Source organism: Camelus ferus, chromosome 36 (genome assembly GCF_009834535.1).
Source record: "Camelus ferus isolate YT-003-E chromosome 36, BCGSAC_Cfer_1.0, whole genome shotgun sequence".
NCBI classification, from domain to species: Eukaryota; Metazoa; Chordata; class Mammalia; order Artiodactyla; family Camelidae; genus Camelus; species Camelus ferus.
In genome coordinates, this window is record NC_045731.1 from 20,531,802 (window position 1) to 20,595,503 (window position 63,702).

At 47.2% G+C, this 63,702-nt stretch overlaps 1 protein-coding gene and 1 pseudogene across 2 annotated transcripts; both read right to left on the reverse strand.

Annotated features, from left to right (window-relative positions):
- Positions 1–5,075: 5,075 nt before the first annotated feature.
- On the reverse strand, positions 5,076–41,324 carry LOC106730830. Of its 2 annotated transcripts, XM_032474254.1 has the most exons (10): positions 35,571–35,857; positions 34,671–34,780; positions 32,731–32,838; positions 32,106–32,176; positions 29,509–29,633; positions 19,356–19,584; positions 18,706–18,845; positions 16,774–16,779; positions 14,079–14,309; positions 5,076–5,790 (listed from the first exon to the last, which is right to left on the reverse strand). In XM_032474254.1, exons 3-10 carry the CDS (start codon positions 32,788–32,790, stop codon positions 5,666–5,668), a joined length of 987 nt encoding a protein of 328 aa, XP_032330145.1. In that variant the 5' UTR covers positions 32,791–32,838; positions 34,671–34,780; positions 35,571–35,857; the 3' UTR covers positions 5,076–5,665. The 2 variants fall into 2 exon arrangements, 1 of the variants encoding a protein (XP_032330145.1); XR_004317647.1 differs by lacking the exons at positions 5,076–5,790; positions 14,079–14,309; positions 16,774–16,779; ... (5 more) ...; positions 34,671–34,780; positions 35,571–35,857 and adding exons at positions 21,855–23,494; positions 39,736–39,739; positions 41,311–41,324.
- On the reverse strand, positions 32,897–37,457 carry LOC116661738 (annotated as a pseudogene).
- Positions 41,325–63,702: the final 22,378 nt, after the last annotated feature.

Below are 63,702 nucleotides of genomic sequence, written 5' to 3' on the forward strand. Positions count from 1 at the left end.
AAGCCTCAAAACCAGACAGCCAGGGTTAAAATACTACCTCTGCCACTAACTAATTTGTGACCTTGGCCAACTTATCCTCTGTGTGCCTCAAATTCCACACTGTAAAACTGGGATAACAATCAAACCTTTCTTACTCGCTTGTTGAGAAGATTGAAGGATTCATTTCTGTAAAATGCTCAGAAATGAATGTAGCACATTTTTGGTGCTCAACAAATGTCAACTTAATATTACAGTGGTTTACAAGTCTCCTTTCTAATCATCTTCTGTGTTTCCTGGCTAGACTAAGTCCCAAAGGAAATCCTTATTTCTCCTTTTATAAACTCTTGGGGTCCACCCTTCTGTTCCATCCCACCACCTGTTTAAACTGAAGGAGAGGATGCCTCCTCCCCACTCCTCTGGGCCATGGAGAGTGCTTCTCCCTTCACACCCCTGACCGCTGGCCCACAGCTAGCCCTCATCACACTAACAGAGTGAGGTGTGATTCCGGGGAGACAAGCAGGGCATGTGAAACCCTTCCTTTCCCTCCAGTGTTGGCCACCCTTGGGAAGCACCTGGGATGCTCAGCTCCATGGCAGAACAGCCCTGTGCATTATTGGGCTGATCCTCTCAAGGGAAGGCTCGCTGTGGCCCAGAGATACCTGGGACAGGGTAAGTCTCTACTTCTGGGACACAGTATCATGACACTCATTTACCCACAGCCCTGAAGTTCATGGAGAATGTGGCTTCATCAGTAACAAAGAAGACATTTATCGCCTGCCTACTCTTTTGTGTCATCTCTCAGTTGGCTGCTGGAGACAACATGTGTATAAGTATTGGATCCCCTTAGGCCCCAACATATATGATGTAACAAAAAATTCTGTGGCTTAACGTTGGTTCAGGGCGACTGTGTAACAGTTCTGACTCTGCTGATGCTAAACTATGGGTATAGAAATTATAGAACCTCCTCAAATATCTTTCATCATAAAACCAGCTTTTCTTATTTACCTGTTTCTTAGTAATTGCCAAAGACCATCAAATGATGGCTTCACATAAAACAGCAGCTAAAGTTTAAGAGCCCTCTTGACATACCCACTGTGGTAAACACTTTACATAATTTCTAATTATCACAATTCTACAAAGCAGATACGAGCGTCCCCATCTCACAGACGAGGGAAAAACTCAGAACGAACTGACTCAGGCTCACGTGGTTCAGTGGCAGCACGTGCACGCAAACCCAAGTCAAAAAACTACACCCCTTCGTATATGTACCAATCATCTCCCACCAATTAACACACAGCGGCGGGTCAATACTCAGGGAACTCAACACACTTTTTAGCTTTAAGTTGCTCCAGAGGCCGCTTCTAGCTCTTTTATAAAATCCCGGCTCACTGGTTTCTAACACTGGAAGAAAAGTCCGATTTTGCCATTGTTTGCACAGCAAGTCTGAAATGTTCACAGCGAGATGACAGAATAAAACTAAGATATAAGCAGAATAATTTTTCCAGGTAGACAGACACAATGGACATTGTGCTATTCTGAAGCATTAAGCAAAGTAATCAAAATAAAATAACGTTGTTTAAGCCTTCTTTTACAAACAGGAAAATTAAGAGTGTAAGAAGGTGCAACAGCGCCACCTATGGCTAAAAAGACCTTCCAGGTTGCCGGGAAAGATGCAACACAAAAATTGCCTGTAGGATCAGAAACGAGAATCAGATAACTAAAAGCTTATGTAGCACATACTGCACTTTGCTTCGGGGGAAGGGAGGGGTATTCAGTATTTAATCTGATATTGCTAATACTCCTGAATATAAACAAAAGACATAGGCTCATGGAAACTCATCTTAGAAGAGGAAAGAATCAAGTCCAGCCACTTCATTTTACAGGAGGGGAGACTGAGACCTTGGATCTGTCCTCCTGGCAATCGGCAGCAAAGCTCTCCTAGGCCTCATGTCTTGCACTGTAGCAAAAACCAACAGATCTGTACTAGGCCTATATTCATAAAAGTCACGTCTGTATTTTCCAACAGTAGGTAATCTAAGTATCTTGCAAAATACTTCTCAAAGAGCCAGGAAATCATACAAGTTTGTTGAAATACAAAAACATTTATTTACATATTAAAACAGCATGAGCTTTATTCTCTCTATTAAAAAAGTGACATGTGAAATCAAAATTTTGATATTTTAAAACCTGTTAAGAGTGCAGAAAAAAAATCAAAATTTTATTTAATCACAAAACAGAGAAGCTTATTCCCTGAAAATGATCAATGTGGATTTTTCTAAACTTAATGGTTCTGGTCAGAATCCCAGGAATTTAAATGTCTGAGTGGATGGTTACAGGACAACAGGAATTCTGAGTTGTAACAATACACATTCTGTGTAAATAATTTTCAAGGTCCTCTGCTTAAGGCAATTTAACTAGTCCCTGTCTCACTAGAATGATACAGATTTCATTAAAACTTCATACTGCCCTAGAAGTAAAGAAAACTGAATCCTTGTTACTTTAATCCATATTCATAAATATCATATATATACATAATGAATATGCATCAGAAATAAGCTACCCTTTTTAGTATTCAGAGTTGATACTTCTAAAGTATCAGTCATTGTGACAGTACATTTTTATTAAGCACCTCTACTGGTGCTTTGTATACAAGGCGTCTAACTCTCACAGTCAGACAAGGTAAACGATATTACTCAAATTTCACAAATGACGAAATGTACTTAAGCCATGAAAACAACTAACATATTCATCATCAGGAAAGAAAAGAGTAAGGATTTTACTTACAATACTCACTGACAATCTTTTCTTCCATACTAAGACTACATAAAACCAATTCAGTCTTTGTAAATTTTTCAGTCAATAAGCGCCCCTAGAGAAAAACAAGTAACATCATTAGCAACGGTTGGATTTTCAAAGCCCACTTCTCTTTTGCACAATAATTATTTTAAATGATTTGTTTTTAGTGCTTACAAAGCACTAAAATAAAAAAATATTACCTTTTTAAGTCATTACCTGAGAATAAAACATTTGTGAAAATGTACAATTTTAATTTATGCCACTCTGTCTCACATTCTCACTGGTGTCTCTCCTTTGAAGACCTCATCAGGCTGAGATCGCTAAAATCGGTCATTTATGGACTCAGAGGAGTTCGGGAAACCACTCAATGGGAGGCTGATTAGAGGAGCAATTGAGATTGCATCCTGTGCAGCCTGGATTCCAGCACCGAGCTAGACACCACCAGCTGCGTGTGATTTGGGACAAGCTGGCCCATCTCTCAATCCCTCAGCTGCAAAAAAGGAGACACTGATACCTACCCTCAAACACCTGCTATGAAGTAAAACATGAGGAAAGCATTTTAGCCTTAGGTAAGTGTCCACTCACAGCGAGTTTGGTCATTATGATGATGAGGATGGCTGTTAATAAATTAAGCTAGACCAAAAAGTAGAAATCACCATAAAGGAGAAACATTTTAAGTCAATGAGCATTTCCTTTTGGAGTGGATTGCAGAATATTCTATTGATTTTTTTAATAAACCAAGTTTTGTCCATTAATTATAGATTTACAGGTTCATGGACAAGTCTCCAGAAAAAGAATTAGAGGCCTCTAACCTCTGAATATTAAGAAAGTAAAGTTTAAAAAAACAGGGGGGAGATTATACCTCATTTGGGAGAGTATGTGCTTAGCATGCATGAGGCCCTCAGTTCAGTCCCCAGTAACTTCATTTAAAAAATTTTTTTAAGAAATGGAGAATTAAAGCAAAATGATGGAGGAATACAGAATTTTTTAGAGACTCAACTCAGATTTAAGATGGGGAAAAAAACATCCATTTCTCAGAGGAATTCTTGAGAACTATGTAAACTGGATCTGAGATGTCTAGTCTTTTAACATTATTCAAGAATTCATATTACCAAGTCTTAAAACTACCTGATAACCCACAGTGGTGATAGTGATCGTAACAGCTGCCAACACGGATCGAGTTCCGGCTAGGACTGCTCTGTTCTGACATCTCTGCCCCTGAGGCCTCACCAGGCTGAGAGCACTAAATTCGGTCATTCATGAGCATCACGTGTAAGTCCTACATTTGTGCTTCTCACTCTCCCCTCACCAGCCCCTCTGAGGGAAGCATTGTTATCATGTTCTCCACCCGCAGATAAGGCCACTGAGGCACAGAGACTAAACCCGTTCCAGGTCACATCGGTATTAAAGGACGTCTGTATTTCTGCTGTTTTTCTTTTGACAAAGGAATCTGAGATATCAATTCAAGAGAGACTGTTAAATAATCAAGTCTGTCTGGCCTTCACAAAGAGCAGATACTATAAATTCCTGATATAGGATGAGGCTGCTGCCACAAACTGACTCAGCTTGAAATTAACATCCAAAATGAAGCAGCGGATACACGTAAGTATTCATGACTGTCAACTCCGCTCACGGGTCTGGGCCCTTCACTGCCTGAACGAGGGTGAAATCCCCACCCGTGTCATGGAGGTATGCACGGCTCTTCCAGGTCTCACCTAGGCTTCACGGGCTGTTTCCCCCCACAGACTGTCCTCAACGATTAAAAAGCTCTCAAGATTTTTACATCATGCAAAACTGAAAGACATTTCTGCAGATGGAGCACTTTCTCAGGCTTAAACCTTTTTTGCCTACACTCACCAAGGGGGAAAAAGAAACATGACTCTACAAAGTCTCTGACCCTCACCACTCACAGGAGTAGAACGGCCTCAGCACAAGATGACTCTTCACATTGCAGGATGAGAACAAAATAAAGCCGCCCCAACAATCAGGCACTCCCAGAGACAGCGCTCAGCAGTCTTCTGCACACTCACGGTTGTGCAGCCCTCACCACCATCTATTTCCAGAACACTTCATCACCCCAGAAGAAACCCCCTGTCACTAACAGTCACTCCTTAACAGCCCCTCCACCCAGCCCCTTGCAACCATCACCTGCTCTCTGCCTCTGCATGTGCCTATTCTGGGCATTTCAGATCACTGAAATCAACAATATGTGGCCGTTTGTGTCTGGTTCCTTTCACTTAACGTGCTGTTATCAAGGCTCGTCCATGTTGAAGTGGCATAAGCATCTCTCTCTCTCTCTCTTTTTTTTTTTTTTGAAAACGTTAAAGTTTATTAGAAGGTGGTAAGTACTATCAAAAAGAGTATAGTGGAATATAAGGGATTGGGTTTCAAAGGGAAAAGGTCGGGTTGAGCAGTCAGGGTGGACTTCCCAGAAGCAGGAGGCCTTTTTCATCTTCCCTTTTATTTTAACTTTTTCTTTTTTATTCACTCTTACGTCTGAATAATGTTCCACTACATGGAGATACTACATTCTGTTCATCCATTCAGCAGCTATGTATGGACGAGGTCCAGAAGAATGAGTGAAGAAGGTGACTAACAGGGATGGCATTTAAACAAAGGGCAAGATGTGCTTTAAAAAAAAGCCAACCAATGGAGGCACAAGGAAATTCACTGCGTTTCTGAGCAAAGTGCATGCTTGCTTCGGCAGGATTACCGTGCAGGGCTGGGGCGGATATTGGCAGGAATCACGGTGAGGGAGTCACCTGAGAAGACTCTCCACTGCAAGCAGCTCAGACAATTCTCCTCCCTCATCCTGTATTTTTAGAGCCATGTTTCTTGGTTTCTCTTATTTCAAGTAATAGCACTTTAACTACACATCTGATCATCTGCATCAGACCACCTTACATCCAAGCCACAGAAAATCATTCACTGACCGGAGCAGCTCCAGGACATAACGGTGATGGATCAGGGAGTACTGCAGCATCCCAGCCTGCAGGTATAAACCCCACATGTGCCCTGTTGATGTCCAGAAAGTAAAATGCATGGAAATATCTCACTGCTGGTGCATGACATCTGCCCCCAAATTGCCCCAAAATCATGCTGGCAAAGCACTACTCAACCCTCTCACTACAAAAAAAAAAAAAAAAAAAGCTAAGAAGGCAAATTTAGGGCTCTTCCATTGAAAACCAGCAACCATCACTGCCAGTATCTCGATGTGGAATGCTCCTGACTTCAAAAACCACTGCGCAGTTACTTTTCAAACGTGTAACGGTATATATGTATTCCACGTAGATGATATTACAGAAGGATTTTTCTTTTCAAAATTTCCAGTTGCAACATTAGAACAAGAAAGTTTATGTTTCAGCTCTAAAAAAATCAATTATCTTCCACTTTCTTAATGTTGATCCTATTATTATTTATAAAGGGAGCTATGCTGCATATTATAAACCAACTGTTTGGCTTCTGCAAACAAGAACTGTATGACTTCACTATTTCAGAGCAAACTTTAACGATGCTTTGAGAGGTGGGGCCTGTGGCGCTCACTAACAGCTCTTTAAATACTGACAAGGATGTGCTATTAAGTAATGCAAAGGCTCTAACTCCACATTAACTCAGAAACCAAAGAAACTACACCAAAACCTTACTTTATCATTTTTAAATATTCCGATTCTTTTGAATATTAAATTTCTTAAAAGATATGATTTCTTTTTGAGAAAAACAACAGCTGTATTAAATTTCCTCTCACCAAGAAAGCAATCTTTATCAAGAATAAAAACCCCTATGGAAATCCAAAAGACGGGACGTTTCTAGCTAAGTGAACATGCAGATCTGAACACAAACTTATGTCCTATCAGATCTCACTCGAACGAGCGCAACAAAGTACTGGGCTACCCTAGAACTTACCTCTTCTGTTCCAAATGTTGGCTGAGCTAAGATCATCAGGCAAGGCAGGGAAGGAGAGAAGAGGAAAGTCCACCTGGCGACCTCCATCTGTTTTCTTCCAGCCACAAGGTGCCGCTAGGGCGGCCCCGCTAACAAGCCCTCCCCAAAAGGAAATCCGGCATCCACACTGCCCCTGCCTTCCCCAAGCAAGCCCCGACGTCCCTCTCCCACTGGTCACCTCCCAGCCTGAGAATGGTCTTCTAATGCCCCCCCAGTTGGTGGCACCCTCCCCCTCTTCCCCGCTACACACACACACACACACACACATAGCCAGGGCAGCCTTCCCAAAGCACAAATTTGATTACATCAACCCCCACTTCAAACACTTCAGAGGCTCCCTGGTAGAGTTCTAGCCCCACCCCTGACCCTGACCCTGACCCTGCTCGCCAAGCCTCACCTCAGTACCCATGGTCCCCAGTGACCTCAGGGGACCCCTGAATTGCTCCTACTTCCCACTTGCCTCCAGGCTCATCTTGACTATTTCTCAAGGAAGCCTTCCCTCCCTCCAACCTCTGCACTTTGTTCCTCTGTTCCTAGAACATTCTAGGCTAAGTCAACTTCTGACACTGCTAAGCTCCCAAGAAGCTAATAAATTTTGCTTATTAATGTGGGTCCACCCTCTCTCCCCTAGACACTCAGAAGTGCGCATGTTATGAATAAATGAATGACGGGATGGGTCTCAAAGGGAGAGACTTACCTGCTCTCGCCCATCCCTGCCCTTCTTTCTGTAGAATATCAGAAGCAAAACCAGAAGTACCTTTCCTGAGAGTCACTTCCTGCTGACACCCTTCACTGCCTCCTGGGTCAGTTTTAGTAAAACCCAAGCTCCTCCAAAGCCCTCCTCCCAGGTCCTCTCCAGTGTCCTCCCCAGTAGGGACACCATTCACCCTGGACCACAGAGGGCAGTCTCCATGAGTCCCCACCCCACAAGCCTCCATGTCTCTGCCCGGGCTTCACCTGCCACCTGAGCCACCTTCTTGACTCCTTCTCCTGGCTGACTCTTACTCTGTCCTCAGAACTGAATGTAGAGCCCATTTCTTCCAGGAAGTCCTCTCTGATAATGTCCTTTAGTTCTTGGCTGGGCTCACTCTACAGCAGCACTGCATGGCGACCAAATGGTGTTTGTCCACCCACTCCTTTGAGACCATGACATCTTGGAGGCCACAGTGGGAAATAGGAGTGAGATGACAAGAGGGTAGGGAAGAGCTAAAAGCAAAATCAGAGCCCAAGTTCCAAATTTAAGGATCCTTTCTCAGAAAAAAAGAATAAAATGTTTCATACGTGTGTCATTTGGCTACGATTTTTGTGGCTCATGGAAAACAAGAGCTTGGTGTTCTAGTCCAAAAACCAAGTTACATGCAAAGAAATGTATATATTCATATATAAAGCAAGCCAGAACTGCTCAACAACAGTTTGCAGTTTAATTCCAAAGGAACTTTGATAAAGGCAATCTCTCTCTCTCCTTTTTTTTTTTTTTTTTTTTGGAATCATAGTTTCAGAAGTATTTGTATAACTAAGTGATTGCTACAGCCCATGATTCTGCACTGGAGTGTTTGGGGTTGAGGAAGCCCAGATTACATGCACTGTGTAAATGCAATCACACCAACACACTGACAGGCGCCCTAGTGGCTGAGCTGAATTTTCAAAGCAGACAACCTTACAATGGAACACAGTTCTAAGTAGAAAGTAAGAAATGCAATGTTCTGTACTCAATTTCATACGTTATATGGGCCATTAACCGATAGTGCATCTTGTCTAATGAAACCCAAAAATAAATTGCCAACGTCGATTTTCTCCATCTGATCGTTTTATGTTAACATTGGTTATCAAACCCTCAATCCATACGGAAAACTCAGGCTTACGCTGCAGCAGAGTTACATCCCGCAGAAGACAGCGGATCAAGGAAGAACTGGAGAGTTTCCCTTCAGAAGCTGCTAAGTCTGGTTTTGCACCTGTATGTCATTTGCAACCACGTCATCGTCAAAGGAGTAAGACCTTACATCTGTGGGGCGTAAAGCACTGCGTTGCTTCCGAACAATCAAAGAACACTGAGCTTTGTGAAACAGTCCTGAGGCACTTAAATCGCACTTTTTCTGAAAGGCTCCAAAACTGACCCACTTCACCATTCCAGGTACAACAGGGAGGTACCGGAATTAGTAGATAAAACATGCCCTTTAAGTCTGACAAGGCCCAGCTTGAATCCTGCTACAGCATTTACTAGCCGCTAAATGGACCAATACCTTAACCCCTCTGAGAAGTCTTGCCAATCCGCAAAAGGGGGCTGCCACCGCCCACATGGGAGGGATGGATGTGAATGGAACACGCAATTAGGGCGGCCGACTGGTACCTGACACGGGGCCTGGCTAGTTTCCCTCCGCTGCCCTTCTCCCCCTTTAAACTTGCACTGTTGCCTCTGGTAAGGATCAAGCCCCCGCAAGAGACTGCCCGATTCTTCTGTGTATCCCCGTATACATGACTTACCCTTAGGAGGCCAGAAAAACTGCCTCCTCCTCAGTTACTGTCAATATTCTTTAGAGTCTGTGTTTTTTTAACTCTATTTTGCAGGAAGACTATTCCAGAACTGTCCAAGCACCATTCTCCAGGTTGGCTCCCCTCACAGCACCCATCCCTTTTCATCTCAGATCCTCTGTCTAATTGCCTTCTGTTCATGGGAAAGAGAGTCCGGTAGGGTCGGGGACTCCCTAGGACTCCTTCCCACCGTCACAGGTAAGTGTGACTACCTTCTCCCCACTCCCCACTCCAACTCCAGCTTCTGAGGAGTCTCCCCTCCCGGACCCTGAAGCCTCTGCATCTTCCCAAGATGCACACGTGGCCACGACCCTCCCTTTATATTTCATCCTGGCTGGCCCTGCCCACCACCCGGCCCTTTAAGGATAAATGGCATTGCTCTGAAAATCCCAAATGCCACTGACTGACACACCAAAGCTGCATTGTCTGGGCTTTCCTCCAACCGAGGCACAGCCCTGCCCTCCCTCAGCCTCAGTCTGCACCTCTTGAGAAGAGCTAACCCACATGTAAGGCTGTGAACTCCAGCTAAGAAGGACAAATCCCAACGTGTATCTCTAGTCCGGCACCTTCACCTGAGCCCCAGGCTCATAGACCCGAGTGCCTCTTTGAAGTCCTAACTTGGATGACAAATGGCATCTTAAAAATGCCTCATGTCCACCATTTACTCTGGAATTCGATTCCTGGCAGGTACCTCCCAGGCTCCCCATTTAACTAACAGAACCATCACCCACCTAGGTGTTTGAGGTCACATTCAATATCCCCTGTTCCCTCCCACCAGCCCTGCCCTGGAATCAGTCCTGTTATTTCCATTCGCTAAGCCCATCTCAAGTCTGGTTCTGCAGGGACCATGGCCGTCACCCCATAAGCTCACAGCATGGTGCAGTGAGTCACAGTCCTCCGAATGGTGCTCCCTGGAGGAGGAGGCATCTCCTGCCGCTGGTCACCTCAGAAGGCACTGGATTCTCACACAGGAGGCCCAGGAGAAGGGACTCAAGGTTCTCCAGTGGTCTGAGCTTTGAAGGACCCGAGGTCTGGGGGAGCTCCTAATTAGCAGACACACTTGCCAGTGAGCAGATGAGGATGGAGGAACCCAGGCAAGGCTGTTCTCACTCTGACCCCTGGGCTCTCAGGAGCCACGGGAAAGGCCTGTGTCCAGGGCACAGCCCACCCATCACAGATCCCAGCCTACATTTGCCAACCCGGACAGCCTAGACTCCTTCTATTTGTGACACTTACTTCTTTCTGTTCCCCCCGAGAATGTGATGGACTCTTTCAGAAAGTCTGGCCTGTCTCAAGCGAGACCAAGTCAGTGAAGGATGAAGTGTCCACATTTGGACCAGAGCATGAAAGGAGAAACAAGGCCTTATGGCCAGCATGATGGTGGTAGCCAAACCCTTCCCCCGGGGGAGATGAACCATGGTGGGGGTGAGAATGCAAGGTCCTAGTTCGGCCAAAGCATCTTCCTTCGGGTCTCACTATCGAAAACTAACGACACGGCTGTCAGTCTTGGACGTCAGCTGCAACAGACACAGAGTTAGCTATTTACTGCAAACGTGGGTTAAAAGTAAAGGCCGGTACAGGGAGGCCTGCACGGCTGCTGAGGCAAACCACAGACCCGGCTCTGAATGCCCACTGGATGAAGCAGAGTAGAACATACGGTCCCCTTTAGCGGTCCGTTTGTCCACCAGATCCAGGTGAGCCAGCCTCTTTGGAGAAGGCCATGTAGTCCTGATACTCAGAAAAACCAGCCTCGTACAGGGAAAAAAAGAGTGGCATGGATTATAGACCCTGGTACTGTCCCTTTATGAAGGCAAACTAAAGTAAATGGCAGGGGGAAGTTGAATGCAAAAAAAAAAAAAGTGACTGCTTCCTCCAACAGCGTCCCCTGCAGCTGCTCACCCCCGAGCCGGCCACTTCCTCCTCACCAGTGACCGCCGGCCAGTAAGCGCCATCACGCACGTCACACAGCGACAGCCAGGAACCGCGTGCTGAGCACTTTTGTGTAAAAGCAGGAATCGAGCAAGGTGCTGCAGACTTTGACTTTCCAAGTTTAAATACTCCATGAAAAGAATCCCTCAGCAGCAGCCTAAATCAATTCGCATCTCACTTCTTCAAAACAAATTTAATAAGGGCGCATTTGTCACCAAATATGAGGAGGACCAAACAGGTTCCTCAAAGCAAGGATTTTAACAGGTATCAAACACCAGTGGGTGATGTGCTAACAAAGCAAATATTCCAAAAAATTAGAAAATAAAAAGTTGACTAGGATAATACATGGATCAAGGCAGCTGTTAAGTTTTTGCTTTTTAAAGCGATGGAGACAGCACGGAGGGCGATCTAGCTATTTCCAATGCAGGGTGTGCACAGCCCACCTTTTCAGACGCAACAACATGCTCACAGGGCGGTACAAGAGAAAAAGGAAAAAAGAAAAAGGAAAAGAGGAACAAGCGAAAATTAGAAAGAAACAAGAACAAAAGTGAGTTTGACAGCCTGTACAAGATTTTACGTGAGTGTGATGAGGACAGGGACGTGGGGAAGGTGAGACCCACCCTCACCTCCTGCTCCAGGGAAGGCAGGGGCCTGTGTGGAGCGGCGCTGCCGGGGGACACCAACATGGTCAGAGCCCCAAACCAAAATTCCACCTACATGCGTCTAGATAGCTTTTGAGCTACAAAATGTGGTTGCATTTCAGGCTGGAAAGTTTTACTCACTCCCACCAAGAGCAGCAGGAGAGAATTAGGCTCTGCTCCTGCACCAAAGCATTGTTTTATAAATTAATGACTGTAGAACTAGTAAAAGGAACAATGGAGTAAAAGTGACTGGAGAAGAACGTGCTTGACCCGAGCTCACTGGCCGCGTTATCTCACTGACGTTCAGATGCTGGCTGGGTGCTTATTGTACCAAAACAGACAGACCCACCAGGAGGGAGGTTTAATGCTCTGCTGTATTTTGATGCCAAGAACCATGACTGATACTCGAGGTTCTGGGTAAACAATGGTGACAATTGCAAACATTATGGGCTAAGCACACCTCCAGCTACTCTGCCAAATCTCAAGGACAGACTTCAAAAGGCAAAAACAAGGCTGGCATTCTCTGGTGGGTCTACAGACTCAGAGTCAAGCAGTTGCTGAGCAAAAATGTCACCAGTGCCTCCTATGACAAAAGAGGAGGCACTGGACAGGGGGCTGGGGCAGGGCTCCAGGCTTCCACTGCTCACCTACTGGTCTGTGCAGGGGGAGAAGTAGGTCCCTGCTTACGTTGCACCGATGCACCTACCCGGACTAACGCCTGGGGGCTCAGCAGGAGGTGACAGGTGAGGTGAACGGAGCCAGTCTGGGAGTAGGCCCGGTGCTGGCAGCTGTGCCTTCAGCAGTGCCCAGGCTCCTAAACCTTGCCACCTCATCTCCAAGGAGCAGAAGGGGAGTGTGGACATGTAGATCACAGGGCCTTGTGAGGACAAGTACAGATCATGGCCACGACATGCCTTGCCCCTTCCTTAAGCCATAGAGGAATGTCCGGGAAGGAACTGAAAATTCATCCAGAGTTTGCCAGGCACCACAGGCAGGTGGGACTCGGGTCCCCTGTGCCTCTCACTCACAGGGCTGGTCTGGACTTTCTTTTTATCAATTCTCTGCAATCTTCTCCTCCAACTGACCAACAACCAGAAAGTAGGATCTGATCTTAGGTAAGTTCAAGAATCACAGAGCACCGCCTCCACAGCGGGCCCGGCAGCACGTGCCAGGTCCTCCGACCGTCACCTGTGGGACCGCCATGAGCGCTCTCCAGACTCAAGGCCCGAGGCCGTAGGCCGGGGGGACACAGCTTCCCTCACTCTCCCCAGCAAAGGGGGACCACCTCTCGGCAAAGGCATCTCAACCTCTCCTGCCCGAGGGACAGCACGATGGACACACGGGGAAACAGAGCAGAAGATGGGGGTTAGGCAGACCAGAAGAGCTCGTCTGCACTTTCGAGGCAATGTGAGGACTTTGACGTAATCACAGGGACAAAGTGAAGATGAACCTTTCCCTGCTCTGTCCCATACTCCGTGACACGCCTTTTCCTGTGTAAGGAGTTCATTCGGAAATCCCTGGCGGTGTTTCTGATGACCTAACCTGGCATGGTGGCTGTCGGGCATGAAGAGAGGGCCTGAGCCGTGCAGGTGCTGGGCCTAGGAGTCAGGAGACACCGGCTCCACCCCCAGCTCAACCAGAGCCTCGTTCTGCATCTCGGGATTCAGCATCTCTTATCTAAGCAAAGGGATGAGACTGTCCCAGGACAGGCTGCCCAACAGAAATGAAATGAGATCCATGTAAAGAAAGTTTCCCAGTTGCCACATTTAAAAAGTAAACAAAGAAACAAACAAAAAACAAATACTAGAAAGTGATTTTAAGAACAGATCTTACTTATTCTACTGTATGTAAAATACTATCAATTTGACATGTAATCAATATAGAAAGTAACAAGGTAGATTACATTCCTTTTATTAGATGTCTCAGCATCTGATGTACATTTGACCTACAGCACATGTCAGCTCAGACCAGCCTCCTCCCCAGCGCTCCTAGCATCAGAGGCTGTGGCTACTCTATTGGACAGCAACTCCAGGGGTCCCACCAGGGGTCCTGGCTGAAAAGCTGGAGTAAGTGTCCACAATATCCCTAAAAGGATCTCTCTGAAACAAAGGCGGATTCACTTTTAAATGTCTGTAAACCAGCGGGCTGCACCTCCATCCACTCTTGGCTACAAGACAGCCCTCTTCCTTGATGATCCCTTCCTGGATATAGGGAAGCAATCTGGCACACAGCGAGGGCGGCCGGGCCTCCAGGTAGACTTACCTGCTGTCTGTGTCCAATCCCATGAAGTCCTCCTTCTCAAACAAGGTGCAGAGGAGGGGGATCTTATCCCCAGACTTGTTGGGGGCCCTATCCAGCCACTTGGACTTGAGCATGATGAAGAGTGACACAGTGAAGTCCTCGATCCTCTTCTCCACCAGCCTGCAGTCCTCGTAGATTGAAGGCCACGTCGGTGCGCTTCTGCTCGGCTACCTCCCCATGCAGCACAAAGAGCTGAGAGTCATTAACGATGTGCCATACAGCTCCTCTGCACGTGGAGCTTCTCGAAGGCCTTGGCCGAGAGGCAGTCGGCAATGGTGACAAGGCCCACTACCTTGCTGTGGGTCTGGAAGATTCCCCACCCATTCTCGGGTGCATAGTGGTGCCTGTAGTGGATACAGAGTGCCCAATGGGAGCCGCAGGGGCTGATCTGGCTCACCAAGGAGATTCGCTTATAGATGCAAAAGAAATTCTCCTCTGAGATGATCCCAATGGCTTGGACCACCACGGGGAGAATCTGGTCGTTCTCAGCGCACTGCACGTAGTCAGGGATGCTCATGTTGCAGCCCCTGCCGAGAGGGGAGAGGAGATCGATATACTTACTCTGCTGTGGGCTGTGGGCCCCTCTGGGTTGCGGTGACCTGGTGTGTACCAGCCAGAAGGCAAGGGAAGCCCAAGCAAAGACGGGGGTACAGTTTGTCCTCAGTGTCTGCACATGGCTACTGTAGGTCGGATCACATTACCCAGCTTTTGGTCTAGGCTTCCTGCCCCTGCAGAGCAGGGTCATTTCTTGTTTTCTGTTCCAAGCACCTAGCCAAACCCTGATGCAAAGACAGTGCTCAAAACTGCTGAATAAAGAAATGAACAAAGGAACTGCTTTCCACACCCCTTTAAGCAGAATATAAAGAAAAGAACCACAGTGGGATCAAAACATCTGGATTTCAACTCCAATTTATTTGAACTCCTAAGCTGCAGAATAATGGATAAGAAAACTTGCCTTGGGGAGGAGGGTACAGTTCAGTGGTAGAGCACGTGCTTATCAAGTATGAGGTCCTGTGTTTAATCCCCAGTACCTCATTTTAAAAAATGAAACAAATAAAAAAACCTAATTACCCTCCTCAAAAAATATTTTTTAATTCAAAATTCAAAAAACAGCTTGCAATTGACACAACATTGTAAACTTGACTATACTTCAATTAAAAAAAAAATCCTTGCCTTACAAGAAATTATCTGGATTACGGAAGTTTGCAAATGTTAAATGCCTAGGTTACAACCTGCATAAAAAGGGGGGACTGTACAAATTTACTATCCCTCCTTTATCAGCTATATTACCTTTCGGGGGGTTATAACCTCTCAGAGCTAATTTTCTCAGATTAAAAAACAGAAAACATTACCTGATTTTCAGTACTGCTGAAGAATCTGATAACCCTATTAAAGCATCTGACACACAGAGGTTATTCAATAAATGTTTGTTGAATGAATGAATAAACAAGCAAAGTGAATGCTGCTCCCTGCCACAGACCATCATAATGGTACTGCCTGGAAATCCCAAGCCCACGTTCACCCGACTCTACACTAACCATGTGGGTGACCTGGGCAGGCCTGTGTGCTTCTCTAAGCCCCAGTTTAATCATGAATAGAAATGAGGGCAATAACACAAACCTCAAAGGGTTAGTGAGTCAGTAATGAATTGTACCCGAATTTTGCAAGATTGAACCGTTAAGGAAAATTGGGCAAATGGTCCATAGGCCCTCTCCATATTATCTCTTACAACTACATGGGAATCTAAGTTACATCACAAAATTAAAAGTCTAATTTTTAAAGAGGCTATTGAGGTTAAATGAGCTCACTGTCTCAAATAAGGAACACACAGCACAAATAGGACAATCCCTAGACCATGAGATACACTCAGTTAAATTTCCCACTGAACCCACTGGTCCCTCCAACTTCAGAGCACGAGGATGGGTCCTCGTGGCCAGAGGCCACTGCACCTGAAGCTAACAAAGCTAATGGCCCCCACTTCCAAGAGCCCCTGTCACCACCCTAGGTCTAAGTTTGTATTTGTAATTTTTTTCTTTTTATTAAATAGAAACCCCCAATTGCATAGCCTTCAGGTCAGCAAAACCTGACCACAGAGATCATGATGGCAGCCCTTCTTGGTGAAACAATAAAATGAAAAGCCATTTCCACAAGAACTCTGTATAAATCTACTAGGGAACTTCATCCTGGACTGAGAGGAAGAGGACTGGGGAGGAGGGGGCAATCTGGGGCACAGAGGACCATGGGCCACCTGTCCCATGATGGACTTTAGTTTCAACACTCACCCTCCAGGAACTTCAAAATACACACAGACAGAGTGCTATGGACAAGATTTTTTTTTTTTTAAAGAAATCACTGACTCCCTAGCAGCTCTTGTTTCTACCGAGACACAAATGGATTATGTGTATAATGTTTCACAAAAACCCTAAAATACTATCACCCCAACTTCATACATGAAGAAACTGAGGGAGAGAGGTTTATCACATTGTGCAAGATTAGAGAGAGGCCACATCAGACACCGTATTTAAACCCAATCCCCTGCTCCATTGCTCACACTAGAAAGTGTGACATACTGCTCCTTTCCTGCCCTTTCCCTGCAATAAATCTCTGAAGAGTCTTTTCTGTGCCACCTGGAATCACAATCACATCAGCTTTCCACAAAGAGCTATGTCACTCCTTGGAGGACATATCAAAATCTAAAGGGTTGGAATGAGAGGAGAGATTTGCATTTTCTGTTTCTCAAAGGAAACATGGCTTTAAAAGAAACTGAAAAGGACTTATCTAGTCTACGGTCTCATTGTGCAGAGAAGGAAACGGAGGCTCAGAAGAGATGAGGAAAGGGCCTTATTAACAAATATTGCCTGAGTGCAGCACCAAGCCAGCCCTGGGCACTGTTGTGGGAGGATCTGGGAGGCCCAGGAGAATGAGTGTTAGAAAAAGGAAAGAGAAGAAGCATACAAAGCCCTGTCTCTACATCACCATACCATGGAGTTCCACCAAATTACCCAGTATGGGTGCAGCCAACATTAAGGTTGGCTAGAGAGGTTATAGAAACCTGGAAGTCTCAACCATAGTGGAAATACCAACATTTACTATGCTTTTTTCCCAGTTCAAGCATCAGCTCAGTGGGCGCTCTCTACCAGGGACTACACGAGGCCTGGAGTTCTCCGAAATACAGATCTCTATTACCACGTGTGCAAACCACATACAGGTCCACCAGAAGAAAAACGCCCACAGATAAGATGGAATTACTGAAACTGAAAGCAGCCAAGCAGCATATATTAACTAGGAAAAATGGTGCTGCTAGAAATGGACTCATGGGCATAGAAACAAACTGTGGTTAGCAGGCAGGAAAAGGGGGATTAACAGATACACATTAATAAATATAAAATAAATGACAAGGACCTGCTATATAGCACAGGGAACTATATTCAAGTTCTTGTAATGAGTTGTACTAAAAACAATCTAAAACGTATGTATATACATATGCATATGTTTATAACTGAATCTCTGCTGTACACCTGAAACTAACATTGTAAGTTAACTACACTTCAATAAAAAATAATTAGAAAAATAAAAGCAAGTCTTTAAAAAAATAAAAGAACACTGTAATCCCCGTAGCTGTAGGTGGTGGAGAATTCTGGCTGCAAGCAGCAAGTCCACTGTATCACTCCAGCACTGACTGTCACCCTTTCTGACCATCAGAGAGTCACTTGGCTTCACTGAGGTTACTTTTCTCTTCTGTGAAAGGCTACATTTGCAACTAACAATGTATAGAATCTCATCATTCACAAGCCCAAAAATTAGTGAGGACTTCCCATGGGCCAGGCTCTGGACAGATGAAAAGATAGGGTCTCAGATATATTCATGGTTAGAAGAAGTTTATGCCATAAAGACATTAATTCTTCCTGTTTTGATAGACAGATTCAATGCAATTCTGATTAGAATTCCTACCAGATATTTCATGGAATGTAGCAAGTTAATTTATGGTCAGGAACAGCCAAGAAACTTCTTTAGAACCACCACTGGGTAAGGGTGAATAGGTCATTGATTTCCACTGTTCTTTCTGAAGTGACGAAAACGTTCTGGAATAATAATGGTTGCAGCACTGTGAATATGCTAAAAGCTGCTGAATTGTACCATTTAAATGGATGGACTTCACGGTGTGTGAACAATATCACAATAAAGCTGTTATATGAAAAATAATTTCTTGACAATTATTTTCCCCTCTATACAACTAGTCTGCCGCACAATTTAAGAAAAAGAAAAAACCAAAACAAACCAAACTGTGCCAGGAGCTCTTTAGGACTGCAATGTCCCTAGGTCTCCAACGCCTCTGGTGGTGCTGTTCCTGTTAACACACACAAGCTGGGCTGGGCTAGTTAGGGACTGTAACTATCTTTCTAAAATCGACGGTCACACGTTTCACCCTGGGAGAGGGAAGCCTGGAGGATGTCACATACTCATGCCTTCAGCTCATTTTTAACTGAACCAAGTCCTGCTTTCAACACTGTAATCCCTCTCACTATAAAAACACGTGACATCATCAAGCACCGCCATCATGACACCTGAAAGTGTTCAAGGAACTTACCTGGGGCAGAAACACTGAGGGAGGTGACGGAAGCTCCCTCAGCACTGACGCTCCCTTTTGCAGACTTCACCAGGACAAGCTGGGCTTTACGGCCGGAGGCTCTCAGCCTGGGGAGCAGCGCCCACGCCACTGAGCTGGTCCTGAGGGAGCGGGAAAGGGAGAGGAGGGCAGCCCAGGGGTCACGGGGCAGGGAAAGCGGGGGATTGGGGACGCGGGCTGCAGCTCCGCTCGGAGGCCAGCCCCAGTCCCAGCTGCCCCGTCCGGGTCCGCAGACCCCGCCGTCCCGGGACACAGCCCGCCCAGGGACGGGGACGGGCCGGCGGCTGAGGAGAGGAAGCCCGGGAAGAGAGGACTCGCGGGCGGGAGAGGGGAAGGGGACTCCAGCCGCAGACTGAGGGGAGACCAGCTGGGGCGAGAGGCGGCAGGTGCACACCTGGCCCTGAGCAGCTGTGGCCGGGGCGCCGGGGCAGGTGGCGCGGGCAGAGGGGCCTGGCCCGAGCAATATAGCTGAACACACGCTGAATCATGCCCTCGCGGGCTGTGACACGTGGACCGCCCTCCCGCAGCCGCCTGAACCTTTCCCGTGAGCCCCCCACCTTGCACTTCCACAGCCGGAGGCCCCGGCCCCGGGGCAGGAGCTAAAGGCTTACCGGGCGACATAGCTGAGAAGACTTTGGGGCAGATCCCCGGCTCGGAGCTGGAGCTTCCAAACCGCGGTCCACCTGGCACTGACTGCGCATGCGCAGGAGGGCCAGCGATCCTCTGGTTTCTGTGAGAGAAGCTGCGGAAGTGAGGGAGGGAGAAGATGGGAGGAGGAGGGGAGGAGGAGAAAAGTGGAGGGAGACAGATGGACAGGAAGTGCAGAGAGAAGGGAGGGATCTGGAGAGGGGAGGGGAGTAGCAGAGATGGAGAGAAAAAGGTTTACCTCTGGGGGCATCCTGAAACAGAAGTCAGTCCTGCCTCTGTACCCTTCACTAACACTTCAAGGCCCGCAGCTCAAATTTTCCCTCCCTGGTCCAGCCCTCCAGCCGAGGCCTCTGCAGAACCCCTACGGGATCACACCCGTTGACCCCACGCGGAGCTGGGTTCCCTGTTGCTCTGGGAACCAAGCACCCGCGGGTGTTGCCGCTCAGAACTACCTTGGGAAGAGTACATATTCCCCTTTTACACGCTGGGAAACAGGCAGGCACGATCTCTGTCTTAGCTCCACTGTTCCAGGTGTTGGGCTGGTGGGGAGCGGGAGGTACAAGATCAGAGCCCCAGACAGAGCAGACTGCCTGAGTGTTGGTGCATAGTCCCCATCCCTCCTGAGTAAACCACACCCCACCCTAGTGGAACCATCAAGGGCTCACAGTAGGTCCCTGGGTGTGGGAGAGCTGTCCTCAGATCCAGTGCCCAGCTTGCTAGGTAGATAGGAGTGTTACCGAGTCCAAATTCATTCTCCTCAGTGCAGGACAGGCCAATAATTTCAGAGACCAGGTGTTGGGGCATGGAATAGCAAGTTTCTGTAGACCTTGATGGCAAACAAATGTCCTGGAAAACCATCTCCCCAAGTCAGAATTCAGGCTCCTTTCCTACGTGCTTGGTTGTAGCAAACTTCTTGGTGTAGGAATTCTTTTTTGTTAGAATCCTTTGTTCTTGCAGCTATCTGCCTGAGTCAAATCTCTGTAAACCTCCAGCAAAACAAACGTTATTTTCTTTTCTGCAACTTGTTATCTTTATATGAATGGAAAAGTGTTAAATATCCTTAAAGGTCAGAGCCTTCAGAATAGGCTCTCCTGTATATTTCAGGCTCTAGGCAACACTGTTTCACAAGCAAGATGAAGCCTAGGAGACAGAGCACAGGGTTAAATTCAAAGGAAAAGATCTAGTATGGAGTCAGATTTGTTCTTTTCTATTACCCAGGCAGAAGGCCACTTGAGGATTTAAACCCCTTTAAGTTAAAAATAAGTAAAAGTTTAAAGGAATTTACATACATAGGTGGGAATGTGCATAGCCTATCTGGAAAAGCAAACAAAGGATAATAAACAGTGGCATCTCCAGGGAGGGCTGAAAGAAGAGAGGATGAGGGAAAACTTCTTTCACTTGTGTATTTTTGTGCTCTGTTTGAATTTTTTTAACCACATGCATGTATTTCTTTTTCAGTTAAAAAAAATGTGTAATGGAGCAAAGGAGTAGCAAGCTCAGCAAATACAGCAGCCATGGAATCACTGAGCCATCAATTTTGATTTTAGCCAGGAAGCATTTATTGACTCTCTCCTATGTGCCCAGTGCTGTTTTAAGATTTCTTTTATTTTTTTTTTTATAAAATAATAAAGTGCTATTCCTCACCCCTGCCCATGGCTGGTGGAAAACCAACTGAGTTTTTATTGAGTTGTTTTCCAAGGAGTAGAGATGAGTTATAAACAGAACGCATCTTACGGGCAAAACAGTCGGAGTGGTTTTCCAGCAGGCCAAACAGCTATGAAGGGTTTGCAATAGAGGCGCCCAGAGGCTGAGAGAGAAAGCCTCCAGGACCCTACAACAAGCTGCCCAAAGTGCCTTCTCCATGGCACTACTGAAATAGGAAAGAACAAATCTGACTCCATGTTATATCTGTTCTTTTGAGTTTAACCCTGTGCCCTGTTTCCTAGGTTTAGTCTTGTTGGTTCTGCACCTTTTGTAAAACAATGTTGCCTAGAGCCTGAAATATACAGGAGACCCTATTCTCAAGGCTCTGACTTTAAAGGATATTAACACTTTTCCATTCATATAAAGATAACATGTTACAGAATAGAAAATAACATTTGTTTGTTGGAGGTTTACACGGATCTGACCCAGGCTAAGAGCTGCAAGAACAAAAGGCTCTAACAACAAAGAATTCATAAACCAAGTTTGCAACAACCAAGCATTCCTGCTTCCCCTTTTTAATATAAAAAGAGCCTGAATTCTGACTTTGGGGAATGGTTTTCCAGGACATTAGACTTCCATCTTCTCAGCTGGGTTTCCAAATTAAAGTCGCTATTTCTTGCCCCAAAACCTGGTCTCCCGATTTATTGGCCTGTAATGCACGAGCAGAACAAGTCTGGACTTGGAAACACAAACATTACATTGAAAGTACCCATTTGGTATATTAAATGACCTGCTTCCACTCTGTCTTCCTGACGTTTTCTTCTCTTGACAACTCCTGCTATGTTTATGAAAACCCTGTCATGTGGACACATTTGCATCTCTAGCCACTACCCTTCCAGGTAAGAACTGATGCCAAGAAGTCAATGGAAGCTGCTAGAATGTATTACCTGGCCAGAAAAGAGCAGATGTTGTTACTGGCTTATGTTCAGGAGCAGGCTGGGACACCTGACAAGATGTCATAAGTACGAATAGACAGCTGGGCACCAAAGGAGAAGCTTCTAAGCCTCCATGAGGGACTTGTTGGATAGGAAGGAAAAGTCACAACCTATATCTCTGATCCCACCACTAGCTTCCTGGGCGAGGCTGGACAAGTCACTTAAATTTTCTAGGCCCGTGCTGTCCACCATGGGAGCCACCAGCCACATTCAGGATTATGAAGTTATTCTGTAGGCAGACAGAATTATAAATACACATTTTATTGCAAAGGTACAGAAAGTATAATATTTAAAAACATTATTGGTTATCTTGCCCTAACGAGTTATTTTTGTATGTGTAGCTTACTGTGGTTTGCAATGCCTGCGACTAATGTTTCCCTTACAGTGAGTTATTTTGAAATTATAAGTTACTGGACACAGTACCCTCATATCACACTTGAAAAAAATTGATCCACATAAGCAAGGTGATCTGACTTAGTAGTTATGAGCAGGGGCTCTCGGGTCAGCCTGCCTGAGTATAAATTCTCACTCTGCCTCCAGGGGTTCTGTGTGAATCTTGGAAAAATTGTTGTTGTTGTTGTTGTTGTTGTTGTTGTTGTTGTTGTTATTTGTGCCTCTTTTTCCTTCCCTTTTAAATAGCGAGGAATATGTAGACTCTATCTCGTACCGTGTTGCCAGGATTAAATGAGTAAACGTCTGTGCTGCCCACTTCCCTGGGTTTCAGCATTCTCCAGGCAATCAGTGTCAAACTCAGAGGCATTCTCCACTGTCTTCGTCAGTCTGGGATGCTGTAACAAATTACCATGGGCCAGGTGGCTTAAACAACCAGCATGTTCCTTAAGTTTTGGAGGCTGAGGTCAATGCATCTGGGAGATGATAGCCTTCATGACTCGAAGATGGCTGTCTTCCCACTATCTTCATGGGCCAGAGAGAAGCAAGCAATCTGGGGCCCTTTATAAGGGCACTAATCCCATTCATGAGGGCTCTACTCTCATGACCTTATTTTATCCTAGTAATCACTTCCCAAAGGCCCCGCCTCCCAATACCATCACCCTGGGAGATGGGGTTTTGACATATGGATTTTGAGGGGATGCAAACATTCAGTCCACACATCGGCTAACTCTCCCCAACATGCAATCATCAAACCTGTAGCTAATTTCAAAGTAATGTTTATATCTCTCTGCCCATTTCCATTCCTGCATCCACTAACACTGAAGCACTGTTATATTTTATTCCTTATTTTTCTGGTAGAGATTTAATTGATTCCTCTACTCCAATGCTCTCCTCACACCAAACAGTCCTATTAACAGCCCTGCCAGGTAGGTCTTCCTTAAAACACCTTCCCACTGCACCTGGTTGTTTTTTAGGTGTAAATGTCAGAATCCTCTCCACACCCCAGCCTAGAACTTTAATCCCTTACACTACCGCTCACTATGTTATTTTTCTATTACCACTGTAACAAACTTCCATAAGCTTAACAGCTTAAACCAGCACAGATTTATCACCTTATGGCTGTGGAGGTCAGAGATCCAACACAGTTCTCATTGAGCTAAATTCAAGTTGCCAGCAGGGTTCCTTCCTTCTAGAGGATCTAGAAGAGAATGTTTCCTCGTTTTTGTTTTTTTTTTCCAGTTTCCAGAGGTCACCCACCTTCCTTAGCTTGTGTCCCACGACTTCCTCCATTTTCATGGCCAGCAGCCTTTCTGAACACTGCTCCATGGCTACACCTCCCTCTGATTTTAAACTCAGCTGGGCTATGTCCTCCATTTTAAGGACCCCTGTGATTACATTGGGCCCACCTGGACAATCCAGGCTACTCACCCTATTGTCTCATCTCAGGATCCCCTTCTCCCCTCCCATTCAGGCATTATGTATGTGGCTGTGACACTCACCTTGTGTGACATTTCCTCCCATGAGCAATTTAAGGTTCAAGGCACTTATGAATGACTTTTTGTTTTTCTTCCTTAGTCTTTCTACCTTCAGTATGTGTGGTGAGATTATATGAATCCTTTTTATTTGTGGCCCTCCACTAAACTTTAATAATGTATCATGGGTTTAAAAGGCTAATAGAGAATTTAGAATACAGAAATCCTCTAAGATATTTCTCCTAATATATCTGTCATCCCTTTTGCCATGTACAGAAACATGTCACTGTTGGCTAACCTGTGGCAGGGGAGGAACATGATTCTGCCACCACACTCCCCTCATTCACACCAATTTGATGATCGGCTAACCAAGGATCTATGCTCCCCGCTTCGCTCACTTCCTCCTCCTTTCCACTGACTATCCTGTTCCCACTGCTTCCTTCATTCACCACATCAGGATTTCATGACCACATTCTTCTCTAAATAAAATGGATATCTTGCATCTAATGTCTGATAACTGTTCTTATTGTATATGCACACATTGACCTACACATAACCCCACCCATCTGTTTATTTTCCTAGAATTTTCCAGAGGAATCAGTTCCATGATGATGATGATGATGATACTGACAGTGATGACAGGGGCCTCTCAAGGATTCTGACAAAGAGGGAATCAACAAAGGGAGGGAATCATTGCAAAATTGCCCCAGAAGCAGGATTAAAAGTAAATAACTGCTAAAGTGTTTAATGGAATTGGCTAATATTTAACTATTTTTAAAACTTTGTAACACTGAATTTAAAATTTTAATGGGAATTTTCATTCACCCCTAACCAAGATTCAACTCTAGGACCAAAATCTAAGGATTTCTATCTTCTAACAAATTGTCCACTAGCCTTTTAAACACGTGATCCTTTAAAAAGGCGCTAAGTGCTGGGCTGAAAATAAGCAGGATTCATATAATCTCACCAGACACAGTAAATGTGGAAAGACCAATGAAGAAAAACAAAAAGCCATTCATAATGTCTTGAAACTTACATTGCACACAGGAGAAAATGTTAGCCATGGTGAGTGTCACACCAACATGACGCCTGAGTGGGATGGGGAAGCTGATCTTCCTCATCAGACATTTATGCTGATTTGTTAGATGCCAACACAGTTTCCTCATTGGATTTGCTTCTAATAAGTATGGAAGAGTTTAGGCTCTACCAAGAGCAGACTAAACATTTTCCCCTGCTGTCAGGTCACTGGACTGAATGTCCCCACAAGAAGGATATGATTATGTTTCAGAGGGAAGTCATCCTGAGAAGTAATAGGATTTTCGAGGGCAGAACTGCAGGTTCGGGCATGGAGGGCTGGAGGAGGGCTAGAAGGGACACTGGAAAAACAGCAGGAGTGAGTTCAGATACTGCTGCTCAGGTCGCCAAAGTCAGCAGTGCTATCTCTAAGGATATGTCATTCTCCCAAAAGTTCCATGAGTGAAGGAGCCTGTGAACACTAAGCAGGTTTTTAAGACACAGCAGCACATAATTTGCATCACAACTCAATTACAGTATGTTTTCATATTTGGAAAATAATTAGCCCATTGTTCTTTGAAACTGCAGCAGTAGTAATAGAAATAAAAAAGACCTAGCCGTCTTGGAGACAACAATCAATAAACAATTCCAAATCTGCAGGATTCCTTGACAATATGCAAACAATGAGATAGACGTGTGCTGCAGATACCTCTTACTGCAGGGCTCACTCCTGCAAAGCATAGAACTAGTTTTCTCAGCAGACAGAGGGAACCAAGTCAAGATTCCTAATCTTGAGAGGTTTACTATATGGCAGGAAAGATCAGACAAGTGCATAAAGCCAAATATGAATAAATGTAATCAAATATTAAGAAATGTGAATGGAGCACAGATGAAAGAGGAATTACTTTCACCTAGGATCTAGAGAGACCTCTTCAGAAAATGTGGCTTTGGAGATGGCCAAAGACATGGGTGGAATTTTGGCAGAAGAGGATGTAAGGAATTTAAAAACTGATTCTAAAATTCATATGAAAATGCAAAGGATCCCAAATATCCAAAACAACTTTGAACAAGAAAAACAAATTTGGAAGACTTACACTATCTGATTTTCAGACTTTTTTTATAAAGCTACAGTAATCAGAAAGTATGGTGTTGGTGTAAAACAGGGAAATAGAATAATGGAACAGAATAGAAAGTTCAGAACTAAACGAACACTTATATAGACAATTGATTCTCAAAAGGATTGCAGTGGAGAAAAGGATCTTTTCTACAAGTAGTGCTGGAATTGTTAGATAGTGATATGCAAAAAAAAAAAATGAACTTTGATCCACACCTCACAAAATATACAAAAATTAACTCTAAGTGGATCATAGATCTTAATAGGAAATCTAAAACTATAAAACAGCTAGGAGAAAAAGCATAGGCTTAAGCTTTATGATCTTGGGTTTGGCAAATATTTCTTTGCTATGACACCAAAAGTATAATCTATTTTAAAAAAGTAACTGATAGAGTGAACTTTACAAAAATGAAGACTCTTCAAAGCTCTTCTAAACACTGCAAAGCAAATGAAAAGACAAGCCATAGACAGAAGCTATTTGCAAATCATATATCTGGTAAAGGTCTTTCTTTGTGTCTGATCCAGAATAAAAGGTTTCAAAACTCAATAATAATGCAAACACCTGAATGAATGAATGAGGCCAGAAAACACACTTCAGTAAAGATATCCAGATGGATAATAAGCATATGAAAAGATGCTGATTAAAGATGCCATTAGTCATTAGAGAAATGCTTTTAAAAACCACAGTGAGATAGTAGTACACATACATACTAGAATGTATACGATTAGAAAGACCGACCTTACAAAGTGCTGGCAAGGAAATAGAGCAACCAGAACTGATACACACCACGAGGAATTTACAATAGCACAACCATTTTGGAAAACTGTTTAACAGTTTCTTTAAAAATGGTAAACACCAATCTGCCATATAAGCCAGACATTCCTCATCTGATGCTTTAGAAAATAAAAGCATATGTCCATACAAAGACTTGTAACCAAATATTCACTGCAATATTATTTATAATAGCTCAAGTTGTAAACAACCCATGCATCCATCAAGAAGTAAATGAAGAAACAAAGGATGGTCTATCCAAACACTGCTCACAATAAACTATTCAGGAAAAACTCAGCACTAAGCAATACTCTGCTATAAGAAAAATAAGCTATTAATACAGGAACACAGATGACTCTGAAAATAATTACACTGAATGAAAGAAGTCAGACAACATAGAGTAGATACTGCATGAATCCATTCATACAACGATCTTGAAAATGCAAACCAGTATGTTGTGATAGAAAGCAGATCAATGGTTTCCAGGGGAATAGATGGGGAGGGAGGGAGGGACAACAAAATGCAGGAGAAGAGTTTTGTGGGTGATGGGTATGTTCACTGTCTTGAATGTGGTCATGGTTTCTTGGGGATACACTTATGTCAAAATGTATTAAGTTGTACACTTTAAATGTGTGAAAATTATTTTGCCAAGTATACCTCAAAGCTGTCTTAAGAAAAAAGGCACTTCTGTCCTGACACAACTCAGGGCCTGATTGGAGTGAGATGATCAGTCCCTCACCCTGTCTGCCTAACGGGAAGGTAGAAAACCTCTTACGGAAGATAAGATATGGATTTTTCATTTGCAATGTCTGCCATGTAATAAAGAATTTCTAGACATGCAACATGTCAAGACTATATGATGGATAAAATGAGAATAAGAATATTAGACAAAGGATGCAAACCCCAGGTGATGTAGGCATCAGAGTTACCAATAAAGGCTATAAAATACTTTTAATACATTCAAGAAAATAAGGAAATGATGGGAGAATATATAACAGGGTCAAGACTTTCACCAGAGAAATATACTGGAATGTATTTTTAAGAAAAATCAAACAGATACTCTAGAACTGAAGCTTTCAGCTCTGGAAACAGGTAAACAGAGCTAATTAGGATCCCTTTTAAGTAAAACTTTCAGTAATGCCGGATAAAATACAACAAAAGTAACACAGAGCTAACTATGGAGAGAGAAGTTCCCAGGTGACAATACAAAGAGGACACTTAACGCCAAAATGGTAATCTTGTGAGCTGATGCCACCGCACCCTGGAGGGAAGGGGTTTTCATCTGCACATAAATAGGGATACAATGTCCATTTAGGAAACAGGGTCCATACCAGATGTAGAAGAGTCTTCCTTTATAGAAACCTCTGCATAAGACGTATTGGAAGACTTGCCTCTTCACTGAAAGGGAGACTCAAAGTTCTCCACATGTGCACACAGGAAAGGGGTGAAACAACCGGTTCTCTAGGGAAAAACAAAGTCTCCCTTAAAAAAGTCTAATCTCCACGCCCCTGCTTTATATGAATGTGGAATCCAAATTGATACTCCACTTAAGATTCCGGAATTCCCAAACCAAAAAATATAATAATTCAAGGTTGATCATATCACCTGGAGCCTTAGGATAAGCAACACAAAATTGTTCTCTAGGGAAACTTTAAAAACCAGGATGTAAGGGACAATCATAGGAAAAAAATTGTACTCACTATAGAGAAGCTCCCACAACTCTACACACACACAGACACACAACTAAAAACAGAAGGAAATAAGTGCCACAGGGAAGAAAGAGCTAACCGTAAAACACAGGATGATTAATATTCCAGAGCCTAAAATTATGAAACAATCTAAGAGAGAGCATAAAATAAGTATGACTGAATCATTAAAAGATAAAATGAATCTTATATAACATAATGAACAATCAGGACATCATGAAAAAGAAAACAGATCAATTTTTTAAAGAACTAAACAGAACTTATGGAAACAAAACACAGATATCATTTGGTATATAAAATTCAATGTATGGGTTAAGTAACATTTTAATCTTCAATATCTAGGGTGTTCATTAAAATTCAACAGTAATCTCTAAAGTAATTGTTTAAAAAGAGAATAAAAATAAAGAAGTCAAAATGAAGAATGCAAAATAGGCCGGTCACTATTCTAAGTTCTTCATCTATTTTATCACTTAATGCTCACAGTCTTTGAGGTGGATAGTACCACTTTTTGTACATGAAGAAAGTGAGTCTCAAAGGGATTACATATCCTGGTTACATGGTTAGCGAGGGAGGGAACCAAGCCCGGATAGGCTGTCTCTAGATGCCATGCTCTTAACCATGACTGCAAGGTATATAACAGGCAGGAGAAAAGCAGAGCAAAGCAAATAGAATTCACAAAACAAGATGCCAGAAATAAAACATCATCACTAATCACAATGTATTTAGATGAAATAAATAATGAGTTAAAAGATTTACAGATTTCATTTGTTTACCTGAGACAAAGCAGAATTAAAACTTAAAACTGGTTGAAAGCTTAGAAGAATAACAGAAAGAAGTCAAAAGTTAGAGCCAGAAAAAGAGACACCTGAGAAATACTAATCAATGGAAAGGGAATCACTCAAGCCTCCCTCAGGTTCATAGGTACCTGAAACCCACCTTGGCCTGACACTTACCAGCTCTGTGCCTGAGCGAAACACTCAGTCCCCCGGAATCTTCGTTCACTCACCTGTGAATGTAAGGAAAGATCCCTCCTTCCATCCGGCCAATTTGTATTGACTGCTGTGCCACGGGTCCTGGTCAAGCCACCTGAGGTCCGTCAGTGAACAAATAAGGATCCTTGTCCCTGTAGGACTGAGGAGGAGCAGAACATAGACTACAGTCGTGACAGTCATGTGAAATATATGGTATTCTAGAAGGTGATAGAAATAATATGATCAGGGAGAGGGGGTTTCTGGGGCAGAGACAAGGGGAAGGCAGTTTCCAGGTTAAAATGAGATGGCCAGAGCTGGGCTCACTGAGGACCTTGAGAACGGGGTGCTAGTTGCTGAGCTCCCTCTAACACAGCACCGCACACTGGGTGACATGAACCACAGAGGCTCACTGTCTCACAGCCCTGGGGGCGGGGAGTCTGCAGGCAGGGTGTCAGCAGGGCAGGCTCCTCCTGAGGGCTGGGAGGGAGAGGCTGGTCCAGGCCTCTCTCCTTGGCTTGGAGACGACCGTCTTCTCTCCACATCTCATCACGTCATCTCCCATGTACACGTGTTTCTGTGGGCACATTGCCCCTTTTTATCAGGACACAAGTCATACTGGATTAGGGCCCACCCTAATGACCTCTTCTTAACCAATGACATCTGCAACAACCCTATTACCAAATGGGGTCATGTTCTGTAGTCCTGGGGTTAGGACTTCAGCATATGAGTTGGACAGAGACCGGCCAGGGCAACAGGCCTGTGGGTGCATGTCTGATATCCCCAAGGGACAGCAGGGAGGCCAGTGTGGCTGGAGCGGAGTGAGCCAGGGAGAAAACCGGAGATGAGCTCAGCTTGGGGAGGGGGAGGAAAGCTGTAAGGTCACCATAAGGACTCTCACTTCTTCACTGAGTGAAATGAGAAGCCATTGCAGGATTTTGAGCAGAGAAGATCACACCCAGGGTCTCAATCATGCCTGACTTAGGTGATGAGGATGAAAATATTTAGGCTTTTGAGCTGATAATAGTTAGACTACATGTTGGACTTTGAGTTGATGGTGTAGTAAATGAGACTCTGGAGGGTGTTGGGATGAGGTGGATGCATTTTGCATGTGGGATGGACAAGAACCAGTGGGGCCAAAGGGAAGAACTCGGTAGAATAATGGCCCCCAATATGTCCACGGTCTGATCCCTAGAACCTAGGGATATGTCACTGTGCATGGCAAAAGGGACTCTGCAGGTGTGACTGTCAAGGACCTTGGGATGGCAGATCACTGTGGGAAAGCAAACGTCATCACGGAGGTCCTTAGAGGAGAGAGGCAGATTGGTCAGAGACAGAGATGTGAATGTGGCAGCAGAAGTCACAGTGACACAGGGCCCTGGGCCAAGGAGTGTGAGCACCTCTGCAAGCTGGGAAAGGTAGGAAGATGAATCCCTCCCAAGAGCCTCGGTGTGGAACGTAGCCTTGGCCACACGTTGGTTTTAGCCCACTGACATTGACTTTGCACTTCTGCACCCTAGAACAGTGAGACAATGGATGTGTGTTACTTTAAGCCACTGAGTCTGTGGTCCTTTGTTACAACAGCAATAGGAAAGGCACTCAGGAACCAACATGAACATGAACCACAGGCTGCCTGCTGTGACTGGCAGGAAGTCCTTTGTCTCTGATCCTGGGGGAGTGTCCTGTCTTCTGGCAGCATCCACAGACTACCTCATGCTAACCTGGCAGCTTGCAGGGGGTCAAATCTTAACCCTGCACAGTTCTTGATATTTAGTTAATAAAAAAGATGGTGTCATCATGGGTATTTTTCCATCTTTTAAATACACTTCAGTCTTCTAATTGAGAGACTGTGTAAATAGTTTTCAATCTTAATAATAAATAACTGTGGTTTTATTTGGTTACTTAAATTATGAATAATAATATTCACATTAGTAAAAGTTATTAAAATCAACATTTTTCAATGAAAATATCAAATTTCTTTTTGCATGAACATGTATTAACTACAAGAAATGTTCCATGCTTTCTTCTACGATTTAGTGTTAGAGTCTTAAAGAATAATATTTTCCTCAAAAGATATTATGGCGAGGGGATTTCTTTTGGTGGTACAGTTCCTACATAAAATCTGGTGCATGGCTCAGGCCACTGGGAACCTAGAGATGATAGAAATAAGGAGGCATTATAAACACAGAACAATTTTTAAAGGAATTAAAAAACTGGATGTGTGAAAACAAAGAATCAGAGAATATTCTGGTGAAATAAAAGTATTTTTCAGCTTAAGCAAGACACTGGGTGAATAAATCTAAAATGAAAAAACCACCCAGAGATTAGCAGCGAGTCATGCATGCAGTGTGACTGATCAAAACCAAGTTGTTTCCAAACCAGTGTGCAGGCTTGATGCCTTCATCAATCAAGTCTGTGTGGCACCAGGCCACCTCGAATAAATGTTGATGAGGTATTTATAAGCTCTTCACCATCCCAGCTCAAAGCCCACACATGAGCTACACGACCATCACCTACACATCTGCAAAACACCCATCATGGTGAATAGCACTTTTCTTGCTCAGTAGCCGGTGGCAGGGCACTGTGAGCAGACAGAGATACAGGGACGCAGAGAAACAGAGGCACCTCACCTCACTCAGCTGATAACCTTCCGTGCATTCCTGGGGACAGGATTGTCATAAAATGCACCATGGATTGATCCTCCTCCTAGGAAAGAAACGGTAGGGCTGTCCTCAGGTTGGAGCAAGGGTGGCCGGAGGATCTCAGAAGAGCTGTTTCAGCACAACCAATAGAAATGATGGCCACCGTGACCACGAGAGACGTCCCCTGCCATCTCGGTAGGCTCTTGGGCTCCTGACAAAAGCTGGGCTCAGTAAAGGGTTGGGTAGGGAGAAGGCACAGGCCTGAAGGGATGCCCCAGCAAGAGACAGGAGGTAGGGCCTGGTTTATACTGCTCTGGGTGTATCCCAGCCTCATCCGAATACGAAATCAGAAATTTGCAAAACAGCAGAGCTGGGATGGATCACCTACTCCAGACTCCTCTCCTTACAGTTAAAAGGGTGGCAGCCCTGAGAGGCAAAGCAACGTGCTAAAGGCAGAGCGTGGATGTGGCAGCGCCAGATGAAATGCACCGTGCCAATCCCCATTCAAGGCCGCTAACACTGAGTATGGGGCCAAGGTTTCCAACTAGGAGAATGAGACAGTGTAAATACTTTGTTCCCCCCAAAACCCCAAATGTTTTTTAAAGGCACAAAACTCACCTTAACTAGCTCTCTTCTGAGGGGGCTCTCTTCTGTCTCCGTCTTTCTGTCTGTCTCCATTTCTCTCTCTCAGACATAAACACATACAATTTCGTGAAAGGGGAATTCCTGCCATACAAAGACATACTTCACATCTTCAGAAAGACACTTGACAAAGCACGTTTTCTCAATTCAAGTCTTTGTGTGAGGTCTGAGCAACTGGCTTATCTTCTAGAACAGTTGGTGGTTCCAAAATCAGGAAATCATCTTCCCCAAAGGAAGAGTTCTGGTCCGTGTTGATGAAGCTGGGGGTGTCACATTTCATGAGCCCGTTCGGCTCCTCCTCTGGCCACCTGCTGCATCTGATGGCTTCCTGGAGCCGAACATCACTGTCAAGGGCTATGGTTGGGATACCAGCTTTGGCCTTGTCCAAGCGGTCCACTTCATTGATGTAGCAGTGAAAGAGGGACCTAGATTCGTCATTGACCTGCCAGAGAACACCTTGGGCACCAGCGGTCTTCCAAAGTCTGACACAAAGCTGTTCAGTCTGAATCTCTTCTCGGGAGACTCTGCATTGCTATAAAGAAAACCAAAATAAAAGATCGCTCACACTCTAGCTCGGTGACCTGAAGAATCATAGTTTTTGCCATCTACTGAGTGCAAGTCCCTGCACAGAGCATGCTGACAAGCACTGGAAGTGAGAGACATCACTTCTGAACACATACAATTAAACCCAAGGCAAAAGTCTCAAGTGAGGGCCCTTGGACCATCCTAAACAGACATCATTCCCTGAGAATCCTCAATATTGCTGTATCGCACAACACTGTTTCTCAATGGGGCACTCAGATCATCTTCATCAGAATTAGTTAAAGTGCTTCTTAAAATGCAGAATTCTGGGGTACACTCAGCGTCTCCAGAGTTAGGGACCGGTAGTCTGTATTTTCAGAGCCGCCAAGGTCACTAAACATGCTCAGGTTTAACACCGCCGTCTACATCGGGTCACCTGAGCATCGACAATGCTGTCTCACGGGGTGGGGGGTTGCCATGTGTGTCAGGGTGCTGTCCTACCCACGTGACTCCCCTGATTCTCAGAACTCACAGTGCAGCCCCATTGGGCAAGAAATACCACCATTTCACAATGCATACGCAGGGCGCCCGACTGACAGATACAATCAGTGATAGGAGAGGGGACAAAACTCAGCTTCCTGATACCTTCTTTCACTTACTGTGGGACAAATGATCAATTCAATGGTAATAAATTAGTGAGTGAGTGAATAAGATGACTCGTTAGTCCCAAGAGTGCCTGGATGAGGGAGCCTGGGCACACTGAGAACCATAACAGCCCATCTACTTAATTGCCATCCTCCCCAGATCTATGTAAAGGTTACTTCCACCCAGGCAGTGACTCCTGAAGGGCAAGAATCATGTCTGAACACACTCTCAAATCCAGAACAGAACCTGACAACAATTAGGCTCTGGAGTCTGTGTTTAGCGAGTATGGAATCTCAGTGATGCCAGCTCTTACACCTTGCCTTCCCATCCCACCCCTCACGATATGGCCCTTATGACCAGCTCTCCCGGCTACAGAACCCATTTACAGGACTGGAAGAATCTGATCATGTAAACCATCCCCAGATTAACATCAAGAGTCACCTGCATTTCAGGGATCAGTAATCCCAGAAGCTTTGCAGTTCAGGCAGCTGAGGGACTTTTATATCAGCTCTGTCTTCTACTGTGACTGCCTGGGTGACATCAGACAAGGAATTCTCAAAAGCCTGAGCTTTTCCTTTCAGGAATAATCTAATTAACAAATCTCTTTGACCACTCAACAAATGTTATGTGAAGATCAATGATTTACACAGGAGGACAACATTCACTAGGTCGTGGATTTAGAATCAGAGAAAAATCATTTGAGAAAGATTGACAGAATGTAGCTTTAATGCAAATTTAAGTATTCTTACCTTTCAGTAAATCATCTTCCCCTACTTATCACTTCACCCAAGTTTAAAAGATGTTTGAGAACAGGGATGAGTGTGCCAGCAATCTGTGACCCAATAACCTAAAATGTCACCTAGGAAAAAGAGGGGAGTAACACATTTTTAAAAAGCATGGTGAGGATGGCGGGGACATCCCCCAACTCCAGACTAAGAAGCTCTGAGTAATAGCTTTCCTGCCTGCCTGGGGCATCAGCTGATGTGAAAACCCACCCAGAAACCTCACTGTCCAGCAGCTCTTCCGTAACACAGGCTACACTTTCTCAGGATTAAGAATTGGGTCCAGTAACCACTTCGCTGAAGAATAAAGACAAAGGAGAACAAGAGAGTTCTGCCCCTCCCCAGGGGAGAGCCCAGACCTTGGGCTGCATGCACTGCGCTCACCTCCCAGGAGAAGGATAAACTGGAGAAGGGCGTCTTGCGAAACTGGGCTGCAAAATTTGAGATGGGAACAAATTGACCATCTGGCCAGGGACAGCCCCCTCCGTCGCTGCCTTGGCGGCTGCCTCCACCCCCTCAGCACACCCTGCCCACTTCCGGTGGTTAAGGTGTCAGGGAAACTGCTTTGCGACCTGGGGCAACAGAGGCTGCCCCCAGGCCAAGCTGCAGGGGAGATGGGAGCTAAACCACTAGCTCCCAAGCGGCAGGCTCCACACCCCCGCCAACACCCCGCCACCCCCGCACCCTACTACTCCCCCGGGGCAATATGACCCGGAGAAGGGTGACCTGGGAACGAGGGGCAGCAGAAGCCGCCCCCATGTCATGCCTCCAGAGAGATGGGAGCTTATCCTCCAGCTCACCAGGGGCAGCCCCCTCTGCTCTCCACCCCCTGATCTCACCGCGCCCACCTCCCAGGAGCAAACCGACCGGGTGTGGGGTGTCAGACGAATCTTGGGCGGGAGAGGCCATCCCCAGGCCAGGTCAGGGGAGAGGAGAAGAAGTGGCCCCATTAGGCGGGGCAGCCGGCCGTCTCAGCTGCCTCTGCCCCTCGACCGCATCGCGCCCGCCTCCCAGGAGCAAGCTGACCTGGAGACGGGCATCCGGCTCCTTGGGCAGCAGAGGACGCCCCCAGGATTGGCCGCGGGGAAGAGGAGAGAAAATTGTCAGGCTCCGTGCTGCAGGTCCTCTACCCCCGCCTTCACCACCCTCGCACCTTAAAGGCACCGCCCAGAGCGCCCCTCCCCCAGCAGGCTCAATGGGACAGGTGTGTCTGGTGATCTGGGACTGGAGAGGCCACTCCCACACCAGGCCTTCGGGGAGACGGGAGCCAATCCACCATCTCCCCAAGGCAGCCCCCTACCCCCGCAGCAGCCACCATTCTTGCCCCCTGACCTCAAGGTGGCCTCCTCTAGGGAGCAGGATGGCCTGGAGATGGAAGTCCGGCGAACTAGGGACAACAGGGTCCGCCCTCAGGGCGCATCATGGGGGGAAATGGGAGCAAATGGACCAGCTCCATGGGAAAACCTGCGGCTGCTGCCACCACCCCCAATGAACCACGCCCGCCTCCCGGGGTCAGGCCGACTAGGATACACGTGTCTCGCAACCCAGGGCAACAGAGACCGCCCCCAGGACAGGCCTCAGGGAAGATGGGAGCAAATGTGTCCGCTCCTCCGCTGCAGGCTCCTGAACCCAACCACCCCTGCACCCTGACTACCCTGCCTCCCGTCCCCAGCAGGCAATATGGGACAGGGGTGTCCCGGTACCTGGCGCAGCAGAGGCCGCCTGCAGGCCACGCGGCACAGACATGGGAACTAATCCACAAGCTCCCCCAGGGCAGCCTCCCTATCCCTGCAGCCACCACCTTACCAGCCCCCTGACCGCACCGCACCCATCTCCCTGGAGCAAGCTCACCTGGAGCCGGACCTCAGGCAAATCTCCGGCGGCAGAGGTCGCCCCCAGGCCAGGCCGCGGGGGAGAGAAGAAATGGATCAGCTCCCTGGAACTGCCCCCCTCATCCTGGCGCCGCCGCCGCCGCCTCCCAGGATCAAGCTCACCTGGAGAACGGCGTCCCGCCTCTAGGGCAGCAGAAGCTGCCCCCAGGCTCCACCGTGGGGGAGAGCGGAGTGAATTGGCCGGCTTCCGCGCGGCAGACCCCCTACCCCCGTGGGCCCCGCACCTTAATGGCACCGCCCCCACTCCGCACTCAGCAAGCTGAGTGGGACAGGTGTGTCTGGCGACCTGAGGCAGCAGAGGCCGCTCCCAGGCCCGGCAGGTGGGACAAGGCAGCTATTCCACCAGTTCGCCAGGGGCAGCCCCGCTTCGCCTCCCCTGCCGCTGCCGCCGCCCATTGACCTAACCGCCCCACCTCCCAGGAGCAAGCTTACCTGGAGTCCAACATCTGGCGAATCTCCGGCGGCCAAGGCCCCCCTAGGCCAGGCTGCAGGGAAGAGAAGAAATCGACCAGCTTGCCCGGGCAGCCTCCCACCCACCGCCGCCCCAAACCATTGCACCAGCCTCCCAGGGTCAGGCTGACTGCGAGGATGTGCACTTGCCTTCTGATCCTGGACACGTGCCTGAGCACCTCCCTGCACCCCTACACTCCTTGCACCTCTGCACTCCCTGCACTTCTGCACCCCCTAGTCCCCTGAACTGCCTGCGCCCTCCACAGCCCCTGCACCCCTGCCACCACTTACACTTTTGCACTGCTTACACTCCTGCACCCCTGCATGTCCCACACACCACCTCTTGGGCCTGTGGCAGAGTCTCTGCTGTTAGACCAATGCACAGGAACTCACATCTTTGCCAGTATATGATGCATCAGTGGACATCTGGGGTTGGCTGATGGAAGGTACATGTTCCCGGTCACTAGCCTGGGCCACTAGGGTGATCTTTGTGAGGTCACCCAGGACGGGCTCAGAGATGCTGTTTTCCGGGAAGAGAGGAGTTGAAACCGGTCTTGAGGGCAGAGCTGTGCTCACCAGGCCGTCCACGCTTCATGTTTTACACAGGGCTTGGGGATGTGAAATGGATCTGGCCAAGTAAGACCTGCCTGCTGTGCGCCCACCTCAGTCCTGGGCTCTGAGGCAGACTGACTGGCTCCCACCCTCAGGGCCCATTTTGGGCACCTGAATGGTCCCTTGGAGGCATCCCATCAGTTCTCAGGAAGAAGTCTGGCTGCTTCCACCCCATGGCCCTCCCTCCCACTGTGCTGGCCTCAGGAAGTTTCCTTATTTGGGGAAGAAGGCAGCCCACCCCTACCCCACCCATCACCGTGCTCTCACTTAGGCTGGTGCTCTCTCTGCATGTCAGAGTCTGGAAAGTCATCCCTCTTCAGTTATGCCCCTTTTGAAATGGACTTGCTTCCGCTAAATTCTAGGCGAAGATGCACAATGGAATGCACTGGGTAAGAGAACCAAAATAAATACTTTCTTCTGTGAGGTTTTCTGTTAATCTACTGGGGCTGGGCTGTGTGTAGTTTGCTACAGCTATTCGTGCGAGAGGCTAAAGCCGCCTGTGTGTCCTTGTTTTCATCTCCCCGCTGTCTTTGGGTTTTCCCTCGACACTCCTGAGACATTTACTTCTTTTAGTTTTATTCCTGTCATTACACAGGGGCCCTACTGACATGGAGGTAAGGGGTTGGGGGAGCTGGACAGAGCAGGGCATCTGAGTCCTGTGATTAGTTCTCATTGAGCCTGTGCCCTGAGCTGTGACCTCCACAAGTGTGTCTCTTTCCTCTCACCCCAATTTGGGTGACACAGAAGGTATTTCCCTTCCCCCAGTTTGTTTAGGCTTTGGTAAAATAATTTCTTATTAAAAAAAAAAACAAATAAAAGACAACTTCCCCCAGTGAAACAGAATGTTATGGGTGTATTTCAATACAGTTATTTTCTCCTTTCCAGGCAGGAAGCATGAGGAGTCTTTCTCTGACTTTCAGTCTGAGAACAGGGTACGGTCCTGGAGGTAAAATGCATGAAAAAGAGCAGGGGGCCCCTCTGACTGGCCCCCTGGAGTTGTCACACTCAGACTTCCCCACATTGAGCCTCCCGCTGGCCTCAGGGACCTGTTAAATCTGCCTTTCCCCGGGGTTCTTACAAAAGCGGGGTCTGCCCTGGGAGCTGTGACTCTCCAAGCCTGCCCGGCTGCCTCTCTGGGTTGGGAGCAGCTTTCCCCCTCAGTTTTCTTGTGGATCTAAGAAGAGCAGTGGGTTTGCAGCTCCCTCAGCCCTGGTGTTGTTTTCAGGACAGAAGGAGCAACTTCTGAGCTCCTCACAAGCTGGACCAGAGGCTGGAAGCCTCCCCTCCTCTGCCTCCGTGCAATCAGTGGCTGTGCTTCTGGACGAGTTTCTGAAGATGTGGATTTAAACACACACATCCCAGCCCCTACAGGAGCACACAGTCCCAATAAATCCCCCCAGTTTCGACTGGTAACTACGGAGACAATGGGGACACGAGTTTCGGGACCACAGAGGCCTGACTGCATGACTTGCTTCGTGGCCTATTAACGTGGTTGCTCTGGGCCTTGTCTGAAGTGGCTTGCTTACCACACCTGGTACGTGGGAAACACAAAATAAATACTAGAACCTTCACTTTTGCTCCCTCCAGGGCCTTCAAACATAGAAAGTAATAAATGAACTCAGATGGCCTAGTCACCACAATGAGGTCCGACCAGCCTGGCTCTCCTGAGTGATGGGCACTGACTTGCAGCTTAACTCGGAACAATAGGGGAACCGCCTTCCTCTAACGGGGCCTCTCCCCACACCGGGCATGCCCTCAGCTGGGAAGGGGAAATCTCCCCCACTGAGGTGTGTGCTTGTGGCTTCAATGTGACCTGGCCCTGCCAGGATGTGAACCTGAAGTGAGTGAGGTGGAGGGTAGGGTGGAGGGGGGTACCTTCTGGGGTGGCAGGGGGCCCGGTAGCACCCCGCCCAGCCTGGTGCCTGGGGCTCCCTAACACCTCCTACAGCTCCTGGGTTGGCTCTGGTCCTGGCCAATCCACACACCCTCCCAGTATCTTTTCATTAAGTCCCTTTTTTGCTTTTATCAACGAGAAGTGGCTTCTGTTGTTTGTTCAGTGGAACAGTGCATCGGGAAACCAGACTATTTCTAACATCAGTAAAATACCAACCTCGGTCAGCTCGCCGGGCAGACCGAGCAGCACAAAGACCTGCACAGGGTTGTGCGAACGGCTTACGTGAAGGGTCCTCATCATCTGACTTCAGAGATACAGAAGCTGGTGGTTCAGGTAAAACCTCAGGGAGGGATTGAAGAATCCAAAGCTGGTTGGTTTCAAAGGCTAACTGGTCAGACCAGACCACTGAGCTGTGGTCAGAAGCCTAGCTCAACATCACGCAGACTCAGCGCCCTAAGTGCCGGGTGGGGCCGGTGGTGTTCCCTTTGCAGGCTCTTGTTGGGGATTCACTGTAGCCCCTTACATGCAGCAGAGGTTCCAGCCTCCTTAGCCCCCACCCTGAGTGATCCATGACACAAATCCCAGGAGTGTTTAATTTTCATCTTTGTTTAGTAGGATGTATTTGGGGCAAGAGGAGGCATAAATTCATACTGACTGACGCAAGGTCACAGCCAGCACCTCCTCCTCGGAGAGCTATGTGCTCCCACAGTGGTGTCTGGGGGGCTGGGCGGAGACCCTCCTCTGGTCCCAGAGGGACTCGCTCCTCTGGCCACAACTGATGGGTTGGACAACAGATCCAGAGGAAGACAGAGCATCTTTCCTGGGAATTTGGAACTGACACACAGAAATCAAGTTCACTCATCTGGGGATTGGCGAGGGGGAGGGGCGGTGGTTGGAAATCAAATGAAACCAGAGCATGAGAGAAAGTTAGAAGTGAAAGAGAGAGAGACAGAGAGACTGAACTTGTGAGAGCAAATAGTCAGAAAGAAGGAAAACAATCAGGGGACAGAGGAATTCCAGCTCCTGACTGTCTAGTATGTCCCAGCCTATCAATGACCCTTCGGGATGGTTAATATCATTACAGTTTTGCAGATTAGGAAACAGGCTGAAAGAGGTTGGGGCTGGGTTTGGGTGCACAGTTAATTTAAGTGCCACTGGACCCCTCACTTCCCATTGCCTGAAGGCACCTTAATCCCCACTGGGACCCCTGCGGTCCCCTGACAGCCCAGCACCCTGATAAAAGGGCCCCTGCGGGAGTGGGAACCTCTCTGAGTGTGGAGAGTTCCCTGCACCGAGATGCCATGCATCAGCAGGCTCCCGCTCACCCCAGGTTAACATCGCCCCAGCTGTGCAGTCTCCCAACCCACTTCCCTCCCTGCCAGGCACCCCTGTCTTTACCACCGAGTGTACTGCAGGAATTCAGGCACAGGGATGCCCAAAGCAACACGAGCCCACCGGCTGTACAAACAGCAGACTCCCAGCCCCACCTGGGTTCCAAGGGGACAGTAGGCATCCTCACCGTTCATGTGTCGAAGACAATCTTCTTCTTCAACTGGAAGTTATAGAGAAAAATAAAATGTCCAAAACATAGTTCGGTGAGGAATTCCTCCAAGGACCTGACTGCAGAGTCTACAACCAGGTCTACCTATCCCCCAGACATGGGGTGAAGGTGGATTATTGATCAGCACAACCCCCGGTGGCCCAGCTCCTCGGCTTGGCTGCCCAGAGGGGGCTGGGGGAATGGGTAAGGCCAGGGCACTCAGGAAGAGCACAGAGGACCTGACATCTCCCCTCCGCACTAGTAAACCCTTCCCCAAATCTCAAGACATCGGACAGAGAGATGCCAAAATAAGGAGATGCTCCCATCTCTTCACTCACTCCTTTTAGTTCACTTACGAGCTGAGCATCCACTGGGTCCCAGGACATGACACATAGGATGAGCGCTGGGACAGGCTTGGTCCTTCCACCTGGACCCTGTTCAATCTGATGGAAGAATGATCACTTATGAAGAGTTTCTCAAAATTATAAAGAGACCAAAGACAAACTGCAGAGTGAACCAAATTTAAAAATATATATGAAGATCCCCCAGTCTCCCCGCCTAAGGTTAACAGCATAAAGCAAGAAATTCTTGCCTTTGATCACCAAGGAAGTTGTCACCCCCTCTCAGGTGGAAAGGAGTGTTATTCTTTGAGCAGGACACAGAAGTGCTCCATCGGATTGGACCAGGGCATTTACATTCATTCAGCAAATGTGTATAAGCTCCTACTACGTACGGGAATCTCCTAACTAGACCCTTTCCCAAGGATCTCGGGCTTTATCAGTCAACAGAATAGACATGACTCCCCATCACTGGGGGCTCAGAGTTTTAGCAGAGGAAACAGGCAACATGTTGGGGGTAGCAAGAGCTTGGAAAAATTAAAAAAAAATGAGTGATATGAGCAAACTCGGGTGATGGCGGTGGGGTGGGAGGCAGGCAGGAGGGAATAAGGCAATCCTGGCAGATCTCACGGAGTAATGAACTTGAAGCAGAATAGATCCGGAGGAAGAAGGAAGAGCCGGAGCCAGTGGCCCCCAGAGTGAGGGGGAGAGTGTGGGCGGAAAGGCAGAGCAAGCCGGGTCCTGAGGCCTTTGTGACGACTTTGGCTCCTAATGAAATGGTGAACAGTTTAGTGAGTTTTGAGGGGAGAGGTGATGTAGTCCAACTTATGCTTTTGTGTTTGTGTTTTTCTGGGGGAGGTAATTTATTTATTTTAATGAAGGTGCTGGGGATTGAACCCAGGATCTCATGTATGCTAAGCATGTGCCCTACCACTGAGCTGCACCCACCCCCTCAATGTATGCTTTTACAGGCTCTCTATGACTCTGTGTGGATGAGAGATTGTAGGAAAGCAAAGATGGAAACAGGAGGCTATTGGTGTCCAGGAATGGCTGAAGGTGGCTCTTAGGTGGGCGGGGAGCAGGGAGCAGGTGGTTAATGAAGACAGAGTATCCAGAATTTTCTAACAAGCTGGATTTTCTGTCTGTGTGTGTAAGAGAAAGAGAGAGAAAGGACATGGTTCCAACATCTGGACCTGGACAATGGGAGGGATGTCCTCTCCATCCACAGTGTATGGGACAAGGTGGGGCTGAGCAGGTGGAAAGGGGCTGGTTTCAGCTCAGTTCTTCAATGTCATGGTTAAGGGGTGTATTACATATTGCCACAGAAATGCCTAATAGGTAGAGGAGTCTGTTTTCTTTTTGTTTTTAACATTTAAAAAATATAATTTAAATGTATTAATTGTATTATGTGAATGATTTGGGAATTTTGTTTCATGCCAAGTTATATGTTATATATTGCCAAATGGAAAATATATCAGAAAAGGGGAGAAATGAGGGCTTTCACATAAACTGACTGTCTATAACGTAAGTAAAATTTCAATAAAACCAGTTTTCAGTGCAAAAACCTCATCTCGGTGTTACATAAAAATAAATGAAAAAGGACTATGTTGATGTATTTTTATTTCATGTTACATAACAGCCCGAAACAAACACACTGTTTCACTTTGAGGCTTGTAGAAATACTGTTTGCTTTATTCACATAAATACAGAAATGCAGAAATGTTCTCAGGTAAAATAAGCATCTTAGTGGAAATAATACAGATTTGAGTATTTTACATGATAAAGATGTACTGATTCAAAATTTGGAAAAGTAATTACATAGTAGAACATATGTATGAATGTGAAACCAAGATGAATGAAAGAAAAAGAATGTGAGTCTCAGGGATAAAGGTCCAGATGGAAAGGGCAAATCAGGGATTTTTGGAGAAATAGAGAAATTGATGGCATGCCAATTTCCAAGGCTGGGTTGCTTCCACGAAAGGAATAGCAGAGAGAGAGAGGAGAGGCCTAGGAACCAGCTCTGGGACACACCCACAGTATATGTTTGGAAAAAAGAGGAGACATTGCCAAAGGACCAGCCAGTAGACCAAAAGCAGACAGAGCGATGGGCTAGAGGTTGAGTGAAGCAGGAACACCGAGGAGGAGGGATGGAAGAGCTGGGTCAAATGCTGCCGAGGGGCTACGCATGATGAGGACTGAAAATTGACCACTATATTTAGCAAAGTGGGGTCACTGATGTCCTTGACAAGGCAGTTTCCATAGAGCGAGGGATCAGGGGAAAAGCCAGAGTGGGTGTAAAAGGGGATGGTTCAGGAGAAGATGCAGACAGTGAGTTTAAACAACTCCTTAAAGATTTTCTGCAAAGACACAGGGTGGCAATTGGTGGGGGTGAATTAGGTTCAAGGAGTGCTGTTTGTTTCTTTTAAGAGGATGGACATTTATATACTGATGGGAGCCAACTAGCAGGAGAACAAAATAGATGAGGTAGTGAAAGAGAGGATGGTTTTGGGAGTGACAACCCAGAGAAGATGGGAGGGAAGGGGCCCCGGGGTCTTTTGGAGGAACTGGCTTTCGATGTCACTTGTAATAACAGGTGGGGAACAGAGAGTGAGGTCACAGACATCAGAAGGCGAGCGGATGTGCTGGGAGTTGCTTGTGAAATTTCTCTTCTGTTGGCTTGTAGGCTTGTTCAAAGTAGAAAAGTAACCTTACCAGCTGAGGGACGAGGAGGAAGAAAGAGTGACTGGAGCCATGAGCAGAAGATAAGAAAGAGCCTTCCAGGGAGAATGGGACAGTGAAAAGAGCAGGGGGTGATGGGGGAGTGCGCTCCCAGAAAGTTAAATTTTATCTTTGAGGTCCCCAAATGTGTGATGTGTGATTACCCTTCCTGCTCTGTACGAAATAATAATTAAGTATGGTTCAGAGGAAATGCTATTTCATTCTAAGAGGCTGCCTGTTTCTCAGGAATGTTCATCTTAAACTGCAAACATTACAAAAAATGTTGAAAAGATGAACCAGTGTACCTAAAATCCCCTATTTTCTATTAATCTGGTTACTATTTAGTTCCCCTATGAATAACACATAACCAATACTGCCGTGATGGAGGTACATCGATGCTTAAAAGGAAATGAGATCTGTATCCTTTTCCTAAATTCCATGCCTTCCTTAATATGCAATTCCCCTTGGAATTTAGGAGTGTCTGGTATAAGAAGTGAGAAACAGTTTGAGAAAATCCCGGCTCAGAATTACACAGCACAACCGCATCTCAGAAGTATATACAGACGTAAAGAATTTTAGAAGCAAAACTCCGTAACTACTCTTAAAGAATTTTGCAAACCTGGGCCTGCCCAGATGTTTCCAAACTGGAAAGGAACTCCAATCACTTGCCTGGTACCGGGACCAGAGGCTGGCCAGCCTCTTCTGTAAAAGCGAGAGAGGAAATATTTTCAGTTTTGCAGATCATTTTGTTGTAACCATGCAGGTCTGCAATAAGAAAGCTAAGGGCACTGGGAGACAGGAAAAAACTGGGCATGCCCACACCCTCCCTTCCACTCAGGGCAGCTTCTCTGTGGTGGGGAGCTTTGCCACAATCACTTGCTTCTTTGTTTCCATTGGTTTCTTTGTTTCCACCTTACTGCTCAAGCTCAGAACTTCATGTTGGCCTGGTCCTTCTGCATCCATGCAGAGAGAAGGCTGAGCAGGGGTGGGAAACCCACCTGATGGAGAAGAGAGATTTCTGGGAGGGACACTGCGGTGTCCATCATGACACGACACAGTCACACCTTCCATGGTGAAAGGGAACTAAGACGAGGGACACAGCAGTGGGACCCCTAGGTCGCCTGCCAGGATTGCTCTCCCTCCACGGCCACCCTTGGGGCCTGGGGAGTGTTGGGCTTCAGCTACGGATATTAGGCTGAAGGGACTCAAGATAAAGGACCCTCCACCTCCTCACTAGGTTCCAAACGCAGCCCCTCTAAGTCCACCCTCTGAGTATCTGGAACTCAGCTGGAAGAAAACATGATCAGGCCAGAACCAGAGCCCAAGCCAAACACGACAGGGGTCACGTGGGGTTGTAACCCCGTGCTCAGTGGTCGGGGAATCCTTGCAAATCTGCAGAAATCCCTGTTCTGCCTCATTCCTGGGAGAAACCCCAGATCTCCTCCTGCTCTGTCTGTTCTTCTCTTGAGGCTATTGTCCTGGAGGGATGCAGAGTCCTTGAACCTGGCCCTCCAAACGTACATAAGCAGCCTGCTTAATAAAACAAGTTATGCACTTTTTCATATTTGCTAGTTTTTTGATTCCAGAAAGGCTGTGGGACTCATTCTCACAGTCTCCTTTGCCCCGAACTCTTGGTGGCCCTCTGCTCATGGAAACAGAATTTCCCACAACTGCATCCTGCCTCCCAGATGGTCAGAGGGGAGTGTCCCACAAAGACACAGGTGTTTGTGAGGATCCTGTCCCCCAGCAGAAAGACTACTCCTGGAGCGACGGACAGGGATCTGGCCTCCTGAGACGCTCAGCTCTAATTCAAAGCGTAAAGTGGGGACCCGGAACATTGCTGAATGACTTTCTGAGTCACCTGGGCTGGAGGGGCCTGATTTTTCTTTCCAGGAATGGAGGTAGCGCAACTTCCACTTTCAGGGCTGACATTGACAATGGATCTAGTTCCCCACACTGCACCGCAGGAAGGAGAGGCCCTTCCATCCCACAGCTAGGAAATCCAGCCCAGGGGAGTTCTGAAGCAGTGCATCGCTGCCAGATCCAGCATCCCTGCAGAGTGGCCTCTGCCCCTGAATGAGCCCCTTCCCTGGGCCTTTTCTGCCCTGACACGACCACACTTCAGCCTGTGCCAGAGCTCTGGGGCTGTGCATGTCCAGGGCACACAGGTGGGACCTGAGCCAGGTGTCCCCTGGGCCTCAAGGGGGAGAGGTCTGCCTCTGCATCAGGGGAAGGTGACCCCACATGGCTGGCAGGACGATCTCAATATGGACCTCCAGGAGCCCTGGGAGCAGTTTCCCTACAGGTGTTAGAAGCCATCATCAGCAGGGCAGGCCCCTCTTTGGGCAGACCGTCTTGCTGTCCTGGGCCCACGTGCTGACCACAGGAATCTACATGCCCCCAGGATACCCCAGGCAACCTCACAACTTTGTCACTTGGTGGCCTGGGTACCACGGGCTCCTTGGCCATCCCATGAGGGTGGTCCTTGCAGGCATGGTCTCCAGGTGCTCCCGTTAAGAAATCCCCCTGGGTTTCTGTGGTCACAGAGCCCACACCAGAAAATTGTATTCCTGCAGTGACCCCCACAGCAGTCAGCTCCCCTGTGCATGTCCAGGGACAAATGACAGCAATTTATTGCAAGGAACCGTAATGAACAAGTGGGTGGGATTCCATACTAAGTTCAGGATCCTGGTAACTCACTCTGCACCCCAAAAAGCATCCATGAGAAATGTGTGTATTGGGATGCCTGTGCCCCTAGAAAAGCTGTTGCAGAGGGCTCCTGGGACCCTCCAGCCCCTCTCAAGATTCTCAGAGCCTGGGTCTAAATTTCTATCTCCCTCCTTTGGTGTACGGTCACCTGTGTCTCATGGTCACGGGTCAATTTATTGCATGACTTGGCATGTTTTTAGTGCTCCTACTCCACCCATGCACTAGACTCCCAAGATGTTCCCACTGACCCTTGGTTCCCTGTGTGGGTCAGGGGGCCCTAAGTCTGAACCCTTCACTCTCCTCTTCCCCCACCCCTGGGGCCACCCCTAGGTGGACTGGGAGATGTTTGTAAATGAGTCTTACACAAGGACATGACTGGACAAAGCAGGGCCCCACCCCCGGAAAGCACACCTGCTCCCTTCTCTGAAGAGGACCCCACAGCCCCACATTGCCTCCCAGGGGTCTACTCAGGACACAGACCCCTGTTCTGGGCAAGGCATCTCCCTGGAATCCTTGCTTCCAGGCAATCTCTCTGTCCTTCTTCAGAGTTTAGAGTTGTTCCCATGTCTCTGAGCACCTAGTTGCCCAGCACAGGCCCTTCAGTGACCTGGAGAAACAAGGAAGATATGTGGCCATAGGTCTCACAGGCAAACCTGCAGGGACCCCAGGCCAAAGGGCCGTCCTTCTGCCTTCTCAGGTGTGGATACTGTGGTACCTTTTTGCAGGGGGCCCAAATGGGGAGTGGGGCCCAAAGCAGTTCATGGGGCTCTCTGGGCAGGGAAGACTTGGGCCAGGCGGCCTTGCCTGGTTTCCCTGCTGGGCCACTCTGAAAACCCCGGCTCCTCTCGCTGTGGCTGGAGGCCCCCCAAGCCTCAGGGCAGGGCCCTTTCTCTCAGCCTCCACTGCCTCCAAAGCCACGCTGGCGCTGGCGAGGGGAAAGAGCTTTCATGCCCTCTTGTGGCCAAGTTGCCACAGGTGGATGCTGCGGGGAGCTAGAGAGAGAGGTAGCACTTGCTCAGATGTGAGTGGTTAGGCAACTTGACACCCTGTCAACTAGCCTTAAACATTGGAAAGAGGACTTTCCCGGGAAAGCTGGAAGTTACTTTCAGTAATTTGTCTAAAGATTTGTCTGTTTTTTTCCCTTAAAGACTCATAAAACCTCTCCTAGCTCATTCCTGGTATGGACCATTATCCAGGGATCAATCAAGAACTGCAGGAGAGGGGTGGGGCTGAGGGAGAGGGGAGGGGAGATCAGAGCCCACGGAGAGCAGATGCACCTCCAAGGAGCCACACACGGGCAGTGGCTGCTGGCATCCAGCTCTCCTGTTCTCAGGCCAATTTCATCTGGGGGGTGTTTCCAAAAGAAACAATGGTGGAAGGGCCATGGAGGACAACTAGACCTCCCAGAATAGACAGGGGGATCAGAGTCACCATGCTGGCCCAGAGCTTGGAGACAGACCTGCAGTGGAGTCCGCAGGTCTTCTGAGAAGCCAGTTTCGAAATAAAGGCAGTATGCGCTGGAATACCCAGTTCGAGCGAGTGCTTCATCGTAGACATGTAATTTACATAGTTCTTCTCACCACGAAACTGTGTTCCCAACACGCTACGTGAATGACGGCTTCAACACACATTCATTTCTGAGATGTGAACAGGTGTAGAGCCGCTCTTTCATCCAGCATAATGGGCATGGTCACACCTAGGAACGCTTACCAAGATTTCTCAGCAACAGCCAATTTCGAAGTAAAGGCAGTGTGCGCAGGAAAAGCCTGTTGGATTCAGGGCTTCCCCATACACCTGTAAGTTATACAGTTCCCCTCACCATGAAACGCTGTCCCCAACATGCTACATGCATGAAAGCTTCGACACACATTCAGTCCTAAGATGTTAGCATGTGGAGAGCCGCTCTTTCATTCAGCATAAGCGGCATGGTTACACCCAGGGAGATTTACCCCTGTTTCTCAGCTGGTTCCTTCACTGAGATTCAAAATAAAGGCAGTTTGTGCTGGAAAAGCCTGTTGGAGCGTGTTCAGAGCTGTTTCGGGCTCTGTCACAGCAGGAAGGTGCAAACCCCAACCTTCAGAAAGAGGGGCCAGGCCCCCACCCGCCAGGTGGTGTTGCCTTTGTTGGGGAACAGTGATCTTTGGGTTAGATATTTTGCGGCTCTCTCTAAAAAGTGCTTTGACTTAAGTTTGCATCCTAGTCACCAGTTCCAGAGCAACAGAAAAAGCATACACTACATCCCTTTGCACTCAAATCTTTCCAAAAGAGCAAATATTTGCTTATGAAAATACCAGCTGCTCTTCTAAGGCCCCCTAAATACCCAGCAGTTTGGGCGGTGCACTCTTGACCAGGGACAGGAGGAGAGGGACCAGCGGCCCTCAGGCAGGCTTGGCCCAGTGTGGCAGCTGCGCTGTGGGTGTGTGGTGGGGAGGGCCATGCAGGGAATCCTATTTGAGGGGCCTTTGTGCACAACTGCATTATTGTCTGAGGTTTCATAAAAAGGCTCCAGGCATCCTAACAGGTCAGATAAAGCACCCACCCTCGGGCTGGAACCATCAGGAGCTCAGTGCCTGTAACAGGGACAGTGCCCAGTGTGGGGAGAGGTCATGGGACACTCCGGGGGCAGGGGCAGTGGTGCTGGGGAAGGCAGGGAATGCAGTGAAGGGTGGAGGGGGCAGGGTCCTTTGCTTGGGGGTGAGAGTTCTTGGGGAGACCACAGAGCATGGCACACACCATCCCCACCCCATATCCCAAATTCCTAGCCCCGCCAAAAAGGGGCTGCTCTACACCCTCTCACTGTGGCTCTCCTGTAAGACCACACCCAACCCGGCATCTGGCACCCCTGCCCTACATCCCCTCTTGGGACAGATCCCGTCTTCTTGGAAACTGCCCAGCAGCGCGATTTCAAGTCCGACAGCGGGCCTGGCGGATCTGCACTTCAGGTGCCCTACCTGGCCAGCAATGCGTGCCTGGGCTCCGTCCTCTATCTTGCCCACCGGCAGCCTGGGTCCACGTCCGGTGCAAGTGGAGGCCACGGAGACCAGGCTGAGCCCCGCACACGGACAGATGAGGGTGCCCCGCTGCCCCGCTGCCCCGCCCACTGGTGGCAGCAACGCCCCAGCCTCCTGCCGGCGCCACCTGCAGGTGAGGACGTCCGCTCAGCCCCGCCCTCCCCGGCCCCGCCCAGCTACCCCATAAGCCTCCCCTCACCCCCGGCCTGGCCGCGCCCTGGATCCCATTGGCTAGGCAAGTTCTGCACTCGCACATCTAGACTCGGGAGGACGCACGACGCAAGCGCTAGGGGAGGGCCCCGTGACGTTGCCATGGCTACAGGCGCCGCGCTCCGCGCGGGCCGGTGTGCGCTTCTGGGGCGGGCAGCGGGCTCCGGAAGTGTGCAGCTGCCCGGGACCATGGCGGTGCTTGCTGCTGGGGCTGGCGGCTTGCTCGGCCAGGCGACTAGTTCTGGCCTGGTCAGTCGGGGGCCGACATCCTGTCTGGGGCGGCGTCCCACAGACGGTAAACGTATGTCCGCGCCGTCGGCGGGGCTGGCGGACATGAACCGGGGTGGGATCGGGGTTGGGGCGGTGGCCGGGGAAGACTATTGTGCCCGGGAGCGTGTTGGGGCGGGGCAGGGCAGGGCTTGGGCACAGCCTCCAGCTTTCCTCCCCCTCAGGCCCTGGGGCTGGGGCCGCGACTCTGGGTCACCCTTGGTGGCCGCGGCCTCCCAGAACCCCCCGGGAAGGGCAGGCGGAGGACCCATCTTAGATGAAGCGGGGCCTTACCCGGGTTTTGAAAAGCCCCAGAATCAGATGTTGGAATGGGGTGGTTTATCAGCCTTGTTTATCTGCAGGGAAATTTCAGATCCATCCAGATGTTGGTTCCTTCAGTCAACCTCAGGAATAAGACACAAGGGTCAGTGCCGATTAGCAGTTATCTAGGGCTTGACTCAAAATAGACTGTGCAGGGTGTAGGGATGGTAGATGGTCCCTCCCTCTCAAGGTTGGCAGTCTTCTGGGATTAGAGGCCCCAGTTGAGGATTACCTCAACTGCAGTAATGGAGGTTGTGGGAAACATTAACACAGAGAAGGGAGGGGTGTGGTTGCAGTAACTCATTAAAGAAGCCAGGACACTTGCCTGGCTCTTGTGTAGGAGGGTCTCGCCTACGGTGGGGCAGCAGTTATCAAAGTGTGTCCGAGGCCCCTGAGATACAAGACCATTTTCGTAGAAACGCCAGTATGTCACCTGCCTTTTGCACACTATTGCACTCCCGAGTTTCCTGTAGGGTTTTCCAGGGAAAACCTGGTCTGGGATACCACAAAACAGGGAATATAGAGGCAGATAGAATTCAGCTCTCACCAGTCCAAAAGAGATTTGCAGAAATTAAAATCACTGCTATTCTTCTCATTAATGATTTTTGTTTAGAAAAATATACTTATTTTTTGCTTAAGAGTATTAATGGTAACATGTAGTAGGTTGTTATTATTTTTAAGTGAACTCATAAGCATTTTTTAAAGTTCTAATTTAACTTCTAACACAGGAACTATTTATAGATTTAACCCACATAAACAGCAGCCTTTTGGAGTCCTCAGTAATTAAGAGTGTACAGGGGTCTGTAGACCAAGAAGCTTGAGAGCCCCTGGAGAATGGGTGCTCAGGTACTAGTCAGGTGCTTAGCGTTATTAGACAGATGCCAAGATGTCTTCTGCATGTGCTCCCGGACTCCAAGTAATTGGCCACATGGAGATGGGTGGGCAGTGCCTCCACTATACAAAACAGAAGCTGCTGAACGTGTCTTGAGTCTAGGCTATGTGCTGTGCAGGGATTCCCATTGTATCTGTTATATCTAAGCCCGGATTCCTATGCAGAGGCCTGGCCCTGAAGACCCGCTCTCCTTTGCTCCCTGCAAGGTACCTTCTGTGTGACGTCAACCCTCCAGAGGGCTTCAGCCTCCTTATGGGTGTCTGTATCCACATCGCCTTCTTCCTGAAGACCCTGCTGAAAATGGAGTAGTTGGTGCTGGTGCTACCCCCTTGGGGCCGCCTCTACCATTGGCAGAGCCTGGACATCCATCAGGTCCTGATTCCCTGGTCTGACTTTTTTGATCTCTCAAGTCTCAACAGAAACATCCCTGACACTGAGTACGAACAGTTCATTGCAGGTGAGATGGTGATCGTTTAACTGGGGCCAGGCGGTTGTTGTTCTGGTTCCGATGTGAACATCGGGCCACCTTGCTTCGGGCTTGTCGGTCTGCTTAGGGGCCCTGCTCATGTTTCCCGCACTGCAGGTGAATTTGGTCTTTCCATAGTTTTTCTCAGGAAATAGATCTGAAGTGTATGAGCTCTGTGTTCCCTCCCCTCTTAAAACCCTGGCCTCCTGGTGAGATGGAGCGGTGACAAGGAGGCCACTGCCACACAGGCCTTGTCCCAGCAGGACTCGCTCCCTGGGCAGTAAGGGCCATTCTTACCTGAAGGAAAACACGATGTGTGTGTAGCATGGGCCACATGCTGGAGAAGGTATGTAACCTCTCATTCAGTATAATTTGGTCCTGCTCAAGCTTCCCATTTTAATTTCTGTAAGAGGTAAGTGTTGAAGATTTTCTTTGAATAAAGCTATTTAGAGCTTATCTTTTTGTAATTGAAATGTGGTTGATTTACAGTGTTTTGTTAATTTCAGATATACAGCTGTTTTGTTAGTTTCAGGTATACAGCATAGAGATTCATTTGCACATATACATAGTCTATTCTTTTTCAGGTTCTTTTCCATTATAGGTTGCAAGATACTGAATATTTTCCCCTGTGTTCTACAGTGAATCCTTGTTGTTTGTCTGTTTTACATATAGTATTTTGTAATTGTTAATCCCAAACTCCTAAGTTTGTTTTCTAAGTCTGTGAGTGTGTTTTTGTTTTGTAAATAAGTTCATTTGTACCATTTTTAAAAATTCCACATATAAGTAATATCATATAATACTTGTCTTCCTCTGTCTGAGTTATTTCACTTTAGTTTGATAATCTCCAGGTCCATCCATGTTGATGTAAACGGCATTATTTCCTTCTTTATTAAGACTGAGTAATATTCTTTTATATCTAAATACTACATCTTTATCCAGTCATTGTCAGTGGGCCTTTAGGTTGCTTCTATGTCTTGGCCATTGTAAACAATGCTGCTGTGATCATTGGGGTGCAGGTATATTTTGGAATTAAGGTTCCCTCTGGATATATGCCCAGGAGTGGGATTGCTGGATCAAATGATAAGTCTTTTTTTAGTCTTTTGAGGAATCTCCATACTGTTTTCCACAGTGGCTGCACTAAACAACATTCCCACCAAAAATGTAGGAGAGTTCCCTTTTCTCCACAGCCTCTCCAGCATTTATGGTTTGTGGATTTTTGAATGGTGGCAATTCTGACTAGTGTGAGATGATAACATTATAGTTTTGATTTGCATTTCTATGATAATTAGCGATATTGAGCTTTTTTTATATGCCTATTGGCCATTTGTATATCTTCATTGGAGAATTGCTTGTTTAGTTGTTCTGCCCATTTTTGGACTGGGATGTTTAATTTTTTATTAAGTTGTATGAACTATTTATATAGTCTAGAAGTTAAGCCATGTTCAGTCTCATCTTTTGCAAATATTTTCTCCCATTCCATAGGTTGTCTTTTTGTTTTGTTTACTGTTTCTATTGCTGTGAAAAAGATGATAGGTGTAATTAGGTCCCATTTGTTTATTTTGGCTTTTATTTCTCTTGCTTGGGTGGATTGCCCTAGGAAAACTTGCTGAGATGTATGTCAAATGATGTTTTGCCTATGTTTTCTTCTGAGAGGTTTATAGCGTCTTGTCTAATGTTTAAGTCTTTAAGCCATTTTGAGTTTGTTTCTTTTTGGGTTTTGTTTTTTGTGACTCTATTGTATGCTTTCGATTTGGGGTTACCTTATTTTTCAAGTATATCAACCCATTACTATATCTATTTCCTTTAGACTGATAATCACGTAGGCTCCAATACATCCTAAGAATAATGAGAAAAAGAAAAGAAAGAGAAAAAAATCTATCTTTTCTTGCTACTATCCCCCATTCCCACCTTTTTGTATTTTGATGTACTTTTTCTTTTTTACATCTTCATGTTTATTCTCTTGTAACTCGTTATTTCATTTCCAACTATGGTTTTCCCATTTCTATAGCATCCTGCTTCCTTTCTGTTTAGAGTAGAAACTTTTAATATCTCTGTTTTGTTCAATAATGCTGAATTATCTCCCCACCTCCCTCCCCCCACGCCTCTGATTCCTCAGTCCAGGGAAGCCAAACCATCCATCCTTCATCGGTTCTGGGAAAGCAATCTTCAGAGTGGGAAAAAAACATTGAAAAGTAATATTCTGTGTGTTGCTTTCTACCCTTGCCCAGAGAGTGAGAATCACCTCTGAAGGCAGAGGAAGAAATTTGGAGGTGTGGAGCACAAAGTCTTTTCTGCTTTTGCTACTGAAAAAAAGATTGCTTTTGTAATTAGTGATGATACCATTTAAATTGGTGAGATCAAGATTCCACAGCTTCAGCGCCTGTGAATAACCAGCTGGGAGAAAGCTCTCCAGGGCCCCTGCAGTGGGAAAGGCAGCCCCTCTGAGTACCTGTTGTTCTGTATACTTCCTGCCTCCACACGGTTTCGCTCGGCACCGTGCAGGACAATGCAGTTACACAAGGTGGAGGATGGGGAGACCCCTGCTGGGTGGCGAGCCACAGGAGCCCACATTTGAAGGAAAAATTGAAGAGTAGTGGGGCGGGCATAGGAGCAGAGGATGGTTGAGACACAGGATGGTGTCCTGGAGTCTAGCAGGCGAGGCTGGTGGGGCAGATGGGGCCCTGGGGCATGGGCAGAACTTGAGGGATCTGAAGCAAAGATATGAACCAAGAGACTGGGTACGTGTGGGCTTACAGTGCCCCCTGGGGGCCGCGGGGCAGAGCAGCGAGCCCAGGAGGAGAGGGCACTTCCCCAAAGTTGGGTTGACAGGTCACAACCAACTCACTGGGAACTGAGAGGTACCGAGATATTGCTAACTTTTTGTCCCTCTTCCTTGAAAATAACTGCTTCCTGTTGAGTAGCCTGTGTCGTTAGTGAGAATTAAAGACATGAAGCAACATTGCCTCAAAGGTCACCCATTGTGTAGCTGTTAATAAGGGTCAGATGCAAACTTGAATAGATGAAATCAAACATTCATCATCGGATTTTAAAATCCTTTAAAATAAAAATTCTTGCTGTCTTTGTTCTTCATTTCAGGGTTCACTTGGTGAGAATAATAGTAACCAAAGCAACAGCAAACCCTTACAGAACTCTGTCCTGCTGTTCCAGGAACGCTGTGTTCATGACAAACAATGAGTTGGCACCACTATGAGTTCCACTTTAAAGGTAAGGACATTCATTAATCACATGGCTAATAAATGGCAGAGCTGGGACTTGAACCCAAGCTCTCTGGCCCCAGAGCCCCCTTTCAGCCCCTTCACTGCAGCTCATCACTTGGCATGCCCGACACAGGCCACCATTAAGGAGCGGCGTGAACTTGGCCAAGGCTGCTTCACCGCTTGGTCTCTGTTTTCTCATCTGTAGAATGGAGGTGTGGGCAGTGAACTCTGTGAGCTCACTGGTCACTTCCTCCAGCCCTACTATTCTACTGCTTGGAGTTAATTTAGTAAGTATCCAAGCCTCTGAATGGCCCACCCATAGGCTGGCGCTTTGCTAGGCCCTGGGTTACGGAGAAAAGTAAGATCAGCCTGCTTCTCCAAGGAGCCTGTGTCCCTCCACGGGAAACAGCCGTGAGGCCCAGGCTCCCTCACTGGCGGTCGGGGGCTGCACAGGAAAGTCTGATAGAAGATGGAGGCAGAGCCCCTCTGAAAACAGTGTTGGCCACACAGCTCTCAGGAGCGGGAGCGTCTGTCCAGGCTGCTGAGAGGGGGGTCCTCATGAGGCCAGTAGCCACCCCAACCTAAGCCCTCAGGACAAAGATCCAGCCATCCCTTCAGTGTCACCATAGAGCCAGTCCATCCTCATCACTGTGCCCCTGTGCTCCTTTGTCCTGGGGCCTCTCTTCCCCCTACACCCAGAAGACTCTTCTCCCTCTCTTCTCTGAGTGTCCCCTCACTTCACCCGTGGTCCCTGCTTCCTGGGCCACCATCTCTGGAGTTGACACTTTGCCCCCTCACACCCCCCGTTTGATCAGGAGCCTGGGTTGGCCTCCTTGTGCTCACTTTCCCCCTTCAGATGATTGCTCCCACTCTCGTGGGAGCACCTGGAAAACCCAGATCCTTTCCTAGCAGTGCCTGCCACCCTGGCCTCCCTGCTCATCTGCCTCAGTCAGGAGCACCTGGACCACCAGCTCTGTATTGCATCGACTCCTACCATCAAGACGCCAAAGTTCATTCTCCCTCCTCCACCCAGTATGGTCATTTTAGGGTCTTCTTCACTGTCAGCCTGAGCCAGCCACCCCCCATTCACCCTACCCCCAGGCTCATACCCGGGCGGGTCTCCAACCATGGTCCAGCCTCTCTCCTTTAAGTGCCCACCTCTAGAAATCCAGCTGCTTCTCCATCAGCCTCCTTGGCCCTCATTCACCCTCACTGGGGCATCATGCGTGACTCCTCTGCTTTCCTGCCTGTCCACGTTCCTCTTACTTCCACTTCCCCACCTTCCAGCTCTGCATCCACAGTCAGCACTCTATGACAGACAAAACCCCCTTAAGCCTTGAACTTTTCAGTTCCTCACCAGGCCGACTTCCATCTCGGTTCATCCAGCTCTACTTGTTCTGAGCCTGCAGGCAGCAGGCTCTCCCAGCACAGATTTCCAAGACTACAAATCAATGCCCACCATGTTGCCGCTGCCAGGAAATCCTCCAGGATTTCTCTAGCGAGCACATTTCCCCACTTACCACTCAGTGGTGTCAACATTCTCTGCTCTCTGCACACCTCTAACCTTCCCTCTGTCTCTTCCCTGACTCCCAGCAGATGGCCTTGCCTCCTGCTTCAGAGAGAATGGCATGTCACTGGAAAGGAACTCGCTCACCTGCAGCAAATCTGCTCACCTCACCTATTCTCTGTCCCTCTCCCACCTGGACGCTAGCTGTAGTTGTTCTTAATTCAGTGAGTTTAGTTGACATATATATACACAGTTAAAAGCATAGCACACTATCGGCTACCTTCTAGGGCTTACTTTTTCAATTTAACATAGAGTGTGTGATTCATCCACTTCGTTGCATGTACCTGCTGTTCACTTGTTTTAACTGATCTTAAATGTTGTGTGTGTGAAAGTAACACAAGGCAAGGGTAAGCCAGGATTCAGGATGCTGGTTACTTCCTGTGAGAAGAGGCCAAGAGCAGGATAGGACACAGTATGTCACTGTCAATAGTCCTGTTCTGATGCTGGGTGAAAGGTTCACAACTGTTTCTTAAAATATAGATTTTAATACATAAATACCTCTGACAGGCACCTAAGGTGAGAATGTGTCATGAACCAAGACGTACAATGGGTAATATTACATCATTATTGTTATGTATTCTTGTTATAAAATATATTAATCATAATCCTACATTGTTATGTGTTATATATTATATAGATGCATGAATTATATATTATGTATATAAATACCTACATATGTATTATATACTATCTAATAATAAATAAACAGAGCATAATATGCTAGTATATCTATTATTATGTATTATTTAATAAATAATAACATACTATATCCTGTTATTTGACATGGCACCTAATCTTTAATCAAATGAATATATGTCACTATATGTAATGGTAATTAATAAAATTAAATGAGAAAGCCCGCATCTTTTAACGCCAACACTGCTCCAGCTGTCACTGTCTTTTCTCTTCCCTTTCATGGCCGAGGTCCTCACAGTGCTATCCATTCCCCCTTTCATCTCCTCATCCTGATGCTTCCTCCTCTTCCCATCCCATGCTGCCTTCTGCCCAGTGGTCCCTCTAGTCACCAGCAGCCTCTGGGGCACTGATTTGCGGGCACGGTGTCAGGCCCCAGCTCACCTGACTGTCCGCCGCCTCTGTCACTGCTGGAGGGGCCATGGTGGGGGGCAGAGTGCACCTCTTGTCCTGGAAGCCAACCCAGCACAGAATCAGTGACAAGCAGTAGGTGTGGCCGGGACCTGCAGGACTGGGGGGAGAGCCAGACTGTCTGCACCCAGACCTGGGGCACTTTGAGTGTGAAGAAGCCCCGTCCTCACTGCCCCTGAAGTGAGGAAAACACCCTCAGGTGAGTTAAAGTGCTTATGACCCAGGTCTGTTGGCTGGAAAGGACAAACGGGCCCCTAAGGGGAGGGTAGTTGATGTTCCAGGCCCCATCAAAGCCCTAAGGGCTGGCGGGGAACCAGGTTGGACGCTCCACTGGACCCAGTGCCCCCACGGGTGTGGGGCCTTCAGGAACAAGCAGAAAGCCCTCTGTCTCTGGGGGAAACGGGGCAGTGTGGGAGCATCCCTGCAGCGAGCCAAGTGACGTCAGGGCTTGTGGGCTCCCTTTTTATGGCCACATCGAGCCTCAGCAGAAGCCAAAGCAGAAGTGGATTCCTGTCTCTCCAGCTGTCATCGTGTCTGAGTGCCAGGCTTCAGACCCGATCCCCTGGGGTGCTAGGACAGTTATAGACAGAGGCGGCTCGGGGAGGCCTCAAGGGGGTGGTACTGGCCTTCCTGCCGACACGATTACACAAAGATCAAACAATCCATTGATGGGAATAAAATAAGAAACATAGTCACATCTGGATGCCAAGCTTAGACGTGGTGTTATGGGTGACATTTTTGACAATCCAGCGAGGTTCTGGCCAGAGCTAGAGGCCAGGGCAGCAAGACGGGAGTGGCACTAAGTAGCATCGTGGTGTAGAGGCTGGACTGGGGGTCTGCAGGCTCCTCCCAGGAGGAAACTCAGTGTTTTGGAGGTGGCTAACATGCCTCCTTCGTATCACCAGCAAGTGATGCCACCTGCGGAAAATCAGCTATATTCCTGAGCTGGATCAGCCCTGGTGATGTGATAAAGGCTCCTACAAGTGGGGGCGCCAGACAGATAGTGAACCAACCAACAGGCTGATGAGTTTCTGGCCTGTGTTTATCGTGCTTTTGTATCAAGAATGAGGAGAGAGTTGAATGGCTCACCATGAAGATTTTAACAACTTAAGAGGGTTCTGTGTCTCACCCGAAGGAATTCAGGAGGTGTTTAGACCCTGTGGAGACTAACGGCCTCTTGGTTCCTCATGAACCTGGCAAACCCACCAGCCCTCTATGGCCAGACCTTGGCAAGTGCCTTCCCTTGTTCTAACAAAACCCTTTCCACCCACGCCTGTGGTAAGCTTTAATTTTTTTTTTTTTAAATAATGGGAATGAAGTTACCTTATAGCCTCCTCAGAACTCTCCTTAGGGTTTCTGCCCTTAGACCCCAGCAAGGGGGCCTGCTGCCCTGGGTCCTGAAATACAGAGGGTCCCTCTGGCCCTGACACTTCCTCTGGCCATGTCCTCCATGGGGTGGTGTCAGCAGGGCCAAGGGTACATGGTCATTGGCTCCATCCCATGCTCTAGAAACCCAGGACCCCAAATGCCCTGCCTCAACAGCCCCTGACCCATTTCTAGTGCCTGCACCGGCTCTCCCTGGAGTTCAGATTCCCAGGACTCACAGAGAGGCCAAAGGGCAGCTGTTTGCATGGAGGGTATGGACAGAGCCCGGATGTGAGGTCTGAGTGTCCCCCTGTGCACATCCAAGGCCCCTTGTGGCAAGGGATGGACCCATCATTGGGAAGAAAAGGGTCAGACTAGTGATCAGAGACTGGGAATCAGCTATCCCCACACGCTCACTTTCTTTGCGGGACTCCCCTGAGTCTGGGAATTCTAAATTTGAACCTGGACTTCCCCCTTATAATGAATGTATATTTCTAAAGGCAGGAGTTTAGAACCTACTGCACTTAACATGTTTACATGTATAGGATGTGAGCTCCCAGGTATGCTATAGCCCTGGACTTCCAAAGGTCCAGAGCAGTTATGTTGGCTCTACTGTGACTGTAAGTGGTAAAGACCACCTCCAGAGAGGAGGGGCTCCTGCTTCACTCTCCAAAGTCAGGAACTTCTGAGTGGATTAAAAAATAGACACTGTGACCCTCAATTGTAAATTGATTTAGAATAACGCCAAAGTGTGTATGAGGTGTGTGTGCGCACATGCGCACCTGGGGATGTATGTGGTTATCTTTGTTATGTGTGTGTGTGCGCCTGAGGACGTGTGTGGTTGTGTGTATGGTATGTGTGTGTGTGTGGTACATGGCTCCATGTGTGTGTGCACATGGGGATGTATGTGGAGCAGAGTCAGTGTGTCTGCACGTGTGTTTGTGTGTACGTGCATGCATTAGTTTTGACAGTAGAAGCTGTCCTTTAGAATTATGAAGAAGTAAAAATTGTATGATGTCCTTTGCTGTATAATTCAAATTTAAAATAATCTTCAATCACCAGAAATTTAGTCCCCCTCAGATTCTGATTTTTTTTTCCATATTGATTATGTCTTCATTTTACTGATGGGAAAACTGTAGCTTAGAGATGTTAACTGACTCAACCAAGGGCATGGAGCTCGTGAGCCCAGGACCAGGACGCAGTCCAAGCCGCGCTGCTCCAGAGGCCTGGAGCCCTGCTCACGATCACGCGTGGCCTCTTGGCAGGGGACAGACTCTGATGGGCCGGGGCCAGCGTGCAGGCTGCCCAAGCCGGGGACTCGGGAAGCCAGGCAGAGAGTACCAGACAGCAGACAAGGGTGAAGGGCTGCTAAGAAGTCAGATAGTTTCCTAGGTCTTGGATGAGGAAGGAGGCTCACTGCTCATCCTTGATCCATTTGCTGGTGGCTAAAAAGGACAAAGGCCCACGAGAGCACTTCTGGGAGCTGCCTGCCAAAACCAGGGAAAGGGCTGTGAAGGACTGGCTCTGCCGTAGGAGCAGAGGGAGGCAATGTCGCCTCCAGGTGGACATCCTTGGTGATGGCAGTGGGAGGCCTAGCAGTCTTGGTTTGGAGGTGGCAGGACAAGGTCCTAGTGGATGATCGTTTTCACGTGTCTTAAAAATCATTGCTTCATATATTTTATCCATTTTGTGGTTTATTTTAGGATGGTAAATACGGACTCTGTTACTCCATATTACATGGATTGATTAATTTTTTTATTGTTAATTTTCTCTTCAGTGATTTGGAAGCTATATTGCCTCTTAATGAAAATTCTCTCTAATTTTTTATAAATGATCTCTAAGTTCATTACTTTATATGTAATTGAACCAGTATTCCTATGAGTCTCAAAAGTGAAATAATCTATTAGACCCTGTTCCTCAATAATGATAAATTTAGCATATTTTACCTCTCTGCTGTTCCAAATTGTGTGTGTGTTTGTGTGTGTGTGCTCCAGTTACTACTTTTTAGACTGTTGCTTTAAGTTTGTTACATTAACAAAGAAAATATAGGTATAAACACCTTGGATTTCATTGCTCACTACCACTATTTAATCCCATGTCTTTCCCACTTTTCAGTTATTTACTTATCGGGATTTCCCAATCAACTGGACACATGATTGACTAATTTTTTTCTAGCGGTGGACTTGTAACACTTACATGTCTATATGCAGATTTATGTTCTCCTGATCAACAACTCTCAGCATGTTGTTGATGGCCCAAGCCTTGTATTAAAATAAGGCATAGTTTTTCATTAGCAAAAAAAAAAAAAAATTTCTTAATTTAAGGTGCTGTCTTTTTATGACTGTCTAGTCTTGTATGGTGAATGGATATTAATAGAGATTTCCTTAACCTTCCTCCTTCTTTTTGCCATATCTCGAATTCATTGAGAAGAATGTTTTTACCATTTCTCAGATGGGCTTCCACTTTAAACCATCACCCCACTCTTTTTCCCCATGCTTATTCCTGAAAAAGTGAGCTCTCTATTGGATTAAAGGTGGTTCCCGTCAGAGATGTGTGGCTCCCTGTCCAAAGGTTCAAAGGAAGAGAAAAGGAAAGATTCCTATTTTTGGTGGTTACATTTTGTCAGGTTAGAGATCTATTTATCCGAGTGGCTGTGGTGGAATCTGCAATATCCTAGCTCATAGTTTCCTTTTTCTGGCTTACTAGGGGAGCCGCATTAGCTGGGGTCATGGCGCTGTGGCCGTTGTCAGGATCCCGGGGCTGAGGCAGCCCCTCTCCCCCCTTGTTATTTTGATCTTGCAAACTGGGTCCCAGCTATGCGAACCCTGCAATGGCGCCAGGATCGCCACCCACGCGACGTGTCCCAGTTCGTCGGCGTCCCTCACTGCTATCAGCTAGCTCCAGTAAGGGTACAAGATGGCTTCCACTGCGGTCCTTCATCTTTCCTCTCCAGGCAAGCCCTCCTTCCCACTAGTGGCCCTAAGCCTTCTTCCTGCGCTACATACGCTGAAGGAATTCCTCAGGATTTCCAGGGTAGATGGCGCTCTTCTATGTTTGGACCACTTCAGTGCTTGCAGTGGAAATTAGGAGGTGGGAAGGAGGAGCTTGGGGTTCTCCATATCTAGGGGCTCCCTATCCAGCAGATTCAACTAACTGTGGATTGAAAATATTCGGGTAAAAAAACAGAAAGTTTCAAAAAGCAACACTTGAATTTGCCATAAACTGGCAACTACTTACATAGCATTCATGTTGTATTAGATACCATGTGTAATCTAGAGATAATTTAAAGTAGACAGGAGGACACAGCGAAAGAGAAAGTGACAACAAATATATGTGTATATTCATGTATAACTGAAAACTTGTGCTGTATGCTGGAATTTGATACAACATTGTAAAATGACTATAACTCAATAAAAAAAGTTTGAATATATATAAAAAATTACATGGGAGGATGTACATGATTTCCATGCAAGTCCTATGTCGTTTTATACAAGAGATGTCAGCATCCATGGATGTTGACTTCGGGGGGGAGTCCTGGAAAACAGTGCCCCATGGTTACCAAGGGATGACTGGAAAGTCTAGGCTCCTTATCACAGCCGTAAGGTCCCACGTGGTCTGAATCCTACCTGTACCACAACTTCCCTTGTCACTCTCCTCCAGCCCTGGCAGACTGCCCTCAGATTCTTGAACAGGCCACACTCACTGCACTTCATGTCTGGCCCCTAGAAATACCCGTTTCTTTCTAAGCATGGCTCTGCTTTCACAAAATGGGCTGCACTGTCACTAGAGAAGACAGTGTGGAGGTTCCTTTAAAAACTGAAAATGGACTTACCTCATGATCCAGACTTCCCACTCCCAAGGCATATGTCAGAAGAAAACTCTAATTCAAAAAGTCACATGCACCTCAATGCTCACAGCAGCACTATTTATAATAGCCAGGACATGGCAACAACCCAAATGTCCATCGGCAGCTGACTGGATAAAGAAGTAGTAGGATACAATGGAATACTATGCTGCCATGAAAAAAACAAATAATGTCATTTGCAGCAACATGGATGGACATAGAGATAGTCATTCTAAGTGAAGTAAGCCAGAAAAAGAGAAAAATGCCATATTATATCACTAAAATGTGGAATCTAAAAATGACACAAATGAACTTAGCTACAAAAGAGAAACAGACCCACAGAGTTAGAGAAACAAACTTTCGGTTACCAGGGAGAGAAGGGGATGGGAAGGGATGATAAATATGGGAATTCGAAAAGTGCCCCTCTTGGGGAGTGATGGAAATGTTAGCTATCTTGATTGTGGTGATGGTTTTCTGGGTGTAGACATTTATCAAATTCATCAAATACTACATGTGAAATATGTGTATTTTACTGTACAGGAATCATACCACAATAAGGTGCCTGTAAAAGAACAAGAAAA

Excerpts from the sequence above, each read along its gene's own strand:
- LOC106730830 (XM_032474254.1), bottom strand. The coding sequence starts at position 32,790 with ATGGAGACAGACAGAAAGACGGAGACAGAAGAGAGCCCCCTCAGAAGA. Across the intron at positions 29,634-32,105 it reads CACGGAAGGTTATCAGCTGA|TCCTACAGGGACAAGGATCC; the intron begins GTGAGGTGAGGT and ends GCTCCTCCTCAG. Across the intron at positions 18,846-19,355 it reads CTTCTCAGCTATGTCGCCCG|GACCAGCTCAGTGGCGTGGG; the intron begins GTAAGCCTTTAG and ends CCGCTCCCTCAG.